This window comes from Etheostoma spectabile, chromosome 15, assembly GCF_008692095.1.
Source record: "Etheostoma spectabile isolate EspeVRDwgs_2016 chromosome 15, UIUC_Espe_1.0, whole genome shotgun sequence".
Taxonomy (NCBI): Eukaryota; Metazoa; Chordata; class Actinopteri; order Perciformes; family Percidae; genus Etheostoma; species Etheostoma spectabile.
The window spans coordinates 23,499,599-23,571,687 of record NC_045747.1 but is presented as its reverse complement, the minus strand read 5'-3'; the positions used below and the strand labels follow the sequence as shown (position 1 = coordinate 23,571,687).

The 72,089-nt window shown below is 43.7% G+C and overlaps 3 protein-coding genes across 8 annotated transcripts in view; all 3 read right to left on the bottom strand.

Annotated features, from left to right (window-relative positions):
- Positions 1 to 19,322: 19,322 nt before the first annotated feature.
- nfil3-2 (nuclear factor, interleukin 3 regulated, member 2) lies at positions 19,323 to 36,469 on the bottom strand. Of its 2 annotated transcripts, XM_032536721.1 has the most exons (3): positions 36,458 to 36,469; positions 31,432 to 31,437; positions 19,323 to 22,163 (listed from the first exon to the last, which is right to left on the bottom strand). In XM_032536721.1, exon 3 carries the CDS (start codon positions 22,137 to 22,139, stop codon positions 20,319 to 20,321), a length of 1,821 nt encoding a protein of 606 aa, XP_032392612.1. In that variant the 5' UTR covers positions 22,140 to 22,163; positions 31,432 to 31,437; positions 36,458 to 36,469; the 3' UTR covers positions 19,323 to 20,318. The 2 variants fall into 2 exon arrangements, with proteins under 2 accessions (XP_032392612.1, XP_032392611.1); XM_032536720.1 differs by lacking the exons at positions 31,432 to 31,437; positions 36,458 to 36,469 and adding an exon at positions 33,104 to 33,384 and having other exon boundaries at positions 19,323 to 22,613.
- A 3,355-nt stretch (positions 36,470 to 39,824) lies between these two features.
- On the bottom strand, positions 39,825 to 47,272 carry LOC116702498 (nuclear factor interleukin-3-regulated protein). The gene is given in 5 exon segments (XM_074783882.1): positions 39,825 to 40,139; positions 42,053 to 42,277; positions 46,694 to 46,743; positions 46,745 to 47,135; positions 47,137 to 47,272. Coding segments are annotated over 5 exon segments (861 nt in total). The 5' UTR covers positions 47,238 to 47,272; the 3' UTR covers positions 39,825 to 40,045.
- Positions 47,273 to 70,857: 23,585 nt separating this feature from the next.
- LOC116702494 (uncharacterized) overlaps positions 70,858 to 72,089 on the bottom strand; it is a 12,783-nt gene continuing 11,551 nt past the window's right edge. For 3 of the 5 annotated variants that reach the window (XM_032536717.1, XM_032536716.1, XM_032536718.1), the window contains one exon: positions 70,858 to 72,089. This exon is cut by the window's right edge. The gene's annotated coding sequence lies outside the window, so the exon portion shown is untranslated. The other 2 variants (XR_004335177.1, XR_004335178.1) reach the window with 2 other exon arrangements.

Sequence of the window (72,089 nt, the reverse complement as noted above, 5' to 3'; positions counted from 1 at the left end):
AACCACACACCAAGCACACGCAGACACACAAAACACACACCCCACACCAAACACACACACACACAACCACACACCACACACCACATGTCCTTTTGCACCGATCAAAAACGGAAATTCTCCCTTTTGTAAGGGCTGTTCAAATACATTAGCAGTGAGAAAAGGGTGACCTTACTTTTGTGTGGTGGTTGGGGTGTGGGGTGTGTGGTGGCTCTGGGTGTGTGTTTGTCTTTGGGATCGTCGGTTTTTTGTGGTGTCTCTGTCTTTGTTTGTGCTTTTCTGTGTCTCTGTGTGTGTTTTGTGATTGTCGTGTGTAGTGTGTGTCTCCTTCTGTTCATCTCTGTGGGTGTATGTGGTGAGAGTTTGCTTTCAGGTGTGTGGGATGTGAGGTTTACGGAGACAAAAAGGCAGGAAAAGATCCCGCCCCGCGCCCCAGGGAACCGGAGGGTTTAAAACAGATGGACCGGCCTGTGACACTAATCTCCGTATGACGTATGGAGTCTGTGTGTGTGTGGTGTGTGTGTGTGTGTGTGTGGTGCGCACACTCCCTCCTGCCACTCCTGACTTGCTGAACTGACCTCTTAACCGGGGACTCACGTGGCACCAAAGCAAACACACACAGTATATCAACTTCTGGGAAAGAAACTGTTAGTGTGTGTGTGTGTGTGTGTGTGTGTGTGTGTGTGGTGTGTGTGTGTGTGTGTGTGTGTGTGTGTGTGTGTGTGTTGACTCTAGGAACTATTTTAAGAAATGTTCTAACCTAGATAAACCGGTTGATTCCCAGAGCCGAGCCCTGCTGACACACTACCAACGATAATGACTGATTATAGTTTACTCGAAACAACCTCCCGCCACAAGAAAAGCTAAATTAGATATTAAAGGTAGTTGTTCTTAAACTGATCTGTAACTGGAAGTAAAGTCTGTTGGTAATCGTTTTATTCTGAGTCTTTGCAGCCGGGGAATGACAGTGTTGTCTGGGTCTACCGTTAGGGGTCCGTGGGGTCAACGTTAGCGGTCCGCTGACCCGCTGCTACTGGGTCTACCGTTAGCGGTCCGCTGGATCTACGTTAGGGGTCCGCTGGGTCTAATGTTAGCGGTCTAACGTTAGCGGTCTAACGTTAGCGGTCTAATGTTATTGGTCTGATGTTAGCGGTCCGCTGGGTCTAATGTTAGCAGTCTAATGTTAGCGGTCCGCTGGTTCTAATGTTAGCAGTCTAATGTTAGCGGTCCGCTGGTTCTAATGTTAGCGGTCTAATGTTAGCGGTCTAATGTTAGTGGTCCGCTGGGTCTAATGTTAGCGGTCTAATGTTAGCGGTCTAATGTTAGTGGTCCGCTGGGTCTAATGTTAGCGGTTTAATGTTAGCGGTCTAATGTTAGCGGTTTAATGTTAGCGGTCTAATGTTAGTGGTCCGCTGGGTCTAATGTTAACGGTCTAATGATAGCAGTCTAATGTTAGTGGTCCGCTGGGTCTAATGTTAGCGGTCTAATGTTAGCGGTCCGCTGGTTCTAATGTTAGCGGTCCGCTGGTTCTAATGTTAGTGGTCCGCTGGGTCTAATGTTAGCGGTCTAATGTTAGCGGTCTAATGTTAGCGGTCCGCTGGTTCTAATGTTAGCGGTCCGCTGGTTCTAATGTTAGTGGTCCGCTGGGTCTAATGTTAGCGGTCTAATGTTAGCGGTCTAATGTTAGCGGTCCGCTGGTTCTAATGTTAGCGGTCCGCTGGTTCTAATGTTAGCGGTCCGCTGGTTCTAATGTTAGCGGTCCGCTGGGTCTAATGTTAGCGGTCCGCTGGGTCTAATGTTAGCGGTCTAATGTTAGCGGCCTAATGTTAGCGGCCTAATGTTAGCGGTCTAATGTTAGCGGTCTAATGTTAGCGGCCTAATGTTAGCGGTCTGCTGGTTCTAATGTTAGTGGTCCGCTGGGTCTAATGTTAGTGGTCTGTTAGCGGTCTAATGTTAGCGGTCTAATGTAAGCGGTCCGCTGGTTCTAATGTTAGTGGTCTAATGTTAGCGGTCTAATGTTAGCGGTCTAATGTAAGCGGTCCGCTGGTTCTAATGTTAGTGGTCCGCTGGGTCTAATGTTAGCGGTCTAATGTTAGCGGTCTAATGTTAGCGGTCCGCTGGTTCTAATGTTAGCGGTCCGCTGGTTCTAATGTTAGCGGTCCGCTGGGTCTAATGTTAGCGGACTAATGTTAGCGGACTGATGTTAGCGGTCTAATGTTAGCGGTCTGATGTTAGCGGCCTAATGTTAGCGGCCTAATGTTAGCGGTCTAATGTTAGCGGTCTAATGTTAGCGGCCTAATGTTAGCAGTCTGCTGGTTCTAATGTTAGTGGTCCGCTGGGTCTAATGTTAGCGGTCTAATGTTAGCGGTCCGCTGGTTCTAATGTTAGTGGTCCGCTGGGTCTAATGTTAGCGGTCCGCTGGGTCTAATGTTAGCGGTCTAATGTTAGCAGTCTAATGTTAGCGGTCCGCTGGGTCTAATGTTAGTGGTCTAATGTTAGCAGTCTAATGTTAGCGGAATGCTGGGTCTAATGTTAGCGGACTAATGTTAGCGGACTGATGTTAGCGGTCTAATGTTAGCGGTCTGATGTTAGCGGCCTAATGTTAGCGGCCTAATGTTAGCGGTCTGATGTTAGCGGTCTAAAGTTAGCGGCCTAATGTTAGCAGTCTGCTGGTTCTAATGTTAGTGGTCCGCTGGGTCTAATGTTAGCGGTCTAATGTTAGCGGTCCGCTGGTTCTAATGTTAGTGGTCCGCTGGGTCTAATGTTAGCGGTCCGCTGGGTCTAATGTTAGCGGTCTAATGTTAGCAGTCTAATGTTAGCGGTCCGCTGGGTCTAATGTTAGCGGTCTAATGTTAACAGTCTAATGTTAGCAGTCTAATGTTAGCGGTCCGCTGGGTCTAATGTTAGCGGTCTAATGTTAGCAGTCTAATGTTAGCGGAATGCTGGGTCTAATGTTAGCGGACTAATGTTAGCGGACTGATGTTAGCGGTCTAATGTTAGCGGTCTGATGTTAGCGGTCCGCTGGTTCTAATGTTAGCGGTCCGCTGGGTCAACGTTAGGGGTCCGCTGGGTCAATGTTAGGGACCTCTAGCCCACTGTCGCTGGGTCTGACGTTCTAACACATCTAATGAACATGTGTATAATGTAAATGTGATTTTACTGTAGGTGGTCAAACAAAAACATAACAATGCTAATTTTCTTGCTCGGTTATCTAATATTACTTCCACAAATCCATTAATAATCCATTAAAACTCAACTTTAACCTTGTGACATTTCACCTATATTCTGTGCATTTCAGCTGCGAAGATCTTTTGCACAACAGACCCCAAAAAAAACAAAGATATTTTTACATTTCACAACAAGCCCTTGGCCCCCTTTCATTCTTCTTCTACATCTTATATCTTGTTTTCCTTTTGTTACAAACCAGCGAGTTGTGTCTACGCTCCAAGGTCTCGCAGATGTCTGCATGTAAACAAAGACCTGTTGTTACAGCATGTTTCTTTTTGGACCGGGGTTAGTGAAGGGGGGGGGGGGGGGGGGGGGGGAATAGAGATAGAGAGAGAGAGAGAGAGAGAGAGAGAGAGAGAGAGAGAGAGCTACAGAGACATGGACTGGGATACAAGGCCCGTCATTGTCCGAGAGCTACACTATAGAGCCGGTCTGGCACAATAAAGCAGATCCACATGGAGGCCTGCGAGGAATCTCGGCTCCTGGCCCGGTCCCGATCCCTTTTGTCTGTGGCAGGAAGCATCGCCGCTGTGTGTGTGTGTGTGTGTGTGTGTGTGGGGGGGGGGGGGGATAAAATATCCCGAAAACATGTCAGTCAACAGGACACTCTGTTGTTGGAGTTTTCTGATGGATGCCTTGCATTTCTTAAAGGGTAACTTGGACAGCTTTGGACCCTGTTTTCCAGATGTTGGGTCTGGGAGCTCCCCATTGGCTGGGCTCAATCCGAGGGGCGGGACAAATGGTTGTCTTTCAAATTCCCCTCTGCACGCAATAGGATAGCGCTCCGACCAATCAGAGCAACGCTGGTTGATTTAATAGATTCAACTTTAACCTCTGAACACGTCTTCATTTTTCAAGAATGACTTGAGTTCTCCAGCGGCCATCTTCTTTGTTTTCATGTAGCGGGGAATTCACGCAGAACCGTTGCAACTCTGCCGTCCTTATGTTAAGCCCCGCCCACCGACTCTATACACAATGTGATTGGCCAGACCAGAATATTTTTTTCCAGCTCGTTGGAGAGTTGCTAGATGACCCTGGCTGTGGATTACATCTGCTGCTGCTAGCAAACGTCCTGATAGGCTAGCATACATCTTGGTAGGCTAGCGTGGGTCTTGATAGGCTAGCATACGTCCTAAAAGGCTAGCGTGGGTCTTTATAGGCTAGCGTGGGTCCTGATAGGCTAGCAAACGTACTGATAGGCTAGCGTGGGTCTTGATAGGCTAGCATGGGTCCTGATAGGCTAGCATACATCTTGGTAGGCTAGCCTACGTCTTGATAGGCTAGCCTACGTCTTGATAGGCTAGCCTACGTCTTGATAGGCTAGCGTGGGTCCTGATAGGCTAGCGTACGTTCTACAAGGCTAGCGTCGGTCTTGATAGGCTAGCTTGGTCTTGATAGGCTAGCGTGGGTCTTGATAGGCTAGCGTACGTTCTACAAGGCTACCCTGGGTCCTGATAGGCTAGCGTGGGTCTTGATAGGCTAGCGTGGGTCTTGATAGGCTAGCGTGGGTCTTGATAGGCTAGCGTGGGTCTTGATAGGCTAGCGTGGGTCCCGATAGGCTAGCGTGGGTCTTGATAGGCTAGCATACGTCCTGATAGGCTAGCGTGGGTCTTGATAGGCTAGCGTGGGTCCTGATAGGCTAGCATACGTCCTGATAGGCTAGCGTGGGTCCTGATAGGCTAGCGTGGGTCCTGATAGGCTAGCATACGTCCTGATAGGCTAGCATACGTCCTGATAGGCTAGCGTGGGTCCTGATAGGCTAGCATACGTCCTGATAGGCTAGCATACGTCCTGATAGGCTAGCATACGTCCTGATAGGCTAGTGTGGGTCCTGATAGGCTAGCATACGTCCTGATAGGCTAGCATACGTCCTGATAGGCTAGTGTGGGTCCTGATAGGCTAGTGTGGGTCTTGATAGGCTAGCGTGGGTCCTGATAGGCTAGCATAGCTGTGCCGGGGTCCTGATAGGCTAGCGTGGGTCCTGATAGGCTAGCGTGGGTCTTGATAGGCTAGCGTGGGTCCTGATAGGCTAGTGTGGGTCCTGATAGGCTAGTGTGGGTCCTGATAGGCTAGCGTGGGTCCTGATAGGCTAGCGTACGTCCTGATAGGCTAGCGTGGGTCCTGATAGGCTAGCGTACGTCCTAAAAGGCTAGCGTGGGTCTTGATAGGCTAGCCTATGTCCTGATAGGCTAGCATAATTAACTTTAGATTTCACTTCAGACGTCACTACTTCGTCTTATTTAACATAGAATATAATTTCAGTGTCACTTTTGATAAGAGGTCACCTCTGTGGTTTTGCACAATTTATAAAAAATAAATGAAAAACATTTTGCAGCTTAATCTGTATAAAAAATAAAAAATCCTGAGAAAATCCTGAGTCGGTTTGAGTCATTTCTCACGAAAGAAAAGTCAAACTTCTCTGACTACAGCTCGTTAAATGTGAACGTCCTCTAGTGTCTCCTCTCCTCTGGGACAGGAAGCTGAATGTCTTTGAGTCGTGGACAAAAACGAGACATCTGAGGACGTCGTCGTCCGGGTGCTTTTTTTGGGGAACTCTGACCAATCGATTAATCGTCAATAGCGAGATGGCGACGCCCTGTTTGTCCCGACCCGCTGAGGCGTAACGGTCTCAGGCGGTCCTGCAACCACGGGGACACGGGGTGTGTGATTCCCCGCAGGCGGCTGTTTATGGCCCGGATTCCTGGAGCAGGGGGGCCGGTTCCTCAGAAGTCAGGACTGGGTGGGGGAAGGGGGGAGAGAGGGGGAGAGAGGGGGGGTCGACAAGCGACAAAGCCATGTTAGGGAAAGCCCAATCTGAATTTGAAAGCATGCACTGCTGTGCTGGAGCGTCTCTTTTACCCCTGATCCACCAGACTCCTACCCCCCTTCCCTGGTCCTCTTCAGCCCTCAGCTGTTTGTCAAGTTATTTCATGGAAGAGCAAGGAGGGGGGGGGGGCTGAAGAAAGTGTGGGGGGGGACCCACATTGTGCAAGGACACCCACAAAGCTCAAAGGCTTTGACTGAGACCTATTTGGGGTTCAGGTTCTGGGAGGGTGGACAGATTCTGATTCCCCAAAAAAAAGAGGACACAAATACAGATTCTCAGAGTTTGAGGAACATGCTTTATTACGTCTCACTGGTATAACAATAACTTATGTAATAAAATCTGCAACAACCTGAAACTAAATAGAAGCTCTTTTTCAAATAAATGAATAAATCTGAAATAATGTTTATGATCTATTCTGTGTCGGCTTCAACTAAATATCTCTTAACCCTCGTGTTCCAGTTAAAATGTAAAATCAACACTTTTGTTGACGCTTTTTATCTTTTTTTCATCACTTTTGACACTTTTTTCCCAAAGATTGTCTTTTTTAATTTCCTAAAGTTTGAGTTAGAAAAGCAAAATTGAATTTTTGAGACTAAAAATTTAAAAGGGAAAGGATGTTTGATGATAATCACAGCTGGAATTGTCAAATTTTATCATACTATTTCACACACTTCACTTGTTTACAATGCTATAAATAATAAGACCCAAATAGAAAGTAGAGATTTTTACTTGGCAAGAGCGTTGGAAATCAATCTGTTATTTTGGGGAATTAGAACCCTTTATATAGGACAACTGAGGACAACATGAGGACAACATGGGGACAACATGGGGAACATGGGACACATGGGGACAACATGAGGCAACATGAGGGCAACATGGGGACAACATGGGGACAAACAGGGGACAACTGAGGACCGTGAGGACAACGTGAGGACAACGTGGGGCAACATGAGACAACATGAGGGCAACATGGGGACAACATGGGGCAACATGGGGACAAAATGAGGCAAAATGGGGACAACCTGGGGACACATGGGGACAACGAGGACAACATGGGACAACATAGGGCAAAAAAGGGAAAAAATAGGACAAAATAAAACATGAGGGCAACGAGGGACAAAATGAGGGCAAAATGAGGACAAAAGGGACAAAGGAGGCAACTAGGACAACGGGAGGGCAAAAGGGAAAAATAGGGCAACAGGGACAAATGAGGACAAATGAGGGCAACTAGGACAACGGGGGGCAACTGAGGGCAACATAAAGGGCAACATGAGGGGGAACATAGGGAACATGAAAAACATAGGGCAAATAGGGCAAAAATGGGGACAACATAGGGGAAAATGAAACCCAAAATGAGGGCAAAATGGGGGAACATGAGGGCAAAATGAAAACAGGGGCAAATGGGGAAAAAATGGGGGCAACATGGGGCAAAATGGGGGAACATGAGGAACCCCTAGACAACAGGGGGCAAATGAGGACAACGGAGGCTGGATGAGAGATTTTTTCGTCGGATAGTACTGTTAGTATAGACTTGATCTTTGAACGGCGGAAGCCCTAATTGAACCTTTTGAAATTTGTTTTTCCCCCCCCCCCCAAATTTAAAGCTTTTTTTTTTTCATTTTTTACTTTTTCGACATTTTTAAATTTTGTCCTTTTGTTGCAGTTTCTCTCTTTTTTTTTACACTTTTTTAAAATTTTTTTACCAACCAAATGCTGTAATGAACAGTGTTGCGTGTTCATGCGTGTGTAATCTCGGGGACGTAGTCACGCCGTGATTTATTGTCGGTGCTTTGAAATTCGAGGTTCGTTGGATCGTAATTCTGTTGCGTTTACCGACTGTGTTGCCAACGTGATCCTTTCAACCCCCTGTGTGACCTGGCTGTGCCTCACATGGAGGAAATACCTGAGACAGGGACTCGCTGTGTGTGTGTGTGTTGTTGTGTGTGTGTGTGTGTGTGTGTGTTGTGTGTGTGTGTGGTGTGTGTGTGTGTGTGTGTGTGTGTGTGTGTGTTGTGTGTGTGTGTGTGGTGTGTGTGTGTGTTTGGTGTGGTGTTTGGTTGTGTGTGTGTGTTGGTGTGTGTGTGTTGTGTGTGTGTTTGTGTGTGTGTGGTGTGTGTGTGTGTGTTTGTGTGGTGTGTGTGTGTGTGTTGTGGTGTGTTTGTGTGTGTGTGTGTGGTGTGTGTGTGGTGTGTGTGTTGTGTGTGTGTGTGTGTGTGTTTATGTGTGTGGTGTTGTGTGTGTGTGTGTGTGTGTGTGTGTGTGTGTGTGTTGTGTGTGTGTGTGTGTGTGTGTGTGTGTGTGGTGTTGTGTGTGTGGTGTGTGTGTGTGTGTGTGTGTGTTGTGTTTTGGGTGTGTGTGTGGTTTGGGTGTGTGTGTGTTTGGGGTTGTGGTGTGTGTGTGTGTGTGTGGGTGTGTGTGTGTGTATGTGTGTGTTGTGTGTGTGTGTGTGTGTGTGTGTGTGTGTGGTGTATGTTGTGTGTGGGTGTTTGGGTGTGTGGTGTTGGGTGTGTGTTGTTTGGGTGGTGTGTGTGTGTGTGTTGTGTGTTTGTGTGGTTGTAGTTGTGTGGTGTGTGTGTGTGTGTGTGTGTGTGTGGTGTGTGTGTGTGTGTGTTTGTGGTGTGTGTGGTGTGTGTGTGTGTGTGGTGTGTGTGTTTGGGGTGTGTGTGTTGTGTGTGGGTCGTGTGGTGTGTGTTGGTGTGTTTGGTGTGTGTGTGTGGTGGTGTGTGGTGTTGTTGTGTTTGAGGTGGGCTCCTGTTTCTTCTTCTTCTTGTTCTAGTTATTTAACGGCCTTTGGCCCAACAGGATGGAATGACACATGCTCTTTGTTGTTACTCACCTACGATTTTGTCTTTTCTATTAATATTTAAGCTGCTGCACTTTTGATTCCCACTTGTATATATTCAAATATTTGTACTTCGTATCTTTATCCTGTTATCATTTCACTCCTATCGTAGTCGTATGTTTTATCTAGTATTTCATTATATTTATCTTCTGTGATGTGCTGACCTGATTTATGCTCTGCACACTAATTTCCATCTATTATTATCTATCTATCTCTCTATCTCTCTCTCTCTCTCTCTATCTCTCTATCTACTCTCCTCTATCTCTCATCTCTTCTATCTCTCTATCATCTATCTCCTTCCATCTACATCTATCTATCTATCTATCTATCTCTCTATCTATCTATCTATCTATCTCATCTATCTCTCTATCTATCTCTCTAGTCTTATCTCTTCTATCTATCTACTTCTATCTCTCTCTCTCTCTATCTATCTATTCCATCTATCATCCTCTCTATCTATCTATCTATCTTCTATCTCTCCTATCTACTATCTATCTATCTATCTCTCTCTATCTATCTCTATCTCTCTATCATCTATCTATCATCTTCTATCTTCTTTCTCTTCTCTATCTATCTATCTATCTATCTATCTATCTATCTATCTATCTATCTTCATCTATCTATCTATCATCTATCTACTTCTATCTATCATCTATCTATCTATCTATCTCTCTATCTATCTATCTATCTATCATCTATCTATCTATCTATCTCTCTATCTATCTATTCTATCTATCTCATCTATCCATCTATCTTCTCATCTATCTCTCTATCTCCTACTATCTTCTATCTATCTATCTACTCTACTCCTATCTCTCTATCCATCTATCCATCTATCCATCTATCCATCTATCCATCTATCCATCTATCTCTCTATCTATCTCTCTATCTCTCTATCCTCTCTCTCTCTCTCTCTATCTATCTATCTATCTACATATCTATCTCTCTATCCTCTATCTCTCATCTATCCTCTATTTCTCTATCTATCCTCTATCTCTCCATCTATCTCTCTATCTCTCCATCTCTCTATCTATCTATCTCTCTATCTATCTATCTATCTATCTATCTATCTATCTATCTATCTACTATCTATCCCTCTATCTATCTACATATCTATCCATTCCCCTATACCATCTACTCTCTTCTATCTCTCTATCTACTATATCTATCATCTATCTATCCTATCATCTATCCATCTATCCATCTATCCATCTATCCCTCTCTCCATCTCTCTATCTCTCTATCTCTCTATCTCCTCTATCTCTCTATCTCTCTATCTTTCCTCTATCCATCTATCCATCTATCCTTACCATCTATCTATCTATCTATCCATCTCTCTATCTCTCATCCTCTATCCATCTATCTCATCTATCTATCCTCTCTCTATCTCTCTATCCATCTCTCTATCTATCTCTCTATCCATCTATCTATCTATCTATCCATCTCTCTATCCATCTATCCATCTATCTATCTATCTATAGATAGATAGATAGATGGATAATATAGATAGATAGAGAGATGTATATTTATCATCTTCATCCTCTCTTATCCTATCTCATCTATCTATCCATCTCTCTATCTCTCTCATCCATCTCTCTATCTATCTCTATCTACTACTATCTATCTCTCTACCCTCTCTACATCCATCTATCTATCTTCTAATCCATCTCTCTATCTCATCTATCCATCTATCTATCTATCATATATGATATCTTAATCTATTATGTATCATCTCTCTTCTATCACTATCTACCCATCTCTCTATTCTCTATCCATCTCTCTATACTTCTATCCATCTATGCTCTCTATCATCTTCTATCTCTTCTATCATCCCATCTTCTATCTATCTATCTTCCCTCTGCCCCCATTACCACCTTGCTCCCCCCCCCCCCCCCCCCCCATCGACTGTTTTTCCCTCCGGTTTCTTGCAGAATTCGTGCTCACACACCTGTCTCTATCTTTTTATATCCGTTAATAATCTCCTCCATTTGAGGATGAAGTCGTCGTCTGTCCAACTCCTGAGTAGATCTTGGGTCAACATGCAGCTTCTAATCTTTCAGCTTTTCCTTTTGAGATTGAATAAAGAACCATGTTTATTGACTATAACAGTCTCGTGAGCGGGTTTGTGTATCGTACCAAAAACGTACGCGTGGCGTCCTACGACGACCGGTCACATGATCGTTAAGTTGATTTCCTGTTGCTGGAATTTCGGTGGTTGCAACGCCTGCAGAGACGGACACATTTGCGAGACGGACATTATATGGAACAGACGAAAGTGCTGTGTCACGGTTGGGAAAATAAATAAAATAAATAAAGCTGGTGTGGCTCATAAACTGGTTGGCATAGTGATGGCTCATGGTGTTTTTCCATTACCTGGTACCTGCTATGCTTGACTCGCCTTTTTTGGTTTGGCCAGCGAATCCACCAAGGTAAATTATACATATTTTGATATATGAGTTGCACCTGACTATAAGTCGCAGGAGCAGCCAGACTGTGAAAAAAATGGGACTTATAATCCAGAAACTACGGTAATTGTGAAACCCCAATCAGTTGTATGTGACGTGTAAGAGTCATGTTTTACTTTATGAAACACTCCTTTTAGTTTTAGTCCTAACTCTTCTTCCTTCTCTCCATCACCCTCCCCTAGTTTCTTTCCTGCTCCACTACCCCCCCCCCCCATGACATAATAAGCAGTCCACAGTGAATTACACATATCTTGATATATAAGTTGCACCTGACAATACCTTGCAGGATCAGCCAAACTATGAAAAAATGGGACTTATAATCCAGAAAATACGGTAATTGTAATTGTGTGTATCACGTTTTGTTTTGTTTTTCTTCATGAAGCACTCTTATTAGTTTCAGTCCTAACTCTTCTTTCTCATCCCCTCTCTCCATCACCCTCCCCTAGTTTTCTTTCCTGCTCCCACTACCCCCCCCCCCCCCATGAACATAAACAATCCAGCAAGTCCAACAAGGTAAATCTTGATAGATAAATTGCACCTGACATAAGTTACAGGACCAGCCAAACTATGAAAAAATTGGACCTATAATCCAGAAAATACGGTAATTGTAATTGTGTGTAAGAATCACGTTTTTTTTTCATTTTACTTTATGAAACACTGCTATCAGTTTCATTCCTAACCTTCTTTCTCATCCCTCTCTCCATCACCCTCCCCTACTTTCTTTCCTGCTCCACTAACCCCCCCCCCCCCCCTTTAAAAGGGACCCAGGTACATGAGCGTCCCGTTTCTGCTCTGTTTACCAAGTGCCAAAAGAGACAAACACCAGTGACAGGGATGGAGCCGTAACCGTCATCGATCCATCCTTCAGCGCACCCCCCCCCTCCCTCCCCCTCCTCCCCCCCCCACCTCCCTCCCTCCCCCCCCCCCCTCCCCTCCCCCCTCCCTCCCTTTCCAGCGTCACATTGACTACTTCCCTCCTGACCTGTTATGCAGCCGCTCGAGTCAAATCAGCAAAATGCTGCCGCTCCTCGCACGGAGTGTCACCTTGGCCCCAGTCCGAATCTATATAACTAATACAAATAATTGTTTAGTTATTAAAGTTATATAATATAATCCTCACAAAGTGCTTCACAAGGGAAACAATGTTAAAAATGTAACGATGCATTAGGAATCTATTGAAAGTTAATCTAAATGTGGAAAGTTTTCCAACCGGTTGAGATAAAAAAAAAATGTATTATGATGTAATTTTTATACGTTGTACAGCATAATCTACTTTATTTTTTATTTATTTCACTTGTTTGACTTCAGACGTCACTTTGTCTTCTTAGGTTATTTGAAGAGATTTTCTATTTATTTTGATATGGGATTTTCCTATAATTTCTGTTATTTAGGACAAAATATTCAGTGTCCCTTTTTGATAAGATGTTGTTTTTTGCAGAGTTTATGGTAATAAAGGAATGTGTTTCAGGCGTTTGTCTGCAGCTCATTCTATTGAAAAGAATATTGTGGATCAAATTGTGAGTTAAGGGAATTGTTCAATCCCCAAATAGGACTCGGTGAAAATGACACGTTAGAAATGACAGAAGTGAAAAACTTGAAATCAAAACTAGAAACATCAGACAGTTCAAACAGGTGAGAAAGGAAATCCTTTGTGTGTGTCTGTGTGTGTGGTGGGCGTGTGTGTGTGTTTGTATGTGTGTGTGTGTGTGTGGGGGGGCGGGGGTCTGTGTGTGTGGTGGGCGTGTGTGTGTGTTTGTATGTGTGTGTGTGTGTGTTTGTATGTTGTGTGGTGTGTGGGGGGGGGCGGGGGGTCTGTGTGTGTGTGTGGGGCGTGTGTGTGTGTTTGTATGTGTGTGTTGTGTGTGTTTGTATGTGTGGGCGTGTGTGCGCGTGTGTATGTGTGTGTGGGTGGGGGGGTCTGTGTGTGTGGGGGGGTATGTTTGTTTGTGTGTGTGTTGTGGGCGTGTGTTGTGTGTGTGTGTGTGTGTGTGTGTGTGGTGTGTGTTGTATGTGGTGGGCGTGTGGGCGTGTGTGTGTGTGGGGGGGGGGCTGTATATTGTGTGTGTGTGTGTGTGGGAATGTGAAGGGCATTGATGCGTCAGCCTCAAAGAGGAGCTTTGTTTGCAGGCTAAGAATCAAGTTAGTGCACTGGGTAACCTCTCCCCCCCCTCCCCCTCCCTCTTTCTCCCCCCCCTCCCCCCTCCCTCTTTCTCTCCCCCCCTCCCCCTCCCTCTTTCTCCCCCTCATCCCTCCCCTCCCCTCCCCCCCCACCCTCCGTTCCCCTTCGCTGCCCCTCCCTTTGGCCTTTCATGTTGTTGTGCACATGACCCCGTTTCTTAAGAAGGGAGACAAAGACAAAATGGATGTTTTATTCACTGTGTCATTATAATCAACCCAATTTAGAGACTAATTAATGAAAATGATGATCCACTTCTCCATGTTTAGAGAATTAAAATGACAATTAATAATGGGACAAAAAGAAATCAAGGGACATTTAGAATAAATTAAAAATGTGCCATTAATTGCGAGTTAACTACAACATTAATGCGATTAATCTTTTATTTTTTATTGTTTGACAGCACTAATTCATACATGTTTGCATTTAAAGTAATGTGATGTTGATCTGGTCCGGGACAGTTGGGCTGGACAGTTGGGCTGATCCGGGACAGTTGGTCCGGTCCGGGACAGTTGAGCCGGTTAGGGATAGTAGGTCTTGTCTGGGACAGTTGGTCTGGTCCGGGACAGTTGAGCCGGTCCGGGACAGTTGGGCCGGTCTGGGACAGTTGGGCCGGTTAGGGACAGTTGGTCTTGTCCGGGACAGTTGGGCTAGTCCGGGCCAGTTGGGCTAGTTGGGCTGGCCTGGGACAATTGGTCTGGTCCGGGACAGTTGGTCCGGTCCGGGACAGTTGGTCCGTTCTGGGACAATTGGTCCATTCTGGGACAGGTGGGCCGGTTAGGGACAGTTGGTCTGGTCCGGGACAGTTGGTCCGGTCTGGGACAGTTGGGCCGGTTAGGGACAGTAGGTCTGGTCCGGGACAGTTGGGCCGGTTAGGGACAGTTGGTCTGGTCCGGGACAGTTGGTCCGGTCTGGGACAGTTGGTCCGGTCCGGGACAGTTGGGCCGGTTAGGGACAGTAGGTCTGGTCTGGGACAGTTGGGCCAGTTAGGGACAGTTGGTCTGGTCCGGGACAGTTGGGTCCGATCCGGGACAGTTGGGCTAGTTGGGCTGGTCCGGGACAGTGGGGCTAGTCCGGGCCAGTTGGGCTGCAGCAGCAGTCAGAGGCTCAGACTGGCTTAGTCCAGCACATCACACACAGCTGACTCTGAGTTTGCAGCGTGACCCACTTTGCTCCCCCGCTATAAATAACCAGGATGTTGGCCGGACACACCTGTTCCCCGTCGTCACGTCAGAGCCCAGATGGATTTTAGAACTTTAGCGGTGAATATATACGTGTATTTAGGTCTGTGGATGTATGTCTGCGTATATAGGTAGTGCCCCCCATCATCACACACCCTTCACCATACATAGAGATCTGCACGGTGTTATTTCAGTTAACCTAACAGTTCAGTTCCTAACAGCTGGTCTGATTTGCATTGAGAGATGATCTTATGGAAAGTTCCCCATGCCGATCTCTATGGATGGTGAAGGGTATGTGATGATATGGGGGGGGGGGGGGGGGGGGGTCTATTCTAATTCCAAAGGCCAAGGAACTTTATCAGGATGCATAGTATCCTGATCCATGTAATAACTGGTCTTTAATAATACAAATCTGCCTCTATGAGAATTTAACATATACTTATATATGTATACTTATACACCCCCCATGTTATACTTAACATGGGGGGTGTATACTTATGCCCCCTGTATTTTAACATGGGGGGTGTATACTTATGCCCCTGTATTTTAACATGGGGGGTGTATACTTATGCCCCTGTATTTTAACATGGGGGTGTATACTTATGCCCTGTATTTTAACATAGGGGGGTGTATACTTATGCCCCTGTATTTTAACATAGGGGGGTGTATACTTATGCCCCTGTATTTTAACATAGGGGGTGTATACTTATGCCCCTGTATTTTAACATAGGGGGTGTATATTTATGCCCCTGTATTTAACATAGGGGTGTTCTAGCCTGTTTTAACTAGGGGTGTATACTTATGCCCCTGTATTTTAACATGGGGGGTGTATACTTATGCCCCTGTATTTTAACATGGGGGTGTATACTATGCCCCTGTATTTTAACATGGGGGGTGTATACTTATGCCCTGTATTTTAACATAGGGGGGTGTATACTTATGCCCCTGTATTTTAACATAGGGGGGTGTATACTTATGCCCCCTGTATTTTAACATAGGGGGGTGTATACTTATGCCCCTGTATTTTAAGCCGACAGTTGGTTGGAAAGAACGGAGAAAAGCAGGCCGTATTTCATGATATGTTGATAAAGTCAACATTTGTTTTTATTTAATTTTTTTCCACTTTTGAAATGCTCCCCTCTTCCACAATGAACATTAGTGTCTTTACATACAAATTCATGGCAAAAGGAAGCGATGGTGACGACCGACCAGACCAACCACCACCCGTCTCTAAACACCACACCATCTTCGCCTGTTGTCTTTTTGTTTTGTTTTTCTTTCTTTTTTCTTAAAACCATCAGCAAAAAACCACAAACATTACCGATTAATACACACTGAAAAAAGAGCCGAGGGGGGCGGAGGAGGAATGAGGCAAATACATGTCATCACAGTCAAGAGGAGAAAAGACACGGCATCGAGAAAACAGCAACTTGACGAAAAAACAGGATATAAAACTAATGAAATGAACATTACAGTGTTGCTCGAGGGTGTGGGGGAACTTTACATTTATACACAAGCACCAAAAAGCCAAACGTGACACGTAGACTAAACCAGGATCCAGTGCAGGAAGTCCTCAATGAGAAAGGGATAAAAAAAAAGAGAAATTTTAATGAATTTAATAATGGAGGCACATGGGAGGGAGGTCATTTATTAGGGTATCGATTCCAACTCACAATTAGATTTTTGATTCTATATTGGTTTGATCAGATCAGAGAGACCCTCTTAGCTACGGCATTATTAACAATATTAGCGCTAAGTGCTTTTGCAATGGCAAACCTAAAGCTGTGCTTCTGTGAAAGATACCATGCCAGGTTTTCCCTTTCCAACCTTTTATCTAACTTTGGAGCATTATTTTTTAAGAAAGGGGACTGTGTAAATTAATACATTCATAAAATGTATGCCAGAATTTGCCAAAAGGCTACTTTTAAGTTGTAGTCCCCTGGCTTCAATGTTAAAAAAGTTGTCTTCTTTTTATTTAGCATGACATGGATTCCTTAGATCATCTAGTTTAATTTGATACAAATGTTTTCATTCTAGTTTTAAAATGGAGCCCTGCTATATGCCCTGCTATATGCCCTGCTATATGCCCTACTATCCCCTGCTATATTCCCTGCTATATGCCCTGCTATATGCCTTGCTATATGCCCTGCTATATGCCCTGCTATATGCCCTGCTATGTGCCCTGCTATGTGCCCTGCTATGCCCTGCTATATGCCCTGCTATATGCCCTGCTATGCTCAGCAATGCCCTGCTATATGCCTTGCTATATGTCCTGCTATGCCCTGCTATGCCCTGCTATATGCCCTGCTATATGCCCTGCTATGCCCAGCAGTGCCCTGCTATGTGCCCAGCTATGCCCTGCTATATGCCCTGCTATATGCTCTGCTATATGCTCTGCTATATGCCCAGCTATGCCCTGCTATGCCCTGCTATATGCCCTGCTATATGCCCTGCTATATGCCCTGCTATGCCCTGCTATATGCCTTGCTATATGCTCTGCTATATGCCCTGCTATGCCATGAACTACTGCAACTATAAATAAAATTGAATAATGAAATTTAAGGATCCATCTCGGGGGTTTTATGAATTGATACCCAATCATTAGAAATGAAAATCTATTTGAATCAGAATTTTTCTTTTTTATACCCAACCCTATCATTTATGTCGTGAATTTAAGCTCAGGATTGTTGCTGGGGAGGTTTTAGTGTTCACTAATTGGAGCAATTGAGGGATTTTGTCTTTTATGCCACAATATCTCAATTATCTGGGAACCAGTATGAATCTAAAGAACCATGCTTGGTCGCACTACAAAACCTCAAATCTCAGTGCACTGTAGTGTTTTTATTACATGACTTAACTACTCCTGCATAAGCCCCCCCCACAAAAACCTCCATTACAGTTCAAAATCAAGACTGCAGTTTGTATTTAAAAAAGGTCTGTACACATTCTCCGTCTATGTTCCTGTGGGCTTTTCTACAATAATGGGCGTGTGGAGAAAAAGGGAAATACAGTAAATACATTGGGCCAGTGAATGGTAACAACAACAACAAGATATGGTTGATAAAGCTAAAAAAAACTCAAGGCTTAAAGCCTGCAGCTGGTGAATTCCACCGATTATTTAAAGGCTGGTTTAAAGGTTAAGAAGTCCAAAACATTTTAATGAGGAAACAACGTGTTCTCCATTCAGTGCTGTTGGCGCTCCAAAGCGGACGGCCATTTCTGTGTAAACGCAGCATTAACGAACGATTAATGCTGAAGCTTAACAATCAAGAGAGAGGCGTTTTAATTTGGGTAAAAATGGGTCCTGTAGCAACAATGGACAACGCGGCTGTACAAACCCGGTCTCACTCCCAACTCAACTTGGTGGACGCTTGGTCAATGTCTCTCAGCGTCTGATATCGACGCAAAGGCGCCTTTTGGCGTCTGTATGGGACAAACTGGACATTGGGGCTGTAACATGACGCAGTGTGAAGAGCGTCAATGGTGGAGAGTAGTGAGAAAGACCAACATCGGTTGTTGCGGTGGTGGACGAGTCAAACAAAACAAGACTTTCACCCAGGAGACGCCTAATCGGTCGTGACACGGAGCATCAGATACCCCTTGTCCACCAAGGCAGTTTGAGGGGTGGTTTAAAGCTGATGTCTAATCTTGGACCAGTTCTTCGCATTTTGACAGCAAAAGAACCGGATTTCCGAGAGAAAAACTAGTTCCAGAGCAGCCCCTACCCTTTGCTAGTCTAGAACCAAGAACCGCTTACTTAAGGGGCTGGGGGCGGGATTATCATGACCAACAAGACCAACTAAAAACCAGAGCTTTAGTCTAGTCCAGTCACATGCACGTGATATAGGCTGAGAGAACAGCATCCGCGAGCAGAAAAGCATCCTCGCAAAGGAGCATTTCTCCACAATTTTGGTCTTGTGAGCATGGTGATGTGACGACGACTCAACCCTCCGAAAAGCACTCGCAACTGCTTAACACTGTCTCGCTGTCAAGTTGACTTTTGCAACTCTGTAGGCGGAATCAATACAGCATATTATCGCAATATTCTCAATGGCATTACTGTAACACAGGCACCAAGTAAGGATCTTTTATTATATATTATATATTATATGTGTGTTGGTCAGTTTGTCCCATTTTGCAGCGATAACATTGAAGTGAGATGAACAAACAGAGAAATGTTTTTTTTTTTAGATGAAACAGATGTTGACAAAGTTTCCTTTTTGGGGACGTCATTTGAAATTGGGAAAAATTTGAAATTGGAAAAAATATGTCGCAATAATATCGTATCGTGGCATAAGTATCGTGATGATATCGTATCGGGAGGCGTCTTGTGATTCCCACCCCTACCAAGCACGTTGGAAATTTACCACGAAAGGGGTACCCAGAGGGTCAAATAGCGCTGCAGATTGGATCACATTGGAATTGAAAGCCCTGTGCGTCTGACTGAGACTTTTTGCGTCAGTATCTAACACCGAAGGACCGAGCGTTGTCTTCTTTGATGCGTTGGGAGTGAGACGGCATTGGTTGTACAGTAATTATGATTCGTAATAGGATGGTAACTTTTTCAAAAAACCCTCTTTTACCGTTGTAGGTTTGTCACATTTACGTTGAATTTGTATTCAAATTTCTTTGCAAAATATATATTTATAATAGATACATATATTCATATATCACAGTACTATACAAACCAAGTGCTTAAAAAATAAAGGCGATGGCAATCTTTTGTGAATCGGTGGAGATGGTTGGGAAGAGGATGAGTTGGTAGAGGTAGGGTCTGGGAAGAGGTATGGAACTTGATATTTGTAGTGTTGTTGCTTCTTTGGTCGAGGGAAGGTCCCCAGAGTACGTTTGCATTTGATTTTAATTAAGGCAGATAGCCATACATGTGTATGTTCGTCTACAGTCAGATATGTACCAATTTTATAGTACTGATAAAGCTCAAAACTTTCACTTTTCCTACATTCGTGTGATCTAAATGTCGCTTTGTTGACAAAAGTAGAAAAGCAGGTACTCTAGTTCCATTCCTCCTCTCATCACATAAACAAAAGTGCTTCTGTAAGTATGGAGAGGTTGTAAGAAATGACAAATCTGTACAGTATATACAAATATGATACAGCCCTACAAGATGTCCAGCCTTTTTTGGTGACATTCGGGATTTGGTAGGGGGGGTTAGAAAAGCCCAGCTTCCGGTCCAGTGGGCTCGAGGAGAGGATTTGATCCTGGGGCAAAGGCATGATGGCAGGGTAGTTGTCAAAGGAGAAATTACTGTATGTCTTTTGTTGTGACGAGGTCTAAAGCCCAGTTCAGACCAAAGATTCAAATCTCTAGAGACTAGAAATCTCACTCATCTCACTCTCACTCTCAATTATATTTGAAGATGCTACAAATTATATTCAGCAACAAAAAAAAACTGAAAGTCAAAAATTATAATGGATCTACAGAGAATTGTTGCTATATGCAGATGATACACCGCTTGTGTCTTCTCACTGGTGTAAACTGGCAAGTTTCAGAAAGTTGCAGCCCGGCTAAATTGCAAGAATTTGCAAGTTTCACCTTGTCTCGTCTTTGAATCTTTGGTCTGAACTGGGCAAGTACTGGTCACCTAATCTCGCCTCTTGCTTCGTCGTCCACCTGTCTCCTTTTTCCCACTCTCCTTCCTGCCCTCCTCCCATGATGAGGCCGTCTGTTCACAGCCTCCGCTCTGGCTTTCTCGTGGCTGCGGTATGAGCGACAAGTAAGGGTGCTGGGGCAGGGGGGGCGGCGTGGCAGAGGGAGGGCTTGTGGGGGATTCCTGGCCCGAGCAGTTGCTGCTGCTGCTCATGGCCCGGTGTTTGAGTCTGAGTTTGTGGGGCAACGCTGTGCCCTTCACCTCCCCCTGGGGATCCCGGCCCTGGGCCTGTGAGCATCCCTGGGAGGAAGGAAGAAGCGAGGCAGGGTGGTGTAAGCTGGCATGATGTTGGTTGTGGTAGCTGCCCATATCTGAGCAAGATGATGAGGGGGACTCGTCATCATCCGTGGAGGCCTCTTTGTCAGAGCTCCGGGGATCCCCGTCAATGGAGGATGTGTCCTTGCTCGAGGAGCCTCGGTAGTAAGTCTCGCTCCCGTGCTGCCCCTCGTAGGTAAGCAAAGGTGGCTCCTCGTCTTGGGCACTGAGGTATGAATGATGAGGCTGCTGCAGATGCTGGTACAGGTGCGAGTAATTGACCCCGTCGTCTTGTTTGTGGAGGAACTCTGCAGATGAATCGCTCCCCTGCTGCTGGGCAAGTTGGCAACCTCGGTACACCTGTCTCTCTCCCGCCTCATCGCAGCTTTCTGAGAGCTCATACGGAGGCGAGTCTAATGTCTTCCTCTCCAGCTGCTTCGTCACCTCAGCCAGTGTCTCTGTGGCGCCCTCTGTAAGAGACTGCGGCAGGTGGGTGAAGCACGTCTGGCTGTTGCCGCTGCTCCGCTTCTGGGCCGCCTGCAGATCCATTTCCTGGTGCCTCGTCAGGGCGTCCACGGGATAGGAGGCACTGCTGGAGCCGTACAGAATGACGCTCCTCTGGGCAGCGGGTGGGTGAGGGGCCGGCTGGCTGACGGTGTTGATAGCGCTAACAGGATCCTGATGGAGCTGTTGATTGGGCTGCTGTTGGCTTTGATACGCTGGCTCCATCTCCTGAGAATGCTGCTGGATCTGGTGGTGAGTTGGCACAGACGCCAGACCACGGTGGATGTTGAACATGATCTGCGTGGTGGTGCCGTTTGCAATGTCCATCTCTAACCTGTCACCCTCCTGCTTGATCTTGAAAGGAACCGGCTCAGGGCTGTCCCTGGAGGAGCCGTCGGACATGTCAGAAAGGGAGCCATGCGGGGAGTATTTGACCAGCTGCCTGTGGCCCTCGCTGCGTCCAGACTGCTCGGTTTCTGAGGAATCAGAGTTCATCATCACCTGAGAGCCGCTAGAGTAACCGCTGGAGTAGTACTGTGTAGAAGAAGAAGGGGATGAGGACGAGCCTCCGTTTCCCGTGTTGCCTCCACCGATCTGCTGGCTCTTTTCGATATAGGAGGCGGTGTTGATGAGGCCGAAACGCAGCTTCAGCTGCAGCAGCTCCGTCTTCAGCCTCACGTTCTCGTCGTTCAGTGCAATGACACGGTTCTCCAAGACCATGTCATTGAGACGTCGCTTCTCCCGGGAGCGCTTGGCGGCCTCGTTGTTTTTGCGGCGTTTTTCCCAATAGCAGGCATCCTTCTTTTCATCCGAAATGAACTCGCGCTTTCGCCTGCAGCTCATACTGGGTTTGGCCTTGGCGAGGCGTCCCATGCGAGCCGGACTCCCTTCGGCAGAAGGAAGAGACTCTTCATAACTGCTGAAGGTCTCAACGCAGTTGGGGTTATCCCCTGATTTTTTGTTTAATGTCTTGAGAGCTGACGTCAGATTTTCCATATTTGTCTAGTGGCAGCCAGTTTGGTTTTTTAGGGTGGGGAAGAACCAGGTCAAAGGTCAAACGAGAGGGGGGAGGGGGGGTGGTGACAAAAACAACTTTGAAGGCTTTCTCGCAAAGTTCTGTGTCTGGTTATTGCAGGTTCAGTGTCACTACGACAGAAAAGTCCTCAAGTGTCCAAATAAGCCAGAAAGATAAAGAACTGCTGGAGCTCAGCATTAGAAACCCTCATTTATCCACTTTTTTTTTGGTGTCCAGACCGTTAGTGGATCAGTCTTTTTTTCTTTTTTTTTTAAAAGCCCAGATTTCTGTTTTTTCTCTTGCTTTTCTGCTGTTGGATGGTGACGCTTAGCTGGCGGAGAAGTGTCCTAGATACTGCAAACTGCAGGATGTAGGTCGGCCCGTCTACCTCAGCGTGTCGGTCTCTTGGGGAGCTTCGCTCTCGCTCCGTCTGTCTGCCTCTCTTCGATGAAATGCTGCAAAGATAAAAACAGAAACACATGTTAGTCCATGTGGACTGCTGTGCATTCTCATAGCAGACTCAAACACATTTATTATAAGGCCTATTTTGTCATTTCTCCTCTAATGTTGTGATTTAAGCATGCATAGTGACCAGAGACACATTTCTACATCCAAACAGCTTTCCTTTTCTGTTTTGACATGTCTGGCTTTAAGTGACAGTATCGCCCCTGGCGACTAATGAATAGTCGCTAGTCCTCGGCGTCTGACCTATTTACCCGTTATTGATCTGCTCTGTCTGCAGCCTGTGACCCTTCACCCTCATCCTGGCATGTTGTCTTTTGTGATGTAATGAGGGCATTGATTTCATTGCCGGTGGTCCTGTTTCATCTTTTCGCCTGGTAGTTATGTTTTAAACATGCAGTTGAAATCAAATGTAAGAGACTGGTAATTCAAAATGGCATTCATGGCAACTGAGGGAAGTGCACAAATTAATAATGTAACGCCGCAGATATTGCATCAGTCTGGCACATGCTGAGAGCACAAAAAGGGTAACTTACTACTTAACCTGGACCTCATTTTCTCATTTTTTTGTCTAAGTCACTAATAGGAAAAATCGTCTTGGAAGTTGGTCCAGTATTAAGCAAGACTCCGTGTAAATCACTACTTTTAGCGTGTATAGAGCAGCATATCTCCACCAGACTCCATGTAAATAATCACTACTTTTAGCGTGTATAGAGCAGCATATCTCCACCAGACTCCATGCAAATAATCACTACTTTTAGCGTATATAGAGCAGCATATCTCCACCAGACTCCATGTAAATAATCACTACTTTTAGCGTGTTTAGAGCAGCATATCTCCACCAGACTCCATGTAAATAATCACTACTTTTAGCATGTATAGAGCAGCATATCTCCACCAGACTCCATGTAAATAATCACTACTTTTAGCGTGTATAGAGCCAGTATATCTCCACCAGACTCCATGTAAATAATCACTACTTTTAGCATGTATAGAGCCAGCATGTTTTCACATGTAAATGGGTGAATTAAGGGTTATTTTTTTGCCCCCATTTTTCAGGAGCTGAGCTCAAAGATGTAAGACTTTTTCTACGTAGACAAAAGGCTTATTTCTCATATCCGTAAAGTACAACTGCACATTTTAGAGTGGCCTTTTAGTGTGGCCAGCCTAAGCCACCCCTGTGCAATAATCATGCTGTCTAATCAGCATCTTTACATGCCACACCTGTGCAATTATCTCATCTATAACAACCTAATCTTGATATGCTACACCTGTGAGGTGGATGGATTATCTCGGCAAAGGAGAAGTGCTCACTAACACAGATTTAAACCGATTTGTGATATAATAATATAATATTTGAGAGAAAAAAGCCTTTCGCATACGTAGAAAAAATCTCAGATCTTTGAGTTCAGCTCATGAGAAATGGGGGCGAAAAAAACGGTGATGAAAGTGTTGCGTTAATAATAATAATAATAATAACAATAATATTGTTCAGTGTATATCTTCAAATAAGCTAAGAAGCCATAGTGACGTCTGAAGTGAAATCTAAAGTATATTACGTTCCCTAGGACGTTGCAAAAACTGCATCACAATTCATTTCTCTATCTCTAATCTTCACACATTAATGTCCATTTTTAACCGTCGTGAGGCATCGTGACATCCCTGGTGGAAGGTGTCTGGATTTTTTCCCCCTCTGCTTGACTTCCCAGTTTAGGTTTAGCATAGTGAGCTTTTTGACATTTGACATGCGGCTGTTTGACACGACAGAGGCGAAGAACAAGAAGAATGATTTTTATTTTTTAAAGCGTGTCCCACTGACCCAATAACTGGGGAGCGACTCCACTCTGTACACACAAGTGGAGGATATAGGTCAGCCGTGCAGCTGTGAGGAGAGGTGCAGCGCCGAGAGGTGCAGCGCCGAGAGACCAGCGGGAAACGGGAAAACCCAAAAAAAAAGGAACAAAGAGGCGCCGAGGAATTCGGAGCACGGTCTAAATATAGACGTAGGTGAGAGCGAGTGGAGCGGAGACAAAGGAAAGAAATCAATGAGGGAGAGTTGGGAGAGTGGAGAGTTGAAACAAAGACAGGGATGGAGATGGAGATGGAGATTATTCTGCAGCTGGGGGAGGGAGGGAGGGGAGGAGGGGAGAAGGGGGGGGGGGACCAGAGGCGATTGCGACACTGTTGGTGGAAGGAATTTGTCGCCCATAGCAACAACAAAAAGGAGGGCAAAACAGAAAAAAAGGGGCAGCCAATCACATCCGCCCTTCTCTCCCCCTATCCTCCACGCGGTCCAGAGGCAAACTGTGAGGAACCGGCGCTCGGTAACAAAAGGAGGACGGACTGACGTCACCGAGCGGTTCGACTCCCTCTCTCTCTCCTCTGCACTCAGGGCGAGCCAGAACGTGGAGGAGATCTGGCGTTGGGCTGCAGCCGCGGTTATTTTCGTTATTTTCTGAATGAATGGAGGACTGGTTTGGTGTGTGAAATGTCAGAAAATGGTTTCCCAGAGCCCAAGATGACGTCCTCAGGTCTATCTACAGCCACGAGCATATTTCACCAGCAGTTGGCTGGATGGATGGAGCCGATATATATCGGCGAGTCGATAATATCGGCCGATATTAGGCATTTCCCCGAACTATCGGTATCGGCATTAATAATGGCCGATTAAAAAAATAAGTAAATTCAGTCATCAGTCATTTGATTCAATCATTCATAATGACAAACAAATGATTCTGATGAATGAATATTTGAAAAAATAAATAAAACGACGGTCAACGTTAGTGATGCGTTGCATAGTCTTCCACCAGGCGCTCTACAACTCCGTAGTGATGGCGTTGCATAGTCTGTCCACCAGAGACGCTCTACAACGTCCCTGTTAGTGATGGCGTTGCATAGTCTGTCCACCAGAGGACGCTCTACAACGTCCCTGTTAGTGATGGTGGTTGCATAGTCTGGTCCACCAGAGGACGCTCTACAACGTCCCTGTTAGTGATGGTGTTGCATAGTCTGTCCACCAGAGGACGCTCTACAACGTCCCTGTTAGTGATGGTGTTGCTATGTCTGTCCACCAAGGACGCTCTACAAACTGAGCTATCCGGGGGCCAAAATATTCACATTTAACAAGCTGCAATCTGTGATTTCTGTCTTTTTTTTCCCTGCTCTTGTTTTTCTCTCTTAATGTTACATAGATGTTCGGTCTCTAAAATGTCAGAAAATAGTGAAAAACGTGGATCAGTGTTTCCCAAAAAGCCTCAAATTTGTCTTTTGTTGTGTCCCTAACTCAGAGATGTCGAGTTCAGCGTCCCAGAGGAGATTGTGGTTCTGTCTCTGTCTCCATGGGAATGAGCGTGACTCCTGAGGCGTGTCTCTCCTTCACAGCCCAGCGTGTAATCCACTTCCCTCGCCCTCGTTGTCAACACAATTACGACGTTACGACATCTTTCACAGAGACGTTTAGAGCCAGAACGACACAAACATGGAGCAGGAATCATTGCTGCCAAGTCACGTAGGCAGCTTCATGATAGAGCTGCAACGATGACTCGATCAGTTAATGCAAGGGTGTAACTTTGGGTCCAACATGGGGTGGGGGGTATTAGGGTTGTGGGGTGGGGGGGGGGTGTTAGGGTTGTAGTTTTGGGGCAAGAGATCTCCACTTTTGAGCTAAATTCTTCATTTTCTGCATTCTGGTGAATACTTCTGCATCAGATTATTGTACAGATGTCTTTATTTATCTTTATTTTTATTTATTTTTTTTGGGGGGGGGGGGGGGTTGTACTGGCTAGTTTAGATTATTGCCCCCCCCCGTTACACCTATGAGTTGTCAACCATTCGACTATGACTACTTTGATCAATTTTATTTGTTTTTTGAGTCTTTTTTTATGAGAAAAATTGATTGCAGCATCCCAAATGGGAATAATTTCTAGTTTATTCACTCTGTGACACTGCTGAACCCCCTGAAGTCTCTTTTATATAGACTTAGTGGTCCCCTAATACTGTATCTGAAGTCTCTTTTATATAGACCTTAGTGGTCCCCTAATACTGTATCTGAAGTCTCTTTTATATAGACCTTAGTGGTCCCCTAATACTGTATCTGAAGTCTCTTTTATATAGACCTTAGTGGGTCCCCTAATACTGTATCTGAAGTCTCTTTTATATAGACCTTATGGTCCCTAATGCTGTATCTGAAGTCTCTTTTATATAGACCTTAGTGGTCCCCTAATACTGTATCTGAAGTCTCTTTTATATAGACCTTAGTGGTCCCTAATACTGTATCTGAGTCTCTTTTATATAGACCTTAGTGGTCCCCTAATACTGTATCTGAAGTCTCTTTTATATAGACCTTAGTGGTCCCCTAATACTGTTCTGAAGTCTCTTTTATATAGACCTTAGTGGTCCCTAATACTGTATCTGAAGTCTCTTTTATATAGACCTTAGTGGTCCCCTAATACTGTATCTGAAGTCTCTTTTATATAGACCTTAGTGGTCCCTAATGCTGTATCTGAATCCTCTTTTATATAGACCTTAGTGGTCCCCTAATACTGTATCTGAAGTCTCTTTTATATAGACCTTAGTGGTCCCTGATACTGTATCTGAAGTCTCTTTTATATAGACCTTAGTGGTCCCCTAATACTGTATCTGAAGTCTCTTTTATATAGACCTTAGTGGGTCCCCTAATACTGTATCTGAAGTCTCTTTTATAGACCTTAGTGGTCCCCTAATACTGTATCTGAAGTCTCTTTTATATAGACCTTAGTGGTCCCCTAATACTGTATCTGAAGTCTCTTTTATATAGACCTAGTGGTCCCTAATACTGTATCTGAAGTCTCTTTTATATAGACCTTAGTGGTCCCTAATACTGTATCTGAAGTCTCTTTTATATAGACCTTAGTGGTCCCTAATACTGTTATATGGTCACTGCACCTAATTTACATGAAATGATGCCAAATCTTTGGGTAACATTAGTCAATATTCTAGTATTAATAAATACTTAAGCTCAAAGGAACATATGTTTATGTATTATCACAGATTTTGACCCTGGTAGGCCATGAAAGTAGTGATCATCTATATTTATTTTAGTGTTGCATGTTATTTTTGGGGACATTTGGTTGAAAGAAACCTATATTTCTGATATAAAAACCTCAAAAAACGTGTCAAATTTGACCCATGAGGACAACACAAGGGTTAAAAAAAAGTTGAGATGCAGCCGTCTGAGTGATGCGTTTGAGGACCCCTGCCCCAGACCAAACAACTAATCGATTATTATCATAATTAACAATGACAATCATCTTGTGTCTGCAGCCATAGACTGAAATACTCCAGTCTCCCCTCCCAGATGGATTCGTGTTCAGATGGATCCCGTCCAGTTTTACCAGCTGCAGTAAATGGGTCTTAATCCACATGTGCTCTCCTGGGTTAAACCGCGTAAGCTCTCTTAATTTGCACACATTAAACGTCACTTTTCCAGCTCAAATTTACAAAATACTGTAAGTGTAACTGCAGTGAGCAGAATCCCTTTCAGTGGCTGGCAACACTTCCTCTTGACCTAGATTCCTCTTTTCAATTCATGATACATCCTCCACGCGTCATCACCCGCTCGGAGGCACTCGTGGAATGATAGCACGGTAAAAGGATCCAAAGCTGCACCCGTTCACACGGCCGCAGAGCCCCCCCCCCCCCCCCCCCCCGCACCGCCAGAGCCTGCATGCAGCAGAGGAGTCTGGGAAAAAACAACAACTGTTGAGTGAGTTCAAAAACCCCTGCACGTGTTTTCTGGTTCAGGAAAACCGGAGCAGGGCGGCACCCACAGGGAGTGTGTGGGGTGTGTGGTGTGTGGTGTGTCTGTTGCGTGTGTGTGTCTGTGTGTGGTGTATGTATGTGTCTGTGTCTGTGTCTGTGTCTGTGTCTGTGTGTCTGTGTCTGTGTGTGTGTGTCTGTGTCTGTCTGTGTGTGTGTGTCTGTCTGTTGTGGTGTGTGTGTGTGTGTGTGTCTGTGTCTGTGCCCTGTGTCTGTGTGTGTGTGTCTGTGTCTGTGTCTTGTGTGTGTGTGTGTGTGTGTTTTGTCTGTGTCTGTCTGTGTGTGGTGTGTGTCTGTGTGTGTGTGTGTGTGTGTGTCTGTGTCTGTCTGTGTGTGTGTGTCTGTGTGTGTCTAGGTGTGTGTTTGTGTGTGTGTGTGTGTGTGTGTCTGTGTGTGTGTGTGTCTGTGTGTCTGTGTGTGTGTGTCTGTGTGTGTCTGTGTGTGTTGTGTGTGTGTGTGTGTCTGTGTGTGTCTGTGTCTGTCTGTGTGTGTGTGTGTGGGGTGTGGTATCCCCCTCTGGGAAGAAAGCAATGCATGGCACGCGGTGCAGGATTTCGGGGGATCATGGGTGGGGTCTGCTTGGATTCCAGTCTGCGAGTTGACTTTATCTTCCCAAGAAAAAGAAAAGGAGGAGGAGGAGGAGGGGAGGAAGGGGAGAGGGGGGGGGTATTATGAAATCAGGCAGCATGCCGGCGAGGCGGAGTCCTCTCCGAAGTAGATCACTGTTCCACAACCCATTTCACCTTCTCAAAAAAATAAACAGGGAGGAAAAAAAGAAAGCAGACCGGCTCGGGCCATGTGGACAGCAGTCACATGCGCTCCCTTGGCCTAGTAAGGCTGCCTCCAGCCACAGCCCCCCCCCCCCCCCCCCCCCCCCCCCCCCCCCTCCCCCCCCTGCCTCCCCCCCTCCCCCGTTATTGTCTTACATGTGCCAGGAACCACAAAGTACGACAGGATGGAAACGTCTCCGTGCTACTGCTCGGCTCCATTTGTTCTAATTTGGTAAAGACCTGAATAATAACAACATGTGCGACTGTAAAGGATTTAAAGGCCGATACCGATATTTGGGGATTTCCATAAGCCAATATTCCGATATTGGCCGATATATTGGAATATCGGCCGATAAATATCAAATCTAATCTATCAAATCTTGGCCGATATATCGGAATATCGGCCGATATATATCAAATCTAATCTATCAAATCTAAGATCTAATCGATAAAAATCAGATCTAAACTCATTAATAATGCGTCCCTGTGTGTGTAACAAGCATAGTGTGTCCCTGTGTGTTGTGTGTGTGTGTGTGTGTGTGTGTGTGTGTGTGTGTGTGTGTGTGTGTGTGTGGCAAACATAGTGTGCGTCCCTGTCCCTGATCACGTCCTGTTGCCTCAAGATAGCAATACGCCCAGAATGCACCTGAACACACCTCCCTGTAAGACCAGCACGCCCAGAATGCACCTGAACACACCTCCCTGTAAGACCAGCACGCCCAGAATGCACCTGAACACACCTCCCTGTAAGACCAGCACACCCAGAATGCACCTGAACACACCTCCCTGTAAGACCAGCACACCCAGAATGCACCTGAACACACCTCCCTCTAAGACCAGCACGCCCAGAATGCACCTGAACACACCTCCCTGTAAGACCAGCACGCCCTGAATGCACCTGAACACACCTCCCTGTCAGACCAGCACGCCCAGAATGCACCTGAACACACCTCCCTGTAAGACCAGCACGCCCCAAATGCACCTGAACACACCTCCCTGTAAGACCAGCACACCCAGAATGCACCTGAACACACCTCCCTGTAACACCAGCACGCCCCAAATGCACCTGAACACACCTCCCTGTAAGACCAGCACACCCAGAATGCACCTGAACACACCTCCCTGTAACACCAGCACGCCCAAAATGCACCTGAACACACCTCCCTGTAAGACCAGCACGCCCAGAATGCACCTGAACACACCTCCCTGTAAGACCTGAACTGAACTTAACTGAAACATATTTAAAGTTTCAGTACTTTAAACAAACTGTAATCAAAAAGTACAAGTCAACTTTACTCCAAATATTTAAGTTCTGACAACCTCAGACTTTTGAGTTCTTGAACTCAGAAGTAATTGCGTCAATTTTGGGTTGCCCCCCCCCATCCCCCCCCACCCCTAACTTGCACAAGTGTTATGTTATTAACTGACATTGCGCAGAGCTTTTAGCTTCTATTTCTGCGAACCTGGCTCGTTTCTTTGATACGGCTGACAGAGGATTTATTTTGGGTTGGCCTTTTGAGTCTGTCGGTCTCACCCCTCTCCCCCCCCCCACCCCTCCAACCCCCCCCCCTACCCTCCCCTCCCTACCTCCCACAGGACTAATGTGACCTACATTCAGCTGGCAGAGACCCAGTGTGTGTGTCGACCAATTGGCAGCGCCGCAATTTCAACGCGGGGGGGGCTACAGAGCCGCAGACACCGACTTCATGGGCTTCAGCCCGATTGCATAACCTGCCCCCCCCCCGCCCCCCCAGGTACTTGATCCATTTGTATTATTTCATTCACTCATTGTGCAACCTGCGTCAACGTAATGACAAGGTGATTTTTTTCTGCAACAATTTAGGATGAAAATGTATTTATTTATGTGAAGGAAATTATAATATATTTTTTGGGGGGAGGGGGGGTGTGCACAGACACACAGACACACACACACACACACACACACACACACACACACAAACACACAGTCTATGGCTGGAGGAGAGGGTCGGCCACGTGCTGCAGGAACCACAAAGCCGGTGTGGAAAGATGGAAATCAAGCTGAGTTTTTCAGAAACTAAATGTCAAACATCCCATTAAGCACCGGCCACGTGGTCTTTGTCCCCTATGTCCCTACGAGTTCTGACATTTTAAATCTGAGCTGGACTGCAGTTTTGTTCATTCATTGTCCATTAATGTGTGAGTTATTATCTGGATGAATGGATGAGATGCATGGTCTACCAAAAAAGCCCAAGACGACGTCCAAAAATGTCTTAGCTTTTCCACAACTCAAAGACATTCAGCGTGCTGTCACAGAGGAGAGAAGACACTAGATATTCGTATTTACAAGCCTATTTTTAACATTAAAAAAATGAATAATCGGGCTGAATATCTGACGATGGATGGAACTACTTGATGAATCTTTGCAGCCGGGTTTAATATATGCAGAAACACAGCGCTCTCATTCACACAGCAACACACCGTGACCCCGCATGCCTCCTTTGTTGCTCTGTCTGACAAATTGTCTTCGTGCATATTTAATCGGATCCTCGGTCATCCGAGGCGCCGAATCCGTCTGAAATTCGCCCCAAAAACATGCACGCCGTGTTCTCTAAATACATCCTGTACACCTCAGTGTAGCTGCGCTGCTCAGGAACACAGGAGCACACGTCTGGCCCACATCTGATCCAGATGTTTCGGATCCACGCCTCTGACCCGGCAGCAGCTGCAGAACGCCGCTCTGCATCCCGGATTTCTATTTCTGGCTCTTTGAGCCAAGGTTGGAGGCAAAGAAAAGAGTAAAAAATGGATCCAGAATGTGTCGTGTGCTCTGGATTGTGTTGCACTCATTGGCGGGGGGGGGGATGATGATGATGATGATGATGATGATGATGATGATGATGACCCACACTACCCAAATAGAGGTAGAAATAACTGTTCAGGGTGCACAAAAATACGTGTTGAAAACAAGAACTGTGTCTACTTGTGCTGTGTGTGTGTGTGTGTGCTGTGTGTGTGTGTGTGTGTGTGTGTGTGTGTGGGGGGGGGGTTAAAGAACGCAACAGGAGCAAGAGAAATGATGACGTGATTTTCCTGGTACTGGGATCTGCGTTGGGGGCCCCCAGCCCCTCTGGCTTGGACCCCTAATTCAATATCATAATAATTCCGTTAACATAGGCTAAATAAAGACTTTTGCACCATTGTAACTGAAAATCTCCTGAAATAAAAGTGTTTGAGACACACAATTATACGATAATGGGAGCCCCCCCCCCCCAGACCCCTGTTACAATGTCGGAACCAAAACCTCCGCCCATTGGTTGCGCTCCTCCATTCAGACACAGCGAGGCCCAGTAAAGGGTTAAGAGCTGCACAGCCGCGTTAACCTTTACAAAGAAGAGCTGCTCCACGTGACGTAGAGAAGCGTGTCCACAGTGCCTGCATGGGTATCCCCCCCCCCCCCCACACACACACACACTCACACACCCTGTTGTCTGCATAATAACCCAACACGAATCTGTTGTAAACAGACTTAACTTCATTGAAATATCCGCATATTCCCAAAGCATCCGCATTACAGCGCGGATGTGTTGACCTCATTACCGCTCCGACAAATGTGCACATTCGCCACATGAGTTTCCACACAAAAAAAAACACCGCACCTTTTTCTGAAGGAATCCCAAAAAAACCTCTGGCTACACACACACACACACACACACACACACCCTTACATGTTCTCCGGAGGGGGGCGGGGGGGGGCACAGCCTCGCCTTGACATTGAGAAAACGCAGCCGAGCACCAAAACAAACGCTCCCGTTCCTGCGTAAAAAGCGGCGACGACTAATTCGCAGCGAAGCCCAAACTAGAGCTCACAGAGAGCCCCTTGCGTCACACCCGACATCTGATGATATGATGAAATAACGTAGCAGTTAGGAACTTACCCTCTATTTGTCTAAAGGGAACAAGATCCACACGCGGAACAGATCCGGGTCCAACAACAGTCCGCTTTCTCCGGTCGGTGCGCGCACAGCAGCCGCGAGACAGGGGACACAGTGCGGCTTGTTTTCACGTGCGCTCCTCATGGTAATGTGGGCTCCAATTAATCTCTACTAATAACTCTACCCTCTCCACTATCTTTCTGATCTCTCTCTATCATATTCCCGTATATCCTCTCCTCTCTCTCTTCCGTCTCTCTCTCTCTCTCCTCTCTATCTCTACTTGTCCCAGTCTATATCTCTCTCTATGTCTCTCACAATCACTCTTTCCTCCATCTATCTCTCTCTCGTCCTCCTTCTATTTCTGTCTCCCCTCTCTCTTCTCTCTCTCTCTCCCGCTCCCTCCTCCCTCTCCCTCTCCCTCTCGTTATCTCTCTCTCTCTCTTTCCCGTCTCTCTTCTCTCGCTCTCTCTCTCTCTCTCTCTCTCTCTCTCTCTCTCTCTCTATTCCCGTCGATCTTCCTCCTGTCTCTCACAATCACTCTTTCTCCTCTCTCTCTATCTCTGTCTCCATTTCTTGTCTCCCTTCTCTCTCTCTCTCTCTCTCTCTCTCTTCACTCTTCTCTCTATCTCTCTATCTCCTCTCTCTCTCTCTCTCTCTATCTCTCTCTCTCCATCCCTGAGTCTCTAAGCCATGTTAGTGGGTCGCATTGTTGCGTAACAGGACGCTTTGAGGTGATCTGTCACGTTTTTTGTTGTCTCCTCTCTCTCTCTCTTTCTCTTTGCGGATGCCCTATATTTCTCTCTCCCACATGTCTCTCTTCTCTCCTCTCTGTCAATGTTTTTTTTTCAATTTTCAATTTGCTTTATTGGATATGAACAAAAAAAACATGTTACCAAAACAGGTTCCAGGAAATGGCACATCGCGGTATATGTATCTCTCTCTTTCCTCTCTCTCTCTCTCTCTCTCTCGTTCTCGCCTCTCTCTTGATAGTAATAATTTTATTGTAATATTAGTTTTACTGAGAGGGTTTTTTTTAATCATAGGAGCTGATACAATAAATGCACAAAACATTAACTTTCATAAAGCCAAGATGGCGATTACACAAGGGGGGGGGGATTATGGGGGTGGCGGTGGGTTGGCTCTGCAACATCAGGCCAGCAGACCCAGACAACCGAACCAGAGTCAGAGTTCAGCTTTTATAAACACATTGGAGACATGGATGCGTAGATCGATAGAGCGATAGTGCGTTCTTATCGCTATCGCGCTATCTGGAGCGATCTGAGTATCACTCTGCTCTCGGATCTATCTCTCTTCTCTCTCTCTCCTCATGAGTCTCTAAGTTTTTTATGTTGGTAGTGGGTCAGTGGTTGCGTAACAGGACTACTTGGGTGCTTGTCACGTTTGTTGTTCTCTCTCTCTCTTCTCTCTTGTCTCCTCTTCTCTGCTGGCTGCCCCTGTCCTCCTCTGGTTCGGTCTCTGTCTCTCCCTCCCTCTCTCTGTCTGTCTCTGTCTTCCCTCCCTCTCTCTGTATCCTCTCGACAAGCGTAATTCTGGAAACTGAATCATGGATTTGGGCATCTATGAGATATACATATCTATATATATATACCCTAGATATAGATTTATATATATATATATATAGATACGTATATAGAATACTGTATATATACTGTATATATACATACGTATATATACTTGTATATAACAGGTCTATATACAGTATTATACAGGATATATACATGGTATATAGACAGGCCTCTTCTTTATCAGTTGTAAAACCCTTCTTAAAACCCATCTTTTTCTATTTGGCTTTGGACACATAGTAAGAGGCGACCTCTTTTACTTGTTACTTATTTGATACTGTGTGTGTTTTTAATTGTAGGTTATTAATTAGAATATGTTTGTTATTTTTCGTACACGCACTTTGGTCAACTTTGGTTGTTGTAAAGTGTTAAAAATAAAAGTTGTATGGTATGGTATGGTATATAGATCTAAATACAGTATATGCGGGTCAGTTTTTTTTGGCGGTTCGGTAATGAGCAGAATGTGCTTCCGTCCCAGTGAGACGCTTGAGCGGACTCGTACCAATTCCCGCCGATGTTTGGAATCTGGGATTCTGGACACCGTCGTGCCGGTAAAACCCCACAGGTGTTTTTTGATGTGGTTCGTCTGACACTGAGGGCCGCTGCGACAGGTAGGGACCGAGAGCCACATCGCCAGACCCCTCCACAGCGCGGCCGAGGAGGTCCGTCTAGTCCACACAGCCATTCTGGGAGGGCGAGGGAAAAACCTGCTGGTCTGTTGGCCATTTTTCTTTAAACCAACCTCACAATCACGTGGGGGGGGCTAAGCGCCTGAACGGAGCATGGTGCCTGCTTAAATAGTCTCAAGAAGAAGTATGTTTGGTGACGACAGACGATGAAAAGGAGGCAAAAAGGAGATGATTAAGGCGACAAACAAAAGACGGCTACAAGGGGTGACGAAACGGCAAAGAAAGGAGAGACAGATCGAAAAGGAGATAAAAAGCGACAATTAAGGCGACTTCAAGGTTGACCAAAAAGGAGACAAAAAAGGCGATGAAAAGGAGAGAACAGGAGACAGATGATAAGGGCACAACTACAAGGTGACGAAAAATGGCAACACAAAAAGGAGATGAAAGGAGATGATAAAAAGGCGACAAAAAGGCGACTAACAGGTGACAAAAAGGAGACGAAAAGGAATGAAAAGGAGATACATAATTCGGCCCACTAGGTCTAAAAAAAGAGACTCGTCGTTTGGGACCCCAAAGGCTATATAAAGAGATTTCGATACAGTATGGGGCCACAAAGGGTCTATAAAAAAAACTTTGGGCATTTAGGCCCAAGTTATATAAAGAGACTTCAGATACAGTATTAGGGACCACTAAGGCTATATAAAGTCTTCAGATACAGTATTAGGGGACACTAAGGTCTATATAAAAGAGACTTCAGTCCAGTATTAGGGGACCACTAAGGTCTATATAAAAGAGACTTCTTGCCGCCATGGGGACACCATGAGGACGCCTTGGGGACGCCATGGTGTTGCCATGGGGACGGCGAAGGTATTGTCTTTGCCGCCCTCTGCTGACTCCAACGTAACTCAGCAATTCAACCTTGTAGAGGATGTGTCTCAACCTGAGGCCAGCGGGCCACATCCGGCCCCTCGGAGACTATGATCCGGCCACATATCAACTTCAGTCCACAATACATGTTGGACACCTGGTTTTTGTCACTTTTTCCAAAATATTTGACACCTTTTCCATAATTTTGGGTGCTTTGTTGCTTTTCTCAACTTTTTTTTGTTGTTGTCACTTTTAGCATCATTTTTGACGCTTTTCACTTTTTTTGGGGTGTTTTTATTTGGACAATTTTGTCATTTCTTTTCTGAGGTCTTTCGCTGGTTGTGTCTCTGTTTTTGAGTATTTTTCGGACAATTTTTCAATGATTTTGCTTTTTTTGGGGTGTTTTTCCAAGGTTTTTAAAGCTTCTATCACAGTTTCTGTCTCTTATTTTGAGATTCCCCCCCCCCACCCACCCCAGCATTATTTTGATGTTTTTGTTGCTTTTCCCCCGTTTTTTTGGGACAAATTGTCGACATTTTTGTCCCCTTTTTCATTTTATTTCGAAGTTGTTGTTTTTTTTGTCGCCTTTAGATGTTTTCGCTGTTTTTCAGGTGGTTTTCTGAGGTCCTTCACCGATTGTATTTCTGTTTTTGAATATTTTTCGGACAAATACTTTGATATTTTTGTTGGCTTTTTCCCCTTTTTCTTTGCCTTTTTGATTTTATTTTTCCAAAATGTGTCGCTTTTTTCCCCTTTGTCACCTTTTGAAGATTTTTTTTATTTTATTCATTTTTTTTTATTTTAAGATTTCCGATGTTTTTGACACATCTCAAGCCCTTGGCTGGAACACAGAAGTGATGAGAAACAAGCATATTTCATGTTTCTGTGTGTGAAACCAAACCTCTGTCCTCCTTCGAGACTTATGGAGACGTTTTGGCAGATAACAGTTGTATTTTCTGTCTCTGTGTTTACAGCGTCTGGCGGAGACATCTCGGAGGACATCTTGGAGGACATCTCGGAGGACGCGGAGGGACACTCGAGCTGTAAGTCTTTCCACTTTACAGCGCTGTAATTAACGATGATTTTCATAGTCAATAACTCAGTTGATTAGTTCTTTGGATGAACAGACTAGTGGTTTCGGTCTCTAAAATGTCAGAAAATTGTGAAAAATGTGGATCAGTGTTTCCCAAAAAGCCCAAGAAGACGTCCTCAGATGTCTCGATTTTGTCCCCAAGATATTCTGCTTCCTGTCCCAGAAGAGAGAAGACACTAGAACAAATTTAGCAACAAGTGGAAAAACGATTTTTCATAGACATTTATTACAGTACAATACAGTATTTGAAATAAAAACAACTTTAAAAAAAATGGTGTGCCGAGGAACAGAGCTCACGTCCCCCGAAAAGAAGAGTATATAAAAAAATCACGATATGGTTGGGTTTAGTTTTTATAGATAATCATCAGTAATGTGGATATAATGACTGAGTGGGTAAAGACTAATAATAGAACAGTTACAACAGTCGGGGGAGTTAGGAAATGACATCACGTTACTGTAATGCAGCCTTTAAAACCAGGAAAAGACAACACGGGTCATGTGACATCCCAAATCTTAGATGATATATAGCCTCATATCACGATATCTACTCTCATATCATGGTATAGAGCCTCATATCATGATATCTGCTGATATATAGCCTCATATCATGATGTCTAGCCTCATATCACAATATGGTCTTATATCACGATATTTACTGTCATATCATGGTATATAGCCTCATATCACGATATCTACTCTCATATCATGGTATAGAGCCTCATATTATGATGTCTAGCCTCATATCACAATATGGTCTTATATCCCGATATCTACTCTCATATCATGGTATATAGCCTCATATCACAATATCTGCTGATATATAGCCTCATATCACGACATATTGCCTCATATCATGGTGCCTAGCCTCCTATCACGATATAGTCTTACATCACGATATAAAGCCTCATATCACAATATAGTCTTATATCGCAATATCTACTCTCATATCACGATATCTGCTGATATATATATATAGCCTCACATCACGATATGTAGCCTCATAAAATGTCTAGGCTCCTATCACGTCCCAAATCTTAGATGATATATAGCCTCATATCACGATATCTACTCTCATATCATGGTATAGAGCCTCATATCATGATATCTGCTGATATATAGCCTTATATCACGATATCTACTCTCATATCACGATATCTGCTGATATATATATGACCTCATGTCATGATGTCTAGCCTCCTATCATGATATAGTCTTATATCGTGATATAGCCTTATATCATGATATATACTCTCGTATCACGATATCTGCTGATATATATAGCCTCATATCACGATACATATCCTCATATCGTGATACCTAGTCTCATATCACGATAGTCTTATATCAGGATATATAGCCTCATATCACAATATCTACTCTCATAACATGATATCTAGTCTTGTATCGTGATATCTACTCTTATATCACGATATATCTACTCTCATATCACGATAAATAGTCTCATATCACGATGTATAGCTCCCCCGCATAAACATGTGGACTTTGACTGATTATGCATTGGATTACGTGATTGTATAATCCCGTTTTTCTGGAGCGGGTGATAAGAACCGTTCACACGCGTTGATATGTCGTCGTCTGACAGCAGAATATGATGTGTGAGCCCCATATCGTTGTCTTCTAAAGAGATAAAGAGAGGTGGAACTACATCGTTTTTTGTTTTTTTTTCTTCTTTGTAAAAATAAAAAGGGCTTTTTGACGCAGGAATCCCCCCCCCCCACCCACCGCCCGACCCAACCCGACCCAACCCCAAAAATGAACTTTTGAGGAACCGCTGATTCAACAACGGGTCACTTTAGTTCTGGGGGGTCGCATAAAACCCTTTTCCCTTTTAAACAAAATAATTCAATTTCATTCCTTTTTTTTTTGTATACTTTCATAACCTTTTTTCTTATAGAGGGGTCTAACCACGCTCATATTTACAGAAAGGCATCTAGCCGCTCTAAAATTTAGAGTAATGCGGTAAAGCCCGGGGCTTTTTTTTTACGAAAGCGGTCTAGACCGCTTTATTTTCAGGTAAGATTCTGACCACCTATAATTTACAGTAGAGCAGTCTAGCCCACTCTAAAATTTACGGGAAGAGGTCTGACCACTTTTAAAATTTACAATAGGGGTCTGCCACTTAATTTAAAGATAGCAGGTCAGCCCAAAAACTCTAAAATTTTTTAAAAACCAAACAATTCTAGAATTCCCCCAGGAGTAGGTAGCGGGACATTGGCGGGGAAAAAACCCCTTTTAAAAGGAAAACCGGGGGACAGATCCGGGTCTTGTAGGGGGAGTCTGACGGGGGGTTGGGGGGGGGGGGGGGGATGCACGGGGGAAATAACATAACAATAAAGAAATGGTATATAGTAGTCCAGTCAAGCAGGGCGCTGCGGGCGTCCACCCTGCATCCCGGGGGGCTCTGTACCCGATCACGGCCCCTAAAACTTTGTCCTTTTAAAAGTCAGAGACGAAAAAATTCCCTCAGTTGCTTTGGCCACACTCTCGGGGAAAATTCTGCTAGCCACCCCTCCTCAAGAGTTGAGTGACACTTGGGTGCGTTTTCTCGGCTTGTACCGGCCCTCGCGGCCGTGGGGGGCGGGTGGACGCCGTAGCCGCCGCATGCGGGGGCTTGTCCCCTTTCCGGGGCCCTCCCCTTCCCGCGCTGCGCCAGGAGCCCTCTCGCCCGCCTCTTCCTCTAAGGGCGGTCTCTCACCGCCTTCCCCCCGGTAAGCGCCGGGGTTGTCTGGCGCCCGGGGGGGGTCCCCCGCCGTCAAAACCCTCCCCCCCATCCAGCCGTCTTGAAGCGTAGCTGTGGGGGAAAGGTTTTCATCGGCTCGGCTGGGCCCCGCTTCCCCCCAAGGGGGGGCCCGCGGGTGATCATAGGGGTTTTATGGAAATAAAAATAAAGGGGGCATGGGTGAAGGGGTACAGCCACAGCGACAACAGAATTACCCTTGTTTGGTTTTTTTGGGGCAAATTGACCATCAAATTTTACAAAAAAAGATTTTTTTTTTTACGTGAAAAACAAAGTCATTTCTTTTTTTCCGTGATAAAAATGTATTCCTGCTCAGCCTTATTTTGGATTGACCTTAGTTGTTTCCCTAGGGTTTTTTAAAATTTAATTATAACCTTGTACAAAAAACGAACCCCCTTCCATTTTTAAATTGTGTGCTAGTAGACCCGATGCCTTCCCTAAAAATAGATGTTATCTCAGCTGTTTTGGGAAAAAGAGATGCAAAATGAGAAAATAAGGGCAAAAATGAGGACAAATGGGGGCAAAAATAAAGGAACATGAGGGGAACATGAGGACAAAAGGCAACATGAAGGAAATGAGGGGAACATGAGGGGAAAATGGGCAAAATGAGGGCAAAAAGAAAAGGGCAAATGAGGGAAAAATAGGACCACAGGGGAAAACATGGGACAAAAAGAGGGGAACATGAGGGGAACATGAGGGAAAAATGAAGGGAAAAATGGGGCAACATGAGGCAACAAGGGGCAACATGAAAAACACATGAGGACAAAAGATGGGGCAAAAGAGGGCACAGGGGGGCAACAGAGGGGGAACAGAAACAAATGAGGGGAAAATGAGGGGGAAAATAGGGCAAAAATGAAACAAATGAGACAACATGAGGCAAAGAGGGCAACATGAAGACACATGAAGACACAAGGGCAACATGAAACAATAGGGCAAAATAAGACAACAGAGGGGAACATGAGGGGCAACAAGGCAACATGAGGACAAAAATGAGGGCAAAAATGAGGGCAACATAGGCAAAATGAGGACAACTAGGCAAATGAGACAAAATGGGAACATGAGACAACAGGGGCAAAAAGGGACAACATGAGGGCAACATTTTTCATATACAGAGTTTCTACAGGGCCAAGCAGAAGGCGCGTAATTCAACTGAAAAGTTTTTTTCAAATAAACCCAAACTACCCGCTCTGCCTCACTACTCAGAGTTATTAGGTTTTAATTGGAAAAAAATTTAATTTTTTTTAAATGGCCCATTAACTTGAAAAAAGGGGATCCTGCCATGCGGGTTTCTTGAGCTTCCCTTTGGCCCTTTGTTAAAAAAAGGAAAAGACAAAGAGGAAAAGACTCTTGACGAAGGTCTAGAGGGACTGAAACCTTAGTTTTTTACAATAAATGGCACGTTTTTTCCAATACACCTGCATTGATTGATTGTTGGATCTGCGATTTGTTTCTTCATGAATAGCCTAAATAAAAGATAAACGGTTTAAACAGTCAGCCACTTTTAAGATCCTGTACACCAACTGAGGACATTTCGAATCATCTCGAAAGGAGATGTTGGATCAATTGATCCATAGATTCCAGGGCTGTAGTCAAGGCCACCTTAGTCGAGTCCAAGTCACGTCCAAAACCAGGACTAGAAGAGTCTAAGTCAAGACCGAGTACAAAGGGGTTTGAGTCCAAGACAAGACCGAGTCCAAAAAGGTTTGAGTCCAAGTCAAGACCGAGTCCAGGACAGAGAAAAAGGTCTTAAGCATGACAGTATCAAGACAATCATTTTGGGTTTCACTTTCCCTCCAATATTATTATCAACATAATAAAGACACCTGGACTCGGCCCAGACCAGAAGCCACATTGGGCAAGACCAGCGGCCGAGACCGAGACAAGTCCGAGTCCAAATACTAGCGAGTCTGAGACAAGTCCGAGACCATAGAAAAACGGTCTTGAGTCCGGACTTATGTCCAAGACCGGACTCAAGTACTACAGCCCTGATAGATTGAGTTGATGATTTCAGAACGATACTAACCGTGGTGGCCGTCGGCGGCGGGTGAGTGGTGGAGTTCGTAGCCCAGCTCCTCCGCGCGGTGCGGCGAGGACTTCCCGTGGTCGCTCAGCCGGTCTTCGAAGAAGATGGGACTGCCCACGCTGGAGCCGCCTGGCGTGGAGAACCCCGAGTCCTCCGACATGGTGCAGGCCTCCCTGCAGACCTTGGAGCTGGAGGTGCAGGAAGGGCCGAGGCCTCCATCCCCTCTGTGGAGATAACCAGAGGTGGGTGGATTAGCCAAAAACTGTACTAGAGTATAAGTACTGGTACTCTAGAATAATACGACTCAAGTAAAAGTACTGTTCCTTCAGAATAATATGACTAAAGTAAAATACTGTTCCTTCAGAATATGGACCAAGTAAAGTACTGTTACTTAAAAAATGCGACTAAAGTAAAAGTACTGTTACTTCAAAAAATTTGACTCAATAAAGTACTGTTACTTCAGAATAATGCGACTCAAGTAAAGTACTGTTACTTGGGAAATATGACTCAAGTAAAAGTACTGTTACTTCAGAATAATGGATAAAGTAAAGTACTGTTACTTAAGAATAGCGACAAAGGGTAAAAGTACTGTTACTTCAAGATAAATGGACCAAGTAAAATACTGTACTTAAGATAATGGACTCAAGTAAAAGTACTGTTACTTCAGAATAATTGACTCAAGTAAAGTACTGTTACTTAAGAATAGGGCCTAAAGTAAAAGTCTGTTCTTCAGAAAATATGACTCAAGTAAAAGTACGTTACTTCAGAATAATGCGACTCAAGTAAAAGTACTGTTACTTGGGAAATAATATGACTCAGAAAAAGTACTGTTCTCAGAATAAGGGACTCAAGTAAAAGTACTGTTATTTAAAGAATAATGCGACTAAAGTAAAAGTACTGTTACTTCAGAATAAATGACTCAAGTAAAGTACTGTTACTTAAAATAATGCGACTAAGTAAAAGTACTGTTACTTCAGAAATATGACTCAAGTAAAGTACTGTACTAAGAATAATGCGACTAAAGTAAAAGTACGGGTTACTTAAGAATAATGCACTCAAGTAAAAGTACTGTTACTCAGAATAATGACTCAAGTAAAAGTACTGTTCTTAAGAATAAGGACTCAAGTAAAAGTACTGTTACTTCAGAATAATTGACTCAAGTAAAAGTATGTTACTTAAAAATAATGCGACTAAAGTAAAAGTACTGTTACTTCAGAATAATGCGCCTAAGTAAAAGTCTGTTACTTCAGAATAATGTGACTAAAGTAAAAGTACTGTTACTTCAGAAAAATGAACTCAAGTAAAGTACTGTTACTTAAGATAATGCGACTAAAGTAAAATTTACTGTTACTTCAAATTAATGTGACTCAAGTAAAGTACTGTTACTTCAGAATAAGCGACTCAATTAAAGTACTGTCTTAAAATAGCGACAATAAAGTACTGTTACTCAGAATAATATGCTCAAGTAAAATACTGTTACTTAAGAATAATCGACTCAAGTAAAGTACTGTTACTTCAGAATAATATGACTCAAGTAAAAGTACTGTTACTTAAAATAATATGACTCAAGTAAAAGTACTGTTACTCAGAATATGACTCAAGTAAAAGTACTGTTACTTCAGAATAATATGACTCAAGTAAAAGTACTGTTACTTAAAAATAAGGGACCAAGTAAAAGTACGGGTTACTTCCGAATAATATGACTCAGAAAAAGTACTGTTACTTAAGAAAAAGATGACTCAAGTAAAAGTACTGTTACTTCGAATAATAGCTCAAGTAAAAGTATGTTATTAAGAATAAGATGACTCAAGTAAAAGGTACTGTACTTCAGAATATTGGGACTCAAGTAAAGTACTGTTACTTAAGAATAATTGCTAAAGAAAGTACTGTTATTAGAAATCGACTAATAAAGTACTGTTACTTTCGAATAATATGACTCAAGTAAAAGTACTGTTACTTCAGAATAATGGACTCAAGTAAAGTACTGTTATTTAAATAATGGACTAAAGAAAAAGTAGGGTACTTCAGAAAAATTGACTAAAGAAAAAAGTACGTTACTTAAGAATAATGCGACTCAAGTAAAAGTACTGTCTTCAGAATAATTTACTAAAGTAAAAGTACTGTTACTTAAAAATAATGCGACTCAAGTAAAAGTCTGTTACTTCAAATAAATGACTCAAGTAAAAGTACTGGTTCCTTAAGAATAAGATGACTCAAGTAAAAGTACTGTTACTCAGAATAATATGACTCAAGTAAAAGTACTGTTACTTAAAGAATAAGAGACTCAAGTAAAGTACTGTACTTCAGAATAATGGACTCAAGTAAAAGTACTTTACTTAAGAATAATGCGACTCAAGTAAAATACTTTTAAACTTCAGAATAATATGACTCAAGAAAAAGTACGGTTACTTAAGAATAAGATGACTCAGTAAAAGTACTGTTACTTCAGAATAATATGACTCAAGTAAAAGTACTGTTACTTAAGAATAAGATGACTCAAGTAAAAGTACTGTTACTTCAGAAAATGTGACTCAAGTAAAAGTACTGTTACTTAGAATAATGCGACTAAAGTAAAAGTACTGTTTACTTCAGAATAATGTGACTAAATTTAAAAGTACGGGTTACTTAAGATAATGCGACTAAAGTAAGTCTGTTATTTCCCGAAAAATTTGACTAAAGTAAAAGTACTGTTATTTAAAATAATGCAAACTCAAGAAAAAGTACTTGTTACTTCAAAAATAGGGATTTCAAGTAAAAGTACTGTTACTTAAGAATAATGCGACTCAAGTAAAAGTACTGTTACTTCAGAATAAGATGACTCAAGTAAAGTACTGTTACTCAGAATAATATGACTAAAGAAAAAAGGACTGTTACTTAAGAAAAGATGACTCAAGTAAAGTACTGTTACTTCAGAATAAGATGACTCAAGTAAAGTACTGTACTTAAAATAATGCAACTTAAGTAAAGTAATGTTACTTAAGAATATGTGACTTAAGTAAAGTACGTTACTTCAGAATAATATGATCAAGTAAAACGTACTGTTACTCAGAAAAAATTTGACTCAAGTAAAAGTACTGTTACTTAAGATAAGATGACTCAAGTAAAAGTACTTTCCTTCGAATAATATGACTAAGTAAAAGTACTGTTTTTAAGAAAAATTTGAAACTTAAGTAAAAGTATGTCCTTCAATAATAGACTCAAGTAAGTTTTTATGAATTTTTTGTATTTTTGTATTTTGTTTTGTTTTTTCATTGATTTTACCGCTTTTTTTAAACATTTTTTTTACCTTATTTCAACGTTTTCGTTGCTTTTAATAAAGTTTTTTATGAAGATTTAGTATTTTTTGGTCTTTTTCGTTGATTTTGACGCTTTTTCCAACATTTTTCACCCGTATTTCGACTTCCTTTATTTCGTATATTTAAAAAATCTTTGAAAACAGGTTAAATCTGACCTGAAGACAACATGAGGGTTAAAACTACTCCTAGAAGTAAAATCTTTTCAAAAACTTACTCAAGTAAAGGTAAAAAGTACTTATTCAAGTAAAAAGTACTTACTCAAGTAATAAGTACTGCATAGTGATCTAAAACTACTTGTGGAAGTATCAAAAACTTACTCAAGTAAAAGTAAAAAGTACTTACTCAAGTAAAAAGTACTGTAGAGTAATCCAAAACTACTCCTAGAAGTATAATCTTTTCAAAAACTTACTCAAGTAAAAGTAAAAAGTACTTACTCAAGTAAATATTACTGCATAGTGATCTAAAACTACTCCTAGAAGTAAAATCTTTTCAAAAACTTACTCAAGCAAAAAGTACTGCAGAGTGATCTAAAACTACTTGTGGAAGTATCAAAAACTTACTCAAGTAAAAAGTACTTACTTAAGTAAAAAGTACTGCAGAGTGATCCAAAACTACTCCTAGAAGTATAATCTTTTCAAAAACTTACTCAAGTAAAAGTAAAAAGTACTTACTCAAGTAAAAAGTACTGCAGAGTGATCCAAAACTACTCCTAGAAGTATAATCTTTTCAAAAACTTACTCAAGTAAAAGTAAAAAGTACTTACTCAAGTAAAAAGTACTGCAGAGTGATCTAAAACTACTTGTGGAAGTATCAAAAACTTACTCAAGTAAAAGTTTAATGATCTAAAACTACCCCTAGAAGTATAATCTTTTCAAAAACTTACTCAAGTAATAAGTACTGCATAGTGATCTAAAACTACTTGTGGAAGTATCAAAAACTTACTCAAGTAAAAAGTACTGCAGAGTGATCTAAAACTACTTGTGGAAGTATCAAAAACTTACTCAAGTAAAAAGTACTTACTCAAGTAAAAAGTACTGTAGAGTAATCCAAAACTACTCCTAGAAGTATAATCTTTTCAAAAACTTACTCAAGTAAAAGTAAAAAGTACTTACTCAAGCAAAAAGTACTGCAGAGTGATCTAAAACTACTTGTGGAAGTATCAAAAACTTACTCAAGTAAAAAGTACTGCAGAGTGATCTAAAACTACTTGTGGAAGTATCAAAAACTTACTCAAGTAAAAAGTACTTACTCAAGTAAAAAGTACTGTATAGTAATCCAAAACTACTCCTGGAAGTCTAATCTTTTTCAAAACCTTGCCCAGGTAGCTGTGACGCTCCTGCCCACCTGTGCAGGTAGTAGTGCGGCGACGGCGTCTGCGCGGCGGCGGCGGCGGGGGGGGGGCGGGGCCACGGGGACCGGCAGGATGGCGGCGCCGGACGGGTCCTGGACCAGGCCGAAGCGGAACCGGAGCGCCAGCAGCTCGGCGCGGAGCCGCGCGTTCTCCTCCAGCAGCGCCAGCACGCGGCCCTCCAGCACCAGGTCGTTGGCGCGCCGCTTCTCCCGCGAGCGTTTGGCCGCCTCGTTGTTCTTCCGCCGCTTGTCCCAGTAGCCGTCGTCCTTCTTGTCCACGGGGATGAACTCGCGCTGGCGTCGCACGCCGCAGCACGGGCTGACCTGGCGTTTGGCGGCGGCGCCGCGGCCCAGCAGGGAGCGGGCCAGCAGGCCGCCGGTCGCCAGGATGGACACGGCTTCCTCGGTGAAGGACAGCGGCCTTCCTCCTCCTCCCTCCTCCTCCTCCTCCACCTCCGTCTGGACTCGCAGGGGAGTCCGGGGTCTGGAGCACGTCGGCCTGACCCCTCATCATCTGGGACTCGTCCTCAAACATCATCACGCCGCTCGGACCTGGACCTCGTCTCTCCTCAGGTGAAATCTGAGAGATTTAAAGAAATGAGATTATTTGCACGGGCTGTGGAGACTGAACCAAGTTATGTAAAACTAAACAAGTATCATTGTTTAAAAGTTATCGTGTGAATATTTGGAAACCTTGTGAAAGGAAGGAGACCGTTAAGACGAGGAGAGCCGGACACTCCTCACCTGGCCAATGGGGTGAGATGAGATTAATCTGCAGCTGTGACTGTGTGAATGAGTTATTGTTTCTTTATTAAAACTTCAGTGAACTGTGTTGACCTTAAACTTGCCTAATACACCCAGTGTCTCTTTAACCAATAGCATAGCAGATAATATGATGTACTAACCCACTTGTATGTAGAACAGTGATGTTTTAGCCCACATTTATGTTTAACTATACACTAAACCCATTATGTAAATCAACTTTCTGTGCACACACACTCAATAAAACGGCCGAGCAGGGAATGAAATTTTTTTTGAAATAAAGCTGAATGCATTTCAGTTTCATTCCCCTTTGCCAAAGAAACCAAAGTCTGGCCCCGGCAGAAAGTTTTTTTTTTCCACTCAGCCCTCGAACGTAACACGGCATAGTTCATCGGAATTTCAAGTGCTTTACAAACAAACACATTGCACAGAAGACATCGGGGTTTTGAGAGACCCGTCGCGCAAACCGATCACCGGGACGGCGCCCGTTGCATGCGGTAGATTTGTGTCCCGACTTGACACGACGCTTGACGTCACGCACACGGGGAAACGGAAATCTCACGAGACCAGGGGCGAAAGGGTTGAGACCAGCGGCCGCAGGTTGAGACCGGGCGCCGCAGTTGAGACCAGGCGGCGCAGGTGTGAGACCAGGGGCCGGGTTTTGAAACCAGGTGGGCGCAGGTGGAGACCAGGCGGGCGCAGGTCTGAACCAGGCGGGGCCCCGTCTGAGACCGGGTTTGGCCCAGGTGTGAGACCAGGGGCGCGGGGTTCTGAGACCAGCGGGGCGAGGTGTGAGACCAGGGGCCGCGGGTTTGAGACCAGGGGGGGCGCAGGTCTGAGACCAGGGGGGGCGGCAGGTCTGAGACCAGGCCGCCGCGGTCTGAGACCAGGGGGCGCAGGTCTGAGACCAGGGGGCCGCAGTCTAAACCAGGCGGCGCAGGTCTGAGACCAGGGGCCGCAGGTCTGAGACCAGGCGGCGCAGGTGTGAGCCCAAAGGTGGTCGCAGGCTGAGACCGGGGGGCGCAGGTTGAGACCAGGGGCGCAGGTCTGGACCAGGTTGGCCGCAGGTTAGACCAGGGGCGCAGGTCTGAGACCAGTGGCCGCAGGTTTAAAAGACCAGGGGCCCGCAGGTCTGAGACCAGGCGGCGCAGGCTGAGACCAGCGGGCGCAGGCTGAGACCGGCGACGCAGGTCTGAGACCAGGCGCGCAGGTTCTGAAGACCAGTGCGCAGTTGCTTTTCACCGACTGCAAGAGCCAGGCGGACCAAGCATGCTGGGAAACGCCGGCTTCTCAGCTGATTTAACCCCTTTATTGGTTTTACAACATTATGACGTTTTATATAAACTTTTACTGTTTTTGAATGGGGAGGATTTTAACTCTATTTGTCTGATTTAAAGACTTATTCGTGCAGAACACACGTTGGACTGATAGAGACGTTTAGACGTCAGAGAGACTAAATCTGATCAGATCAGGGATCATCTCCAGTGTTTTGTTAATTAAATCAAAACAGATCTCATGTAGAGCACTTTGACAGCTACTCTGTCATAATCAAAACAACTGGAGACTGTGTACCAGCTGATGTGTGGGTCTGATTATTATATTTTAATAAATCGGATTCACACCACAGTTTTTTTTTCGTCGTTGAGCCTGAAGACGGCTGGAATCGGCTGGAAACCGTCCCACCTTTTTTTTTATTGTTTTTATTTTGAGGTAATGTTTAACTAATGCATTACATGGCACCCTGTTAAGTTAAAGAGGTCGTTAAAATCCACGCAAAAGGCATGATTTAAAAAAATATGATAAGGTGATATACTATGGTGTATGATGATAGGAAAAAAGGGCGGGATCAGTTAAATTCTACACCCACACCCCCACCAAACACACACACACAACACACACACACACAACCCCAACACACACACAACACACAGTTTCAGGCCAGAAGTTGGACCCCCTCTCATTATGCGGTCCTTTTTCCCTTTAGGACTATTTACATTGTAATTTTCACTGAAGGCATCAAACTATACGAACACATTGGAATTATTGGGAAAAAATGAAACACCTTTTTTCTAGTTTCTTTAAAGTGGTTTCCCTTCACCGTGGCCTGTCAGAGGTAATTGTGGGGTTTTTGCCTTTTTATCTTTTTATAAAAAGCAAAGGTGGCTACTCTGAAGAACTAGATATAAGACGTTTTTCAGTATTTCCAGAAACCCATGGTTCATTCATATTTTGATGCCTTCAGGAAATAGGGCGAAAATAAAGGATCGACGAATGAAAGTGGTTCCAAACTTTGCCGTACTGTGTGTACAATATATATATATATATAAAATAATTATAATATAATAATAATAATCATAGTAACCGTTAGCCCATTTAAAAACACGACTACACCCACTGGTAAAGGACTGTGTCCCTATCCCATCTGCACAAGCTGGGGAGATGCGTTTTTGGGCAAAGGCCCCCCAGGGTGAGGAGGAGGAACGCGCCCCCGGGGTGAGTGAGGGGGGACAGCAGAAGGGATCAGTTGGTATGTAAGGGATTACACCCCCTGTTTTGTAACCCTTTCTCTCCCATAAAAAGGAGCGACTTGTTCCATACCCGGCAGCCCCCCCCCCCCCCCCCCCCCGGGACCTCGTTATGCACCCGCCCACATGCTCCAGTATGGGACAATGTCTCCCCTCTCTCTCTCTTCTATGTCCCCCCCCCCCAGCAACCTCGTATCCGATACGGGACAATGGCGCTCTCTTTCCCCCCCCCCCGAGCCTCATTATCTCCCCACGGACTGGTCTCGCCTCCCTCCCCCCCTCCCTCCTCCTCCCTCTCTCTCCTCTCTCTCTCTCCCTCCATTCTCACTTATCTCCCCCTCTGTTCTTCTATCTCTCTCGGGCAACTCCCCCTCTTCCCCTCTCTCTCCTTTTGTCTTCTTTCTCTCCTACTCCCTCTCCCTCTTTATCCCCCCCACCCCCAGCCTCATTATGCTCCACTACGGGACAATGTCTCCCTCCCTCCCTCGGGACAATGTCTCCCTCCCTCCCTCGGGACAATGTGTGCTGTAAACACAAAGCTGATCGCACACAACACACTTACGAGCTGCACGGATGAATCGATTAATCGCTTTGAGTCCGTTTTTTAAAGTTGTTGCGTTAAACTTTAAGGACAAATTTGTGATTGCAGCTCCTTAAATGTGAATATATTCTTCTGTCCTCCGGGACAGGAAGCTGAATGTCTCTGAGTTGTGGACAAAACGAGACATCTGAGGACGTCTTCTTGGGCTTTTTGGGGAACAATGATCCACTTTTTTAAAACCATTTTCGGACATTTTAGAGCCCAAAACGACTAATCTATTAATCCCGGAAATAATCCACAGATGAATCGAAGGAATTCATCTTGTTTTTGTAGCTTTAAAAAGGTTAAAGCTCACGTTCTGAATACAAAATGACATAAATCATGATTACAATGGGACACTATTGACCTACATTCATGTCTCTATGGGTCCATAGGAGCCTCAGTTTCCTGCCTGTTAAACTCCCTCCATCAGCTTTAACCCACGAGTGTGTGTGCGTGTGTGTGCGTGTGTGCGTGTGTGTGTGTGTGTGTGGTGGTGGTATGTGGGTTGTGTGTGTGTGTGTGTGTTGTGTGTGTTGTATGTTGTGGTGTGTGTGTGTGTGTATGTGTGCGTGTGTGTGTGTGTGTTGTGGTGGTGTGTGTGTGTGGTGTGTATGTGTGTGTGTGTGTTGTGTGCTGTGTTGTGTGTGTGTGTGTGTGTGTGTTGTGTGTGTGTGTGTGTGTGGTGTGAAGGGAACGTGCTGATCTGCTGTCGGTCGCTCTCTTTTTTATCTAATCTGACCTGCTTCTTCTTCTTATTACACATTACACGCAGCATCACCCGCATTTAAGACTTCGAAACACACACACACACACACACACCACACACACACACGCAAGTGCAACTTCAGCCATGGAAGTACTTCATGATGGTGTTTTAAATAATGAAATACACATTATAAAGCTGAGGTTTTAAATGCTTTAAGATGATGATCTATCTATCTATCTATCTATCTATCTATCTATCTATCTATCTATCTATCTATCATCTATCTATCTCTGTCTATCTCTCTCTCTCTCTCTCCTATCCTCCCCTCTCTCTCTCTCTCTTTCTCTCTCTCTCACTATAAAACCTGTTCCCTCTAAAAACGGGTGAAACTCAGAGGAAAAGAAGGAGCATGTTACCTGTGAGACGGCTTGGTTTCTCTCCCCCGGTGTGTGTGCAGCAGTTTTCGTCTTCCCCCTCTCTCTCTCCCCCCTCCCTCCCTCTGTGTGTGGTGTGTGTGGTTTTGCCCTCTCCGGCTGTTACTTCATGTTATGGTCGCTGTGCTCTCTCCTGCTCCACTTGGACACGCGGCTCCTATTTGTAATGACGAGTTCAGCTCGGGACGGTCCTTATCCTCGCGTGAACCACACGCGGCGTCCGCTCTGTGTGTGCGACCGCCCCCCCCCCCCTCCCCCTTTCTCCCTCTCTTTCTCTATCTATCTCTTCACTCTCTCCCTCTCACTCTCTCTCCTCTGTCTGTCTTTCTCTCCATCTCTATCTCCCCCCACACCCACACTGTGTCCCTCATTTAAAGGTAAGCTCCCATCAGCTGTCACATGTCCAGTTCCACCCCCCCCCCCCCCGCCCCTCCCTCCCCCCTGGCAGGATAATCTGCTCATAACAATTAGGTAATGTTTGCGCCTGTGTTGTGATGTTGAGTCATCCTACGAACCCAGGCAGAGCAGCTTCAGCACATTTTAAAGTGCTTACATAAAATGTTAAAGGACAATTCCGTTTTTAGTGTCCATTAAACTTCTGTTTCTGCTGCGGGACCGACTCAGATGGTTTTCTAATGTCCATCGCCAAACTCACCAGACCCATGTGAATAACACTACTTTTAGCGTGTATAGACCCAGCATATCTCCACCAGACTCCATGTAAATTACTACTTTTAGGTGTATAGACCCAGCATATCTCCACCAGACTCCAGAAAATATTCACTACTTTTAGCGTGTATAGAGCAGCATATCTCCACCAGACTCCATGAAATAATCACTATTTTTAGGTGTATAGAGCAGCATATCTCACCAGACTCCATGAAATAATCACTACTTTTAGCGTGTATAGAGCGCATATCTCCACCAGACTCCATGTAAAAATCACTACTTTAGCGTTGTATAGAGCCAGCATATCTCCACCAGACTCCATGTAAATATCACTACTTTTTAGCGTGTATAGGCAGCTATTCCCACCAGACTCCATGGAATAATCACTACTTTTAGCGTGTGTAAAGATGCATATTTCCACATGAAAATGAGTAAATTAACCTCCTGTTGCCCCGGGTCAATTGACCCTTTAAAAAAAATTCTAAAATCTGAAAATGAGTTTGTTTTAACCAAATTAACCACAAAAATGGATTGGATTCCTTACAATGTCTAACTTTCATTTCCCCTGATCTTTCTATTTGTCAAAAAAATTTTAATTTTGCTTTTTTTTAAATGCAAAACACCGGGGTTTTTGGGTAAAAAAAATAATCTGTAAAAAAGGGTAACGCCTTGCAGAAAAACCCCTTTTTCGTTCACTTTACAGCGTTTTGTCAATCCCCAAAAAAACCAACAATTCTGTAATTTAAGTATTTTACCTTTGGCTTTTAACGGACATTTCAAAACAATAACGCAAAAAAATCCCAAACGGACAAAACCCTTTAAAACTAATCACAAACTCCTTCATACCAAACCATCATTGGCATGTGTCCCTCAAGTCCACTTGAATCCCAGAAAAAGTGTGTTTTTCTTTTAACAATGCAAACATTTACGTGGAAAATTCCCCGTTAACGAGAGCAATTAACATGATTTTGGGAAAGGCCCGTCTTCAAAAACAAAGGACCAAAAAAGCGGGGGCCCCAGTGTTCTCCTTTAACTTAACATTTTGCTAGGGGGGGTTTTCATTGTATATGATACAAAACATGCAGTCCCATACTGAAAACTAAGGGGGGGGGGCCTTGAGGGTTTTAGTTCGGGGCCAGCCCCGGATTCAACCGGTATTTTCAAAACTGGGAAAGTGAAGATTGCATTTTCTTTATTTTTTGTTACTGTAAATATTTGAAAACCCCCTCACACCTTCAAAAGCCTTCAATACTTTTTCCTTACTAAAAAAATTTTTAAGGGGGACTTTTTTGTTTTACTTTCACATTTTAAAAGGGCCCCCTTCAGATCCATATTAGGGCCCTAAGGTCTTAAAAAGAGCTTAGATACAGATTAGGACCACAAGGTCAAAAAAAAGACTTTAATACAGTATTAGGGACCACTAGCCAATAAAAAGCTTCGTCAGTATTGGGACCACTAAGGGTTTATTAAAGAGACTTTTTTACGTATTAGGGGGCCCAAAAGGCTATTAAAAACTTCAGATCAGTTTAGGGACCCCAAGGCATATAAAAAAACTTTAAAACAGTATTAGGGGGCCATAAGGTCTAATAAAAGACTTCGATACAGTAAGGGGCCATATCAATAAAGAACTTCAATACAGTATTAGGGGCCCTAAGGGCTTATAAAAAGCTTAAATACTAAGGGGCCACTAAAGGGTTTTTAAAAAGGAATTAGAACAGATTTGGGACCACTAAGGGGCTATATAAAAAGGACTTCGATACATTTAGGGGACCACTAAAGGCTATATAAAAGAGCTTCAGATACAGTATTTGGGGACCAAAGGGGTTTTTAAAAAGACTTAATACAGATTAGGGACCCCTAAGGGGCTATATAAAAGACTTCAATACAGTATTAGGGCCCCCAAGGTCTATATAAAGAGACTTCAGATAGTTTTAGGGACCACAAAGGTCAAATTAAAAGAGATTTCAGAACAGTATTGGGGGACCCAAAGGCTAATAAAGGACTTCAACGTTTTAGGGGCCCACAAGGTCTATAAAAAGAGACTTCAGATCAGATTGGGGGACCCAAGGTCTAATAAAAGAGATTAGATACAGTATTGGGACCACAAGTCATAAAAAAAGAGCTTCAGATACATTTTTAGGGACCCAAAGGTTATTAAAAAAGAATTTCAATACAGTATTAGGGGACCACTAAGGTCAAAAAAAGAGATTAGATACAGTATAGGGACCATAGGTCTAAAAAAAAAGGGAATTCAGAACAGTTTGGGGACCAAAAGGTCTTAAAAAGAGGTTAATACATATTAGGCCCATAAGGTTTTTAAAAAGGACTTAGAACAGTATAGGGGCCACTAAGGTCTATAAAAGAGACTTCAGATACAGTATAAGGGCCCACTAAGGTCTATATAAAAGGACTTCAGAACAGGTAGGGGACCATAAGGTCTATATAAAAGAGATTCAATCAGTATTAGGGACCATAAGGTCTATATAAAAGAGCTTAGAACAGTATTAGGGGACCACTAAGGTCATATAAAAGGACTTCAGAAAACGATAGGGACTACAAGGTATATAAAAGATCAAAGAGACCATGTAAGGGGGGACCTTAAGCATTTGAAATGATTCTTAGCTTCCAGTGAAAATCAGAGTCAGATAATTTTATTTTACAAAATCGAGTGGCAGGGCCCCTCTAGCTCACCCAGTGGGAGTGGAACCCCTTGTGGCCGAGCGGAAAGGCGGCGTTCGATTGACACCAACCACCCTCCCTTTCGCTTACCTTTCCTGTCTATCCACTGTCTCTAATGAAGGTAAAACAAAGAAAAGCCTGATGTCCGTTTGATTTGAGTAAGAGGAAGTTTGTTGCACCACACATCTGGTTAACAGCTTGTGAAATATTTGTTTGTCACACAACTACTTGAGAAAGTGGATTCAACTTCTCTGGAAAAGTACAAAAAAAAGCATGTTAAAGAGGCTCTTAGCACACTTGTCTGTATAATATTTAGAATAGAAGAATAAAATAGAATAAAGCTTTACTGTCCACCAGGGTGGAAATGTTTCTTTGACCCCAAAACAGACAAAATCTCACATATATTAAGTAAAATATAAAAAATGAAATAAAAACATCAGGATAATAAAGGATACATATGCTTAAATTCATTAACATAGCAGCTCAGTTCGATTGTCACATGATTTAGTTGAGGATACTCTACTCATAGCATTTGAAAAAAAAGATAATCGCAAAATTACTTTAATGTGTGTTAGATATTCTCTATATTCTGTACATATAAATCCAGATAAAGTAGATTATGCGGATTTGTTTAGAAGTGTTAACACTTGAGACATCTCTGCAACGGCAAGCTTGTTTTTCTTAATCGTGCGTCACCTAACACAAGCAGCAGCAAGTCGGTCAGAGCGGTGTTGCAACCGACTTAGTAGAAAAACAACGTGGAGGGGAGGAACGACACGGGTTCAACGAGTCTGATCCGGATTCTTGACATTCTGGCACGGCCTCTTATGGAGCGGCTCACCTTGTAGCTCTGACCCTCGGGGGGGACCGGGGGCAGATAATAACCCGGCTGTAAACACGGCGTGTTGCCTCAACTGAAAAACATCTCACGCCACAGCGAGCATGCACAATGCTTCGGGGAAGTCTTTAAGGGACCCTGACTGGCCCAGACCTCCGGACTCAACAGTTTGCTTCAAATTAATAGACAAGTAGAGCATTCATGAGAAAGGAGTCACATTCGGATGGCAGTGTGACGCTGAAGTCCAAATGTAGGTGTAACGAAAAAAGTTTATTGCAACAAGTCCTTCAAACCAACGAGGTCAGCATCTCCTCTCTAAGCTTGGCTCCCATGGCGCCATTTTAATGCTACGAAGCCATCACCTGCCGTTAGCATCCCATTGACTCCCATTCATTTTGGCGCCACTTTGGCAGGGAAGGACTTTACATCTGATGCGTTTAAAGACTCTATTTGTCCGTTGTTTATTTCTAAAGAAACACGGCAATGTACAAAAGGCTCCGTTACCTTGTACCTCACGTTATGGCTTTGTTGCAGACTTTTTTATAAAAATAGGTTGACGATTGTGTCATAACCACGCGACTTACCGTCGCATAGTTGACAAATCACCGTATTGTCAGGAGAAGGTCGCAGACAGTTTGGACTTCATCAGCTGTTTAGGTTTAATTACTAATGTTAACTAGCATGTTAGTTAGCAGTAATTAGGTCCTATTTTTATCCCATTTTAAGATAAGGGAACTTGGCCTTTGTATCCATGAAATAACTGGCCTGTATGCTCCCTGTATTTTAACATAGGGGGGTGTATACTTATGCCCCCTGTATTTTAACATAGGGGGGTGTATACTTATGCCCCCTGTATTTTAACATAGGGGGTGTATACTTATGCCCCCTGTATTTTAACATGGGGGGTATACTTATGCCCCCTGTATTTAACATAGGGGGTGTATACTTATGCCCTGATTTTAACATAGGGGGTGTATACTTATGCCCCTGTATTTTAACATAGGGGGTGTATTACCCTTTTATGGGGCCCCCTGTATTTTAACATAGGGGGTGGAACAGCCCCCCCGAGCAGGTGGGGAGGTTCGGGGGTGCAGGAGGTGAACTGGCAGCTGTCCAGCAAACACTCCGTACTCAGTCCTCACGAGGGACTTAAATCAGCGACCCTCAGCTTCCCGAGCCAAGTCCTACGGACAGAGTTACTGCTGCTGCAGCTAATAATACATAACGTTGTTAGTTTTAACCCAGAGAGAGAGAGAGAGGGGGGGGGGGGACAGAGAGAGAGAGAGAGAGGGGATAGAGAGAGAGAGAGAGAGAGAGAAGAGAGAGAGAGGGGGGGTGGGGGAGACAGAAGAGACGACAGAGAGAAAGAGAATTACAACAAACACACAATCTGAGCCGCAAGATGACAGCTCGACACAAATAAACCCATCGGACTGAAGACTACACTGTAAATCAGGGCTGTAGTAGTTGAGTCCGGTCTTGGTCTCGAGTCCGGACTCAAGACCGTTTTTCTATGGTCTTGGACTTGTCTCGGACTCGCTAGTATTTGGACTCGGACTTGTCTTGGTCTCGGCCGCTGGTCTTGCCCAATATGCTTCTGGTCTGGACCGAGTCCAGGTGTCTTTATTATGTTGATAATAATATTGGAGGGAAAGTGAAACCCAGAATGATTGTCGTGAGACTGTCATGCATAAGACCTTTAGTCTTGGACTCGGTCTTGACTCGACTCAAACCTCTTTGGACTCGGTCTTGACTTGGACTCAAACCTCTTTGGACTCGGTCTTGACTTGGACTCAAACCTCTTTGGACTCTTTCTTGACTCGGACTCAAACCTTTTTGGACTCTGTCTTGACTCTGACTCAAACCTCTTTGGACTTGGTCTTGTATTGGACTCAAACCTCTTTGGACTCTGTCTTGACTCAGACTTAAACCTTTTTGGACTCGGTCTTGACTTGGACTCGAACCATTTTGGACTCGGTCTTGACTTGGACTCAAACCTCTTTGGACTCGGTCTTGACTCGGACTCAAACCTCTTTGGACTCTGTCTTGACTCAGACTCAAACCTCTTTAGACTCGGTCTTGACTCAGACTCAAACCTCTTTAGACTTGGTCTTGTCTTGGACTCATTGAGTCCTCGTTTGGGACTCGACAAAGGTGGTCTTGACTACAGCTCTGGCTGTGACATCTCCAGTTACAGTAAAACTGTATATGATTTTACAGTAGAAGGCTGTAAAGTTACATTACAACCTTGTCAACATGACAAAATCACAGTAGTGATAGTAGAAGTATTGCAGTAGAAATCACAGTAACCAAAGTATTACTGTAAAAAAAAAAATCACAATATATCCACTATAGTACCGTAAATAGTACAGTAAACTACTGTAATTTTCCTTTTTTATCTCATGTTGTGTTTAATTGTTTTGTATTTTACAGGGAATACATAAAACACTGTAAATGGAAGTACGGTACCTTTTACCGTAAATATAAATCACAGGGGCTCTATCTCACTGCTCTTTTATTAAAAGCACAGTGAGATAACTGTTATTGTGATTTGGTGCCATATAAATAAAATTGAATTAGATATTACCACCGTACGATATCAGCAGTCTGGTTTTGCATCATGTCTGATGGTAGCAGTTCTGTAAATGTATTGGAACAATTCTCCTGAATCATGTTCCCCATGTTTACCTGGCAGTAAACAGCTGTTTATAGCAGTAACGTCTATAAACTGCATTCAGAGGGAGATTTCGCACCTCAACGATAATTTTTTGCCCCGGGCTTTCTCTCCAACCCCCATGCGTCGGGGATCTGCAGCGTCGTGGGCCAGGATGGATATAAATCCCCTACCCTTTCTGCAAGGGGGGGCACAAACCGACTCCCCAAAAAGGCTGTTGACCCCAGGCCCGGCTTTTGAAAGCGTAAAGGGGCGTGATTTGTTCCCCAAGTTGACGTGCAAAAACTCTGAGTAGGGGTGGGGACAGTTTAAAATACACGTGATCTAGAAAAAAGGGAAGCCGGAGGGGAGGACCGGGGGGGGGGGAGGCCTTCCTCCGCTGACATTTAGCCGTTTCAGGGGGAAGGTCACAGAGATCCAGGTTTTCAGGGATGTGGACATAACAACCAAAGGGAATCAAAAAAATCCAAAGGGCAATAAAACCGCCCAAAGGCAATAAAAACCAGTTCAAAGGGCAAACCAAAACCAGCCAAGGACAAGAAAACCATCCAAAGGACAATAAAAACCCAAACCCAAAAGGGCAATGGAAAAAAAAAAAAAAAAAAAAAACCCCCAAAGGCAAAAAAAACCGCCCAAGGACAAAAACCCCCAAAAGGGCAAAAAAAAACCCAAAGTTTTTTTTTTGGGGGGGGGGTTTTTTCCCGGGGGTTTCCTTTTTTTTTTCCCCCTTTTTTTCCTATTTTGGGTTTTAAAAAGCACCCCTACCGCCCGTTTTTTTTCAGTTCCGCTTTTTCCGCCATTCAGGGGCCCGCATTTTCCCCCCCCCCAAAAGGCTTAAAAGGCCCCGCCCCCCAAACCTCACCCTTTTTTTTTTAATGTTTTTCCTTTTTTTTCAGATCCTTTTCCCTTCAGGGGCCTGGGCCCCTTTTACCACCCTTTAATTTACATTTTTTACCCCCCTTTTTTTTTGGACTTTGCCCTTTGCTGATTTCTGTGAACTCTGTGGTAATAAAACCTCTAGACTCGCCTATCTCAGCCTCCTCTCTCTGCATTTGGGTCCTCCCTCCGTCCCATAACACCAAAGGACAATGAAAACCGGGTCCAAAGGCCCAATAAAAACAGCCCAAAGGACAATGAAAACCAGTCCAAAGGACAATCAAAACCAGTCCACTGGACAGTCAAAACCAGCCCAAAGGTTAATCAAAACCAGCCCAAAAGACAGTCAAAATCAGCCCAAAGGACAACCTAAACCAGTCCAATGGTTAATCATCAAAATCCGTCTAATGGACAATAAAAAACAGCCCAAAGGACAGTCAAAACCAGCCCAAAGGACAGTCAAAACCAGTTCAAAAGACAATAAAAAAACAGCACAAAGGTTAATCAAAACCAGTCCACTGGTCAATGAAAACCAGCCCAATGGACAGTCAAAACCAGCACAAAGGACAACGAAAACCAGTCCACTGGACAATTTTTTTTATTTTATTTTGATTTAACCTTTATTTAACCAGGAAAATCCCATTGAGATTACTAATCTCTTTTCCAAGGGAGTCCTGGCCAAGACAGCGGCACAGATCACAACAATTTCATACATTACAGACAATTTCATAACAATTTCATAAGACTATTTAAAAACATTTGCAAACCATAGATTTCAATTCCAAACCTTTGAGCAAGAGTTTAAACTGGCCAATTTCAACCACTTTCTACAATCAAAACCAGCCCAACTGTCTGTTACTCTCTGTCTGTTGCTGTCTGTCTGTCTTTCGGTCTGTCTTTCTGTCTCTTATTTTGATAAACTTCCAGGTCACATGTCTGTCTTTTTTCACTCCCCAGTTTATTAAAACACACGGCAACAATGAATTTGCACAAAAATAAGCTACGTTTAACGTTAAAAACAGAACCAAAACAATCAGAAAGGAACACGGAGCGCAGCCAATGTGACTGTTGATGGTCTATGGTGGTGACTAAGATAAAATGCAGTCAAAAAGAGAGTTATGCTCATGTCATGACTCACCCCCCCCCCCCCCGCCCCCCCCCCTCCCCCAACCAGCACCCCCCCCCACAGCCCGTCTATACTGCAGACACACAACACAAGGCTTACACACACGAGAGATGTGTTGCAGGGGATATAAATAGGCGATGACTCACTTTGCTGGACTTGGGGGGGCTGTTTCATAACAAGCACTGTGTGTGTGTGTGTGTGTGTGTGTGTGTGTGTGTGTGTGTGTGTGTGTGTGTGTGTGTGGTGTGTGTGTGTGTGTGTGTGTGTGTGTTGTGCTGGTGTGTGCGTGTGTGTGCGTGTGTGTGTGTGGTCTTGCGGCTATATGTTTATTGATAATTTGTTCTTGTCAGTTGGTAATATATAAGCTCTTGTATCCAGCGGTGGAATGTAACTAAGTACATTTACTCCAGTACTGCACTTAAGTACAAATATTGAGGTACTTGTACTTTACTTTTTTCTCATCGTACCACTTTCTACTCCATTTCAACGAAAAGTATTCTACTTTTTACTCCGTGACCTTCATCTGTCACAGCTTAAGTTACTTTAGTTACTAGTTACTTTAGTTACTCTGCTACATTCATCTGTTACAGTTTTAGTTACAAGTTACTTTAGTTGGGGTTAAGGGCCTTGCTCAAGGGCACCTCAGCGGTGGTAACGAGGGAGGGACGAGCGCTGTTTTTTCACTTTTCCCCACCCAGAATTTTATCCTGCCGGTTTGGGGATTGAACCGACGACCTCCCAGTCACAAGCTCGCTTCTTTTTCACTTTTTAAGGTTTTTAACATTAATATGCCCCCCCCCCCCCAGCCTATGGCCCCCCAGTGGCTAGATAGGTGATAGGTGTAAACCGAGCCTGGGTATCCTGCCCTGCCTTTGAAAAAATGAAAGCTCCGATGGGCCAATCTGGAATGTTGCTCCTTATGAGGTCATAAGGGGCAAGGTTACCCTTGTCTTCCTTACCGTCCTTGCGTTGCCCACCACAGGCAAAAGAGACATCTTGGCGTACAGGGACCTAAGGTTATGTAAAGGCCAGATCCCAGAGGCTAGGGACCACTAAGGTCTATGTAAAAGAGACTTCAGATACAGTATTAGGGGACCACTAAGGTCTATATAAAAGACTTCGATACAGTATTAGGGACCACTAAGGTCTATATAAAAGAGCTTCAGATACAGTATTAGGGACCACTAAGGTCTTATATAAGAGACTCAGATACAGTATGGGGACCACTAAGGTCTATATAAAGAATCAGATACAGTATTAGGGACCATAAGGTTATAAAGGGACTTCAATACAGTCTTAGGGGACCATAGGTCATATAAAGCATCCAAGGACATGTCATGGGACCTTTAATTAAAGGATCTGAATGCTTCTTCCAATGCTTCCTGTATCAGATGTTCCAGTAATTTCCCAGGAGATGTTTTCAGATATCTTTATCTAAAACAACCAGCTGCAGGACTCCTTCCAACAGTTTTCCATCACAGAGTCGGCGTTCCGCCTTGAAATAAAACCAAAACCATCATCATCGTCTGACCGATGGCCTCTGACACACATCACAGGGAAAACATTGGAAAAGCTCTCAGACGATTGGAGAGACCCCCGCTTCCCTCACGCTGCTATTCTTAGGCTCTGAAATACGTCACGCCGTTTCCAAAGCAACCACTTTTTTCTTGTTCGGGGGTGGGAGGGGGCTTATGAAAAGCTCATGAAACAAGTTACGTATATAGGGGGGGATGTGACCCGGGGGGGGGGGGGGGTTGCAATGCACACAGCTTTGGAGAAAGAGTAACACAACTAACTGGGCTTTTAATGAAGATTAAGTTATAATTAAGTACATGGATACTGTATAACCTCATGTTGTCAGAGCAGGGGGAATGAGAGGGGGAAACGCCAGAGCAGGAGGAATGAGAGGGGGAAACCGCCAGAGCAGGAGGAATGAAAGGGGGAAACCGCCAGAGCAGGAGGAATGAGACGGGAAGCGCCAGAGCAGGAGGAATGAGACGGGAAGCGCCAGAGCAGGAGGAATGAGAGGGGGAAACGCCAGAGCAGGAGGAATGAGGACGGGAAACCGCCAGAGCAGGAGGAATGAGAGGGGGAAACGCCAGAGCAGGGGAATGAGATGGGAAACGCCAGAGCAGGAGAATGAAGGGGGAAACGCCAGAGCAGGAGGAATGAGAGGGGAAACCGCCAGAGCAGGAGGAATGAAGAGGGGGAAACGCCAGACTAGGGGAATGAGAGGGGAAACGCCAGAGCAGGGGAATGAGAGGGGAAAACGCCAGAGCAGGGAGAATGAGAGGGGGAAACGCCAGAGCAGGAGGAATGAAGCGGGTAACGTCCAGACAGGGGAATGATGAGGGGGAACCGCCATGGTGGTGGTGATTGGTAGTGTGGACTGATGTGTGTGCTGATGTGTTGTGGATGATCTGCTGTGCGGTGTTGTTGTGGGTCGCAGGATGTGTGTGGGGATGTTGTGGTGTTTGTGGCGTGTTGTTGTGGCTGTGTTGTTGTGGCTGTTTGGCTGTGTTGTTGTGGCTGATGTTGTTGTGGCTGTTGTTGTTGGTGTCTGGCTGCTGTTGTTGTGGCTGTTGTGTGTGTTGTGGCTGTTGTTGTTGTGGCTGTTGCTGTGTTGTTGTGGCTGTTGTTGTTGTGGCTGTTGTTGTTGTGCTGTTCTGGCTGTGTTGTTGTGGCTGTTGTTGTGCTGTTGTTGTGGTGTTGTTGTGGCTGTTGTTGTTGTGGCTGTTCTGGCTGCTGTTGTTTGTGCTGTTGTTGTGGCTGTTGTTGGTTGTGGCTGTTCTGGCTGTGTTGTTGTGGCTGTTGTTGTTGTGGCTGTTGTTGTTTTTGTGGTGTTGTTGTGGCTGTTGTTGTTGTGGCTGTTTGGTGCTGTTGTTGTGGCTGTTGTTGTTGTGGCGTTGTGGCTGTTGTTGTGGCTGTTGTGGCTGCTGTTGTTGTGGCTGTTCTGGCTGGCTTGTTGTGGTGTGTTGTTGTGGCTGATGTTGTTGTGGCTGTTGTTGTTGTGGCTGTTCTGGCTGCGTTGTTGTGGCTGTTTTGTTGTGGTTGTGTGTGTGTTTTGTGTGCTGTTGTTGTTGTGGCTGTTGTTGTTGTGGCTGTTGTGTTGTGTGGCTGTCTGGCTGTGTTGTTGTGGTGTTTTGTTGTGCTGTTGTTGTGGCTGTTGTTGTTGTGGCTGTTCTGGCTGCTGTTGTTGTGGCTGTTGTTGTGTGTGTGTGTTGTGGCTGTTGTTGTTGGCTGTTTGGCTGCTGTTGTTGTGGCTTGTTGTTGGCTGTTGTTGTGTTGTGTGGCTGTTGGTTGTGTTGTGGCTGTTGTTGTTTGTGGCTGTTTGGTTGCTGTTGTTGTGGCTGTTGTTGTGGCTGTTGTTGTGCTGTTGTTTGCGGCTGTTGTTGTGGCTGTTCTGGCTGCTGTTGTTTTGGCTGTTGTTGTGGCTGTTGTTGTTGTGGCTGTTGTTGTTGTTGTGGCTGTTCTGGCTGCTGTTGTTGTGGCTGTTGTTGTTGTGGCTGTTTTTGTTGTGGCTGTTCTGGCTGTTGTTGTGTCTGTTGTTGTGGCTGTTGTTGCGGCTGTTGTTGTTGTGCTGTTCTGGCTGTTGTTGTGTCTGTTGTTGTGGCTGTTGTTGCGGCTGTTGTTGTGGCTGTTGTTGTTGTGGCTGTTCTGGCTGCTGTTGTTGTGGCTGTTGTTGTTGTGGCTGTTGTTGTTGTGGCTGTTCTTGCTGCTGTTGTTGTGGCTGTTGTTGTGGCTGTTCTGGCTGCTGTTGTTGTGGCTGCTGTTGTTGTGGCTGTTGAGTTATTCAGTTGGAAAACAAAGGCTGTACAGAGCAGCAGAGCATGCACGGCTGGTTATGTAAAGCATGCTGTGTGGTTGCGTAATCTGCTCATAATCAGAGGGTAATACAGATGTAGATGCCCCAGTTTCCTGCTGGTGCGTTGCAGCGTGACTGGGTCACCCGGGGCAGCTTTGGCCGAGGGTTCGATACCGATGAAGTTGCCAACCCAATGGTGTTTTGATGTGTGAATTCCCATGAAAAGGCAATCAAAGGGTTTCATTTGTTCCACCCTGGACTCTAGTTTCCCATGGAGTGGTGTGTAAGTGTGTAATAACAACAGAGTGTAAATTGTAATTTCCCCCATAGAGGATCAATAAAAAGTTTGATGAATCTGATTGCAACTATTTCACTTTGACTCTTTCACATCTACTCCCCCACAATGCAAAGCTTCTGTGGGACTGACATAATGTTTGGCTGAACACACTGTTCAACTGCAAGGAGGAAAGGAAATTGCTCATTTACTTCCTCAAAAATGTATTTCAAGAGAACTTCTTTCTGCTTTCAGGAGAGTAAGGGATGGAAAGAAAGAGAAACCCCACGGACGACTTCTTTCTTTAGGTTGTTGTTGACTGGCGTAATGTGGGATCATGGAATTAGACAATTGAGTTTTTATTTGTGTGAAAAGAAAGCGCTGTGGGGGGGAGAGCGAATAGGAGTGTTTGTTGAAGACAATGGCGGGACTAAGCAGGGCCATCTGAGGTCCGTTGATTCTCCTCTTACGTCTTGCTACCCCATGTTCATCCCTTCGTTTCCCTTCAGTGATCCGTACAGAGCCTCCTGTCTCTGCTTGGGACGATTCAACCTTTTAAACTGCTAGTTCTTTAGCTTTTTCAACTATTTATTACTTTTAATGTTAGCTAATTTACTAATTCATCTGTTACTTTAAGCTAACTATTTAGCAGTTTATAAGTTTAGCTAACTCTATAACAGTTGATCTGTTACTTTAAGCTAACAACTTAACAGTTTATCCGTTACTTGAAGCTAACTATTTAGCAGTTTATGAGTTGAACTAACTCTATAACAGTTGATCTGTTATTTTAAGCTAACCACTTAACAGTTCATCCGTTACTTGAAGCTAACTATTTAGCAGTTTATCCAATACTTGAAGTAACCTTAAGCAACTTTTTTATCCGGGACTCTCAGCTAACTTAGCTACCGTTTCGCTACTTTTAGCTAACTATTTCTAGAACTTATCCATGAGCTATTTCGTCCACATCCATTCCTTTAATTTTAGTCTAAATAATTCCTAACTTCTGCTTTTCCAACTCAAACATTAGGTATAATAAACCATATTAATTAACCATAAATTCCAACAATGACTGTAAAACTGAAGTTAATAGTGTTGAAAACGTCAAAGAAAGTGACAAACATTAAAAAAAAGCATAAAAGTGATGAAAAAAGGGACAAAAACATAAGAAAAGTTAAAAACATCGATAAAAAAGCCTTCAACAAAAGTGTTGATTTTGATTTTGACTGGATGACAACACAAGGGTTAAATAACAGCTGGCTATGTATGTGGATTTGGAAGTTCAAGTTCAATTTTATTTTTATAGCACATTTAATAACATCCATAGTTGACCATCAGAAACCCCCAATAAGTGATAATACACACAAACAATACACAATACACACTAAAATACAACAGAGAAAAGGACAAGGTGTCAAAGCACGCCTTGAATATTGAAAGCCAACCAATAGATGTAGGACTTGAACGTCTGAGTGGTTGTAGATAACTGCCAATAACTGCCAATAACTGCCAATAACTGCCAATAACTGCCTATCTGCTTTCTTACAGCCGCCAAACTACCTGTTTAGCCTTCGTTGAGTGACACCTTATTCCTGTGGTTTAATTTGGAGCCAAGTGAGAGTTCCTGACGATGTGAAGTCGTGTGGGTGGAAAGACTGAGTCACCCATCATCTCTGCGTTGTTTTAGGTTTCCACCGCTGGTGCAGAGCCGAGCCGAGCGAGCCGAGCCGAGCCGAGCCGAGCCGAGCCATACAGTAAATCTCACAGTGGGGATGTCAGCGCTGTCGCTGTTCTACCCTCTCATCAGCACCGCTCACAATGTCACAATGCTCTGGGTATTTGTGCTAAAAGGGTGTAAGGTGTGTGTGTGGGGGGGGGGGGGGGGGGGGGGGGGGGGGGTATAAAAGCCCTGAGTGGAGTGTTTGTCACAATTTAGTAGATAGATAGATAGATAGATAGATAGATAGATAGATGATAGATAGATAGATAGATGGATGGATGGATGATAGATAGAGATAGATAGATAGATGATGATGATAGATAGATAGATAGATGATAGATAGATAGATAGATAGATAGATAGATAGATAGATAGATAGATGATAGATGATGATAGATGGATGGATGGATGGATGGATGGATGGATGGATGGATGGATGGATGGATGGATGGATGGGATGGATGGATGGATGGATGGATGGATGGATAGATGATAGGATAGATAGATAGATAGATAGATAGATAGATAGATAGATAGATAGATAGATGATGATTGATAGATTGATAGATGATAGATTGATGATTGATTGATTGATGATTGATTGATTGATTGATTGATGATTGATTGATGATGATTGATTGATTGATGATTGATTGATGTAGATAGATAGATAGATGATTAGATAGATAGATGATAGATTGATAGATAGATTGATTGATTGATTGATTGATTGATTGATGATTGATTGATTGATTGATTGATGATTGATTGATTGATTGATGATAGATAGATAGATAGATAGATAGATAGATAGATAGATTATTTATCCCGAAGGAAATCTTAGGCATCCAGTAGAAAGTCAACCATAACACAACAAACAAACACATAGACATAAGAATAACATTACAATTACAAATTAATCTCACTCTTTAGATAGAACTAGTGTGATGTCTCACTCTGGAGCTAAAGCAAAGACCTAAACACACAGGGTGAAAACAGGATCTGCAGCAATGTGCAGTACAACAATAACATGGTGTTTTCTGAAAATGAAACCATGGAAACCTATTCTGACATAACCTCTAAATACACTTATGACCCTGAAGATGAGCATAATTTGAGCAGTTGTAGGGCTCGGGTTGGGTATCCATGCTCCTCTATAGTTGAACATTGGAGTGTTTTTCGGAGGGCAGTCTCCAACCTTTGTTATATCCAACCTTGAATAATGTGCTCCCTCTTCATTTTTATTTTATTTTATTTATCCTTTATTTAACCAGGTAATACCCATTGAGATTAAAAATCTCTTTTGCAAGGGAGACCTGGCCAAGATAGGCATCAAATTACATCACATCATTACATAATACAAAGACACACATAAAAACCAAATATGCACTTACAATAAATCTCAATTAAAACATTGACATGTGAGGGAGTCCAACTCAAAGCTTCTCATTTTCAGCTTAAAAATACTCAAAGGAACCAATTTACTAAGTTTCAAGTCCTTCTGCAGCAAATTCCATGTAAAGGGAGCAGAGTAAGCAAAGGCCTTTTTACCCAGCTCAGTCCTGACCGTGGGACAGAAACAAGACAACAGCCTGAGAACGGAGAGAGTAATGACCAGTACTTTTCTTCATAAGTAGTGAACATAAATAAGATGGAAGCGCACCAAGAATAGCCTTATATATAGATGTATACCAATGACAAAGCCTCCGAGTAGCCAAAGCAGACCACCCTACACGAGAATACAGCTCATAGTGATGGGTGTGAACTCTACAATTAGTAATAAATCTCAACGATGCATGATAGGCTGCGTCAATCATCTGAAGGCATTGAGCAGATGAATGCATATATAGTATATCACCATAATCCAGCACAGTCAAAAAAGTTGATGCCACTAACCGTTTTTTAACATTAAAAGAAAAGCACAGCTTATTTCGAAAGTAAAAACCCAATTTTAGTCTCAACTTTCTCACTAGACAGTGAACATGAGGCTTAAAAGATAGGCAGTCATCAATAACAATACCAAGATACTTATAAGTTGTAACAGTCTGTATTTCACGTCCATCAAGAGTAACCACTGAGGGAACATTCAGTGGCCTGTTCCGAAGGTCTGTGAAAAGCATACGTTTGGTTTTGTCTGCATTGAGCACAAGTTTCAGCTGTAGCAAAGTATTTTTCAGTATTCATCACTGCTCCGTGATACTCAGAGAAACAGCGAGAGAGCTTTTCTCCGGGGGGTTTGACCGAGATATCATCACTGTGAGAGGCATCTCATTGACGTGTTGTTGGTGTTTGCACTTGAGAAGACTTGGTTTCTTTTTGCAGAACGGCCCTAATGCGCCGTGAACCCTCATGAATGACTCAGCGTGTTAGCCAATCGTCTGAAGAACTTACCACCCACATGATAATTGCAGAAAATGACGCACTCTTGTGCAACTCTCATTCCTAATCTTGCTCGTGTAGCTGATGACTCTGAGTTCTCTGAGTCATCGTTGGATAAATTACCAAGGGTAACATAAATATTGTACTTTCTCAGCATATGTTTACCCTTCCTATGAACTGACTTCCTGGTATTGTTTTAGCAATCCTAAACATGAATATGAACCAACATGAATATTTATCTGGATGAAATCATGTCATGTTACAGGTTTGGGTCGAAGGATCCGGGGTTTACGGTCCAGTTAAATTATCAGTCAATTTATCCTGAAAATACAAACACAGTGGCTTGAATAAGTTTACACACCCATGCTAAAGTTGATAAAAAAAGAAATTGATTTTGGAAATTGATCTTAATGCCTTAATTTAAAAAATTAGGGAAATCCAACCTTTAAGGACACCAATTTTCTTTGATGAATGAATAACGTATCATAAATAAATAAATTCCTTGAATAATTTGCATTGAGAGATGATTTTAAGGAAAGTTGACCACGCCAATCTCTATGTAGGGTGAAGGGTATGTGATGATGTGGGGGGGGGTAATCTGCCTCTATGGGAATTTAACATAGGGGGTGTATACTTATGCCCCTGTATTTTAACATAGGGGGGTGTATACTTATGCCCCTGTATTTAACATAGGGGGGTGTATACTTATGCCCCTGTATTTTAACATAGGGGGTGTATACTTATGTCCCCTGTATTTTAAATAGGGGGTGTATACTTATGTCCCCTGTATTTTAACATGGGGGGTATAACTTATGCCCCTGTATTTTAACATAGGGGGTGTATACTTATGTCCCCTGTATTTTAACAGGGGGGTGTATACTTATGCCCCCTGATTTAAAACATAGGGGGTTATACTTAGCTCTGTATTTACATAGGGTTGTTACTTATGCCCCTTTTTAACATAGGGGGTGTATACTTATGCCCCTGTATTTAACATAGGGGGTTAACTTATGCCCCTGTATTTTAACATAGGGGGGTGTATACTTATGCCCCTGTATTTTAACATAGGGGGTGTATACTTATGCCCCTGTATTTTAACATGGGGGGTGTATACTTATGCCCTGTATTTTAACATGGAGTGTGTACTTATGCCCCCTGTAATTTAAGGAAGAACATTTGTTAAAATTAAGGCATTAGACTCAATTTCCAAAGGATGTTTTTTATTCCTCTTTTTAATCAACTTCAACATGGGGGTGTAAACTTATGCAAGCCACTGTGTATCCCTGTGTTTACAGTTTCCATGTTGTCTTGATGTTGCCTTGTTGTCTCCTGATTATTGAGGCTGCACTGCCCTCTGGTGGTAAAGGATACAACTTCACACCATTCTAGATGGATAATATGTTTTTTAAGCCCAAAAAAGAAGAATTTATGGAAAAGGATATGAGAAATAAAGCCTATTTGATAAGTAATATCACCAAGATTACAATTCACAATGACATGGTACATGATGCCCTCTGATGACTATATTGCGATGTCTTCCAAAGTCTTTTAAATGTTAGACGAAGACGTCAGTGGGAAGTAAACGGAAAGTTTTTGTCTAATTTTAAAGAACAAACAGAGCTGCGTCAGGTGCGTAGCCTGAAGTGAAGTAACGTCTGATTTGAACCCTAACTTAAAGCGTAACTCTCGCCGAAATGCAACCTAGGGTCTCATTGCGAATGCACCCGAGCCAAACTTTCATTTAAAAGCTTATTTTAGACGGAAACGCCACTTTTAAGATCGACCGAATTCTCGTTTTTGGGTCCTTTTAAATAGAAGAGCACGGGGCGCTACTACGATCGCATCAAATTCTCTATTTTAAACCACTAAGAAGGCTCGACACAACATGTTTGTGCGACGGTGTTGTTGTCATTACTTAGTATTCCTCATGGGGGCGACAGAAACTACACACTGCAGCTTTAACATCTGTTTATAACTGTGAATTTTGAACGTAAACAGCGTTTTCTACTTATAATCATTGTGCGCGTGGACCAAAAAAACACAAAGAACGTGTGTTGGTTTGTGGAAATAATAAAAAAAAGGAACACACGTGGGTAAATTAGACTCCACTATTTACTACGGGGATTATTTTTCACATTTATTCAAAACCAGAAATTTCATTTGGAAATTTACAGTAGGAACTCATGGAGGAAAAAACATCTAAATTACATCATCACAACATTTTATGCCAATTTGTTGAACTATACAATTTGACATTGCATTAAAATGCCATTAACAGTTAAAGGACTGTTTACACAACTTAATAAGTGTGTTTACATGACGTTTAAAAACCAGATTAATAATAACAATACATTTAATTTGGAATGCACTTTATATTTACGCAAATCCCAAAGTGCTACATGATAAAACACGTAAGTGCTAAAATAAAAACACATGGAGAGCATGAAAATGAAAAATAAATATATAAATGAGGGTAATTGAGCATGAATTCCAAAAAGTAGTAACACTAGTAAGGTGGTGTTAGTGGAAACTAAAAAAAAGTCTTAAAAAGGGACGAAAATGTCAAATTTTTGTCCGTATTTGACGGACAAAACAAGGGTTAAGTATATATATATATATATATATATATTATATACTTATATATATATATAAAGATGTTTTTGAACCAGAAGCAGAGTTAGAAGAGACAGAAAGCGATAGAAAGCCGGAACTACTTTCAGGATTTTGTTCATATTGATTATCTTGGACAGGACTGTAGTACTCGAGTCCGGTCTTGGACTTGAGTCCAGACTTGAGACCGTTTTTCTGTGGATCGGACTTGATCGGGCTCGGCCGCTGGTTTGCCAGATAGGCTCTGGTCGGGCCCGTCCAGTGTCTTATTATGGTTGATTATATAGGGGGAAGGGAACCCAAATGATTGTCTTGATACTGTCATGCTAAGCCTTTTCTACCTGGACTCGGTCTTGCTTGGACTCTGACCTTTTTGGACTCGGTCTTGACTTGGACCTGACCTTTGTTTTGGCTCGGTCTTGACTTGGACTCGGTCTTGAGTTGGACTCTGACCTTTTTGGACTCGGTCTTGACTTGGACTCGGTCTTGAGTTGGACCTCTGACCTTTTTGGACTCGGTCTTGACTTGGACTCGGTCTTGAGTTGGACTCTGACCTTTTTGGACTCGGTCTTGACTTGGACTTGACTAGTCCTGGTCTTGGACTTGTCTTGGACTCGTCTAAGGTGGTCTTGACTACAGCCCTGCTCTTGGACTTGTGCAGCTCTAACGTACGTAGCCTCCTTTATATTTATAGATATATTTGTAGTGTAGAAGACGTCGGCTGATATCAGTT

Bases quoted from the DNA above. Each gene is read 5' to 3' on its own strand.
- nfil3-2 (XM_032536721.1), bottom strand. From the start codon at position 22,139: ATGGAAAATCTGACGTCAGCTCTCAAGACATTAAACAAAAAATCAGGG.